General features: G+C 44.7%; 1 protein-coding gene and 1 long non-coding RNA gene across 2 annotated transcripts; one reads left to right on the top strand and one right to left on the bottom strand.

The window, feature by feature from the left end:
- Positions 1 to 13,032: 13,032 nt before the first annotated feature.
- KCNK17 (potassium two pore domain channel subfamily K member 17) lies at positions 13,033 to 56,430 on the top strand. The gene is made up of 5 exons (XM_068279644.1): positions 13,033 to 13,457; positions 44,577 to 44,691; positions 50,337 to 50,503; positions 53,465 to 53,633; positions 55,254 to 56,430. The coding sequence occupies exons 1-5, from the start codon at positions 13,236 to 13,238 to the stop codon at positions 55,529 to 55,531; spliced, it is 951 nt and encodes a 316-aa protein (XP_068135745.1). The 5' UTR covers positions 13,033 to 13,235; the 3' UTR covers positions 55,532 to 56,430.
- LOC137570957 (uncharacterized) lies at positions 23,479 to 68,851 on the bottom strand. Its single transcript, XR_011031254.1, has 3 exons — positions 68,749 to 68,851; positions 50,330 to 50,479; positions 23,479 to 23,604 (listed from the first exon to the last, which is right to left on the bottom strand). It is a non-coding gene; the product is annotated as an uncharacterized lncRNA (long non-coding RNA).
- Positions 68,852 to 72,089: the final 3,238 nt, after the last annotated feature.

Genomic DNA, 72,089 nt, shown 5'->3' with positions numbered 1-72,089 from the left:
GATAAGACGCGCAAAAAAAAAAATCATGCCGATCAGAGGGGAAAATTGCATTGTGTGTGCCAGGCATAACATTGGGGTCAAACAATACGATGTCCTGTTTACAGCAGATGAAACACTATTGTGAGTGTAGATGGTCAATGGGATGCAAATAATTTGGAGTTGATGCTTATTCTGTATGCAAATGTATGCATCTTGAAAATGGATCAATTTTCAGGGCTGGAACCCACAAGGGCGATTTTTTGAGCGTCTAGGGAGCTTTTGAAAACGCGTGCATTTTGTAAAAACGTTCAGCTAATGTAAATGGATGGTGCAACTTCCACTGGAACGATTGCGATTACAAAAATCGCAAATGCAGGACATGCAGCATTTTGGGAGCGTTAGCGCTTCAATGTTAAGTATATCATCGCTGGCGTAATAGCTCATCAAAACCTGCACGGAGCGATTTTGCTAGCGTCTTCAAGTTACTGCACACTGTAACAAAATTAAAATTGATTGAAAGGACCAATCAGACTTTAAAACGCTAATCGCTACACAACCGCTGGCAAATTGATACACTTTTTAAAATCGCTCCCTAAAACGCTCATTAAACCGCTTACAAACTGCTCGTACAAAATGCTAGCGCTTGCGATTAGCGATTGCGTTTTGCAGTGGGTTCCAGGCCTCAAGGTGTATATATATGTATACAAAATGTGCATAATCCTGCATCAACTTGGAATTATTTGCATGTCATCGACCTGCCCTAATTGTGAGTCTAGTCTCGCTATTGCTAGGAATGTCTATTCACAAATCTCTTGGGCCACAAAGAAATAATAGGAGCCCGAGACATCAGGTATTTTTGCCTTTGCACTTTGTATTGCATGGATCAGTGTTAAAGTGGAACTGAAGACTATCGAAAAGAAAACGTTTCACTTATCTGGGGCCTCTGGAAGCCCCCTGCAGCCAACCTGTGCCCACAACGATCCTCAATTCCCCTTTCACTTCATGCAGTTAAAGTCGACGTCCACTGCGCCCTGGCCATGCTTATCCTCATACGCATTCCCATAGCCAGGAGCGTCCTGCGCAGGTGCAGTACGAGAAAATGTCTACTGCGCCTGCGCAGGATGCTCCCGGCAATGGGAGCGTGAACAAGGACTCACGTGGCCAGGGCCGCGCAGCCTCAGTGGACACCCACTGCGCGAAGTGAAAGTGAGCCACGGCAGGGGAACAGAGGCGTAGGCACAGGTTGGCTGCAGGGGGATGGCAGAGGCCCCAGTTGAAACTGTTTTTAATTTTTTTTAGAAAGTCTTCAGTTCCACTTTAAGAATTAATAAGTGGCAATTCAAATCTGGAGGTTTACTTTAACCAGATTCAACCGGAGAAATCCAATTATTTTTTTCCTGCTCGATTAGAATATATTGAAGAATCCAACCAATATACCGTATACATATTATTGATTGTTCCCAAAATGTTTTTTAAGAAATTATTAAACTATTTTTCCAACACATCCCATCAAATATTTATCAAAAAAGTCTGAAAAAAATGATTGCTTTTTCTTCAATCAAAAATTTTGATTCCTCTATACAATCAATAATTTTATTAGAACAAAAGAAAAAAAATAAATTTGTTTTATCGTTTAAATCATCTATGATAATGATATCATGCAGTGCAAGTTTGACTGGATTTTTAAAAAGTTTTTTTTTCTTTTTATATATTTTAAAGTGATTAAAAAATGGCATGCACTGTCATACAGAATTGCTGGTCGGGAGTTCACTTTTTCTCTGTGATCATATTGTGTTTTTTGCCTGAAATCAATGGGTGGTAAAAGGGGTCGCACACTTGCCATGTTGATGCCAGGCCTACCAATGTTGTAGGCCCTTCTCCAGGAAACAAGACATGAGTACATGTACAGGTGAGGACAAAGACAGGACAAAGACAGGGCGGCGAACCTGACAGACCCCCAGCCGCTGTCTCCCCAAATGTAAATGTCCCCCCTCCCCGGTGCCCATGCATTGTAAATCTCACCTGTCCAGCTGCCATGACTGCCAGCCTCATTCGCTGTCACACATGGAACATGTGGTATATGTGGTGGTGCTTGGTGTGTTGGCGCTGGTCGGGGAAGACAGCAGAGGACACCAAGATCTGGTGCAGCTGGATATGTGAGATATTCAATTCATGAGCGGTTGGGGGGGTGGGGCAACAGTAGCATTTGGAGGGCGTCACAACACCCTACTGGCCATACCGCTTAGCTCCTCCCAATCTGCTTCAGCCCACAGTCCATCTAGTCTGGTGGATGCAATCGATGTGCTGGAGTAACTGGAATTGGGCACACAGATAGGCCAGAAGGGAACGCGTAAACAAATAAACAATTTACTGCGCAAAATGTTCTGGGTAAGCTGCCACCATCTATCATTTATAAGGAGAAAGGTCCCTTCTGACTATTCTAAACCTGTGGAAAGAAAAAGGTAAACACAACCTATTCTTACTAAAACAATATAGTTTTTCTGGGCAGCGTCTCTCCAGAGAGGCAAGGTTTGTTCTGGGGTACTCAATTCAAGTAAGTAGCTGAAAAATGACTTTTAGTTATTTTATTGAAAAAAATTAATCTTAGGGCTGGTTCAGACGGACGTTTGGAGGCGTTGCGTTTGCTGGCGTCGCGTTCAGCAGCGTTCGTGTGCGTTTGGATGCGGTCGCGTTTTTTCTTCCCCTAGGGGGACATTAGCCGTCGCGGTTAACCTCCCCTGGAAGCTACATGTAGCTTCCAGGGGCTCCTTGAACGCCAGGGAAAATCGGGACCCAAACGCCGCGTTTGTGTAAACGCGCTTGAAAGCTTGGTACAAACGCTCCCATTCACTTGAATGGGAGCGTTTAACACCAAGCCCTGAACGCTGGCTGTAAACGCTCTGCAAGCGTCCGTCTGAACCAGCCCTTACAGAAAATTTGTTTCAATACATTTTCTGTAATTTGTTATAAATAACAATTACTTATAAATAACAAATAGTAAAACTGTGGAAAACAGTAATAACCAGTTCATCCCCAAGTGGTTTTTAACCTAACGGACCAGAGCAATTTTCACCTGTCCGTGCTCCTCCCTTTTATTCCCTAATAAGTTTATTACTACTTATCACAACAAAATGATCTAATACTCGTTTTTTTCGCCACTAATTAGGCTTTCTGTGGGTAGTACATTTTGCTTAGAATTTTTGTATTCTAAATGCGTTTTAACGGGAAAAATAAGAAAATAATGGAAAAAATTCACGATTTCTCAGCTTTCGGCCATTATAGTTTTAAAATTAAACGTTCTCCTGTGATTAAAACTGACACATTTTATTTGCCCAGTTGTCCTGATTATTAAACCGTTTAAATGATGCTTCTATCACAATGTATGGCAACAATATATTATGTGGAAATATAGGTGTTATTTTTCTGTTTTTCTGTTTTGTTTTGTTTGGTCCATAATTACAAGCCCCTATGTAGTAAAGTTATAGTAATTGTAACGCTCTTACCTGCTAATGGTTCCAGCGAGGGCTCAGGCAGCACTGGGCTGCTGCAGGAAGCTTCCTTTTCCGATTTCTGCAGCGGCATCCCCAGCACCCCTGCGGCTGTGACTCAGCATGTACGTTCCTCCAGCCTCCCCAGGGGGACATGCCCGTCCCAGAGCAGTTCTTATAGGTTGAGGAGGCGGGTCTAGTGGGCGTCAGCTGACACACTGGTCAGCTGAATTAAAAAGGGGGCTTAGTGCTACAAGTGAGACAAGACCAAAGCTAGAGAAGCGTGTAATTGGTACAAAATTCTTCACTTTATTATATCAAAAGGGGATAAAATTGAAAACTGGACGTCAGACAGAAATAACAGCCCTCCCACCCACCAATAAAACCCACAAATTCCAGGAGCGAGGACCCAATGTATCAATTGGTGATAATAGATGAGTAGGTGTAGCTGTAGGATCACACAGCATGTCACTTCAATTCACGGAAAGATATTTGGATGCAGTCCGAAATGCCACCAGATGTCCTAACGCAATGTGGACACTTAATGAACTGGCTGGAAACGAGTCCCACTCGCAGACTCCCAGATTAAGCAAGGCAGACAGTGCATGTAGCAAATAGCTGGCAGAGAGAGGGCGACAGATATGAGGCAGATGGGCATGCATAAGCAAGGCTGTGGGTATATGGCTTAAGGGCACAAACTGTTCTTATGGATGCAAATTCACCATACATTGCCCATCATGCTGCCCAGTACACTCACAGTTCCTGAGTCTGCCCGGACCCTCCTCAATAGCGCTCTGTCCCATGAAAGATGATGGCTTGTGTGTGTCCGAGATCGCGCTGGTTCCAGGACGCCAGCCCGCCAGAAGGATGAAAGTCCTGCGGGTATTGGCGTCCTTCCGCGCGAACACTTCCGTGTTTCAGCTTGCACGTAAGTTCACGTGAGAGGAGATGTGTAGTGGGTCCTCAAGCTCCGCCCACCGACCGGTTTCGCGCATGCGCGCTTCCTCAGGGTGTAATTACACCATGGCTACGGTGTGCATTTTATGCCCTGACTCAAACGATCCGCCTCCAAGGCGGAATAAAAGCAATTTGTGCCGAAACAGCAGATACAGAGCAGCAGCTGCCCCAGCAAGGGAATAGTAAGTCAAATAAAATAAAAGGATATTAACAGGAATAATGGAAAGTAGAAGTATTTAGGTGAAATCATGCCATATTTATAAAGCAATGATTAATAGCAGATAGCGCATTGGTAGCAGAGTCCCACCACAGAGAAGGCAGAGCAAAGACCATCCCCAGCCACTCGCAAAGTTATAACTAAAGGGCTAACTAAGGGAAATCAAACGAGAGTCTAATGCTGCATACACACTTGAGATAAAAGTCTCTGGAAAAGGCAAGATCACAGACCAATCATACCCCATTCCATGTAGTATGAGAGCCATACTCTACACCAGAGGTCCCCAACCTGGGGGCCGCGGCCCCCTGGGGGTCCGTTGGCAGATTTCTGGGGGGCCGCGGCGGATCTGGCCTTTCTCCCTCTCCCCCCAGCGGCCGCCGTTCCTGATACCTTATGAGCGGCAGCCGCTTTCTTCCTTATATTCCCCATGGCCCCTCTCGCATCTCGTATTACAGCAGCGCTTGCTGTGCGACTGCTGTAAGGAGGGAAGGAGGCGGGGCAGCGTTCCCATGGTAACGGCGATCGCCGCTACAGGAAGCCGCTGCCCTATTTCCTACCCTTCCTACAGCAGCCGCGCGGGAAGCGCTGCTGTAATACGAGGTGCTGCAAGAGGAGAGGAGCTATGGGGAACATAAGGAAGCGACTGCCCGCTCGTAAGGTAACAGGAGCGGCGGCCGCGCGGGGGGAAGAGAGGAGAGGCTACACTGGGCTAACTGTACTGGCGACACTGGGGCAGCGATACTGGGCTAACTATGCTTGCTATTCTGGGCTAACTATACTTGCTATTCTGGGCTAACTATACCTGCTATACTGGGCTAACTATACCTGCTATACTGGGCTAACTATACCTGCTATACTGGGCTAACTATACCTGCTATACTGGGCTAACTATACCTGCTATACTGGGCTAACTATACCTGCTATACTGGGCTAACTATACTTGCTATTCTGGGCTAACTATACTTGCTATACTGGGCTAACTATACTTGCTATTCTGGGCTAACTATACTTGCTATTCTGGGCTAACTATACCTGCTATACTGGGCTAACTATACCTGCTATTCTGGGCTAACTATACCTGCTATACTGGGCTAACTATACCTGCTATACTGGGCTAACTATACCTGCTATACTGGGCTAACTATACCTGCTATACTGGGCTAACTATACCTGCTATACTGGGCTAACTATACTTGCTATTCTGGGCTAACTATACTTGCTATACTGGGCTAACTATACTTGCTATTCTGGGCTAACTATACTTGCTATACTGGGCTAACTACTGGCTATACTGGCGTAACTACTGGCTATACTGGGCTAACTATACTTGCTATACTGGGCTAACTGTACTTGCTATAGTGTGGTAACTGTACTTGCTATACTGGGGTAACTATACTTGCTATACTAGGCTAACTATACTTGCTATACTAGGCTAACTGTACTTGCTATACTGTGGTAACTGTACTTGCTATACTGGGGTAGCTATACGTGCTATACTAGGCTAACTGTACTTGCTATACTGGGGTAACTACTGGCTATACTGGGGTAGCTATACTTGCTATACTAGGCTAACTGTACTTGCTATACTGGGGTAACTACTGGCTATACTGGGGTAACTGTACTTGCTATACTAGGCTAACTGTACTTGGTTTAGTGTGGTAACTGTACTTGCTATACTGGGATAACTGTACTTGCTATACTGTGGTAACTGTACTTGCTATACTAGGCTAACTGTACGTGCTATACTAGGCTAACTGTACTTGCTATACTGTGGTAACTGTACTTGCTATACTGGGGTAACTATACTGGCTATACTGTGGTAACTGTACTTGCTATACTGGGGTAACTGTACTTGCTATACTGTGGTAACTGGACTTGCTATACTGTGGAAACTGTACTTGCTATACTGTAGAATCTGGGAAAAAAGGGGGGGGCTGCTGCCGCCGACACTAGCCACGCCCACTCACCCCCCCCCCCCAGGGGGGCCCCGGGGAAAATTTTGGTCGGGATAGTGGGCCCCGGGCTCAAAAAGGTTGGGGACCCCTGCTCTACACAGTCTATTCTATGGAGCTGCACTCCCCATCAGATAAAATCTTTGCAAGATGCTGCACACAAAGATGCCCGTACACATTCAAAAGATCAGTATCTGCAAAAGATCTCTTCCTGCAATAGATCCATTCCTTCAAAATGCATTCATAGTCTATGAGATCTGCAGATCATCATACACACCTTGTTTAGCAGGCAATCATCTGCAGATCATTTGCAGATCAGATCCAACAGGATGGATTTTCAGATCTGCAGATGATTGCCAGATATGCAGATGAAGTCTGTTAAACAAGGTGTGTATGAGGATCTGCAGATCTCATAGACTATGAATGCATTTTGCAGGAATGGATCTATTGCAGGAAGAGATCTTTTGCAGATAATGATCTTTTGAATGTGTACGGGCATCTTTGTGTGCAGCATCCTGCAAAGATTTTATCTGATGGGGAGTGCAGCTCCATAGAATAGACTGTGTAGAGTATGGCTCTCATACTACATGAAATGGGGTAAAATTGGTCTGTGATCTTGCCTTTTCCAGAGACTTTTATCTCAAGTGTGTATGCAGCATAATACCCACTCTCACCCAACAAAAGGGAACACTTCCCTCTTGTCTAATTAACAGAGGGGGACAAGGGCAAGGACCAGAGCAGGGGCAAGTGCGGGTGAATCAAAATAAATATAAATATTAAAGGGCCTCACAAAAAGCATTGCAGCCCAAAATCTACATTATGCCCAACTGGGGCTAAAGTGTGAAGCTTTACACTGGTCAGCTGACACTTTTCTGCTGGAACCTTTGCCGATTGGCCAGTTCCTTTTCTGGGCTGGTCTGTGATCTTTTCCACCTGTATATAAGCTCTGTTCATTCAGTTGCTCACTGCCTGTGATAGCAATCAGTACACTGGTTTTGCTGGGCACTTTATCACTCCATGATAATAATATTGTGTTTCAATGCGACTTTCATTATTGTATTTCAATGCGACTTCCAGACGGACTTAGGTACGATCTTAGCTTTCGTGACCACTCTCTCGCCTAGTCCTTTGCACTGCTGCCATCTGATCTGACGTGTATGACCTTAGCCTGTTGCCGACTGATTCTGCCTAGCCCTTTGTACTGCAGCCATCAGATCTAACTTGTATGACCTTAGCCTGTTACCAACTCTGATTTTGCCTAGCCCTTTGTACTGCAGCCATCTGATCTAACGTGTATGACCCTAGCCTGTTACCGACTCCGATTCATTCTGCCTAGCTCACCGTACTGCAGCCAGCTAATATTGTGTATTGGTCCACATAGCACCTAGCGTGATAGTAATATTCCCTCATGAATGATAGATTTAAAAAAGTCCCTAAAGCAACTATTCATGCATTTTTTAACCGATTTATTTTTACAAGTGTTTTTTTTTTTGGGGGGGGGGGGGGGGGGGACTTTGGAAGTGTAAGTTTTTAATTTTATTAATATTGTGTATAAGTGTATGTGTATGTATGTGCCTGTATGTGTAATTTTACTTTTTTATAGTTTTATAGGAAGTGTTCACTTTTTGTTTTTACATTTTACTGAACTGTGGCAGCTTCCTGTTTTATGAGTGGACGTGGCCACTGATCGCGGTCATGTCCATTCATTCCAGGCAGGGCCGGATTTACCATAAGGCATTGTAGGCACGTGCCTACAGGCGCCTGATGGTGGAAAGGCGGCTCACTCTCCTCCCTGAGCGTCTCCCTCTCTCCTTCCCTATGCAGAGTCCTGCTGAGAGTTTAAATGAGAGGTTACTGACCCTGCTCTTTCCACCGATGAGATCTCCCTTCAGTCAGGGGCACCTCTAGTTACTTAATACTGAGGTTTCTCTAGCTACCTAATACTTGGGGGCACCTCTAGCTACTTAATATTGAGGGTACTTCTGGCTGTCTAAAACTAAGGGGCGCCTGTAGCTCGGAGCAGTGCTTTTCAGCGCTGCTAGATTTGGGCGCAGCCGGCACCTCCATAGACTTCAATAGGAATCACTCCTATTGCAGCGCTCAGTGAGTAACGTCGGCTCTGTCAGAAGAAACATAATACATAAATACATAAAACATAATAATTCGGCCTCCAGCAGTCGCTGGAAGCCGAATTATTTCATTCCCCCACTATCCATGGCGGCCTGGAGGGGGAATAGTGATTAAATCGGCCCGGACTTGTGCAGAAGCAGGATCAGCTATATACCGCTGTATCCTGCGCCCAAGTCTACCGGCGCCAATTTCAAATGTACTCCCTGTAGCTACCTATGACAGGCAAGGGAAATAAAGAAGTGACAGCTGGGGCAGCCAGCACACTTATGGTAGGATTTGGTGGGGGTTTGTAGGTTAATGGAGGGTGAAGTCTAACCACTTCTGTGCCACGTGTTTTTTTGCTGATCGGTGCTGCGTGGGCTCTCCAGCCCGCAGCACCGATCAGATAGCAGCCAGGCCGATCAGACTTCCCCCTTTTTTCCCCACTAGGGGGATGTCCTGCTGGGGGGGTCTGATCGCCGCCGGCTGCTTGCGCTTGCGGGGGGAGCTCTTCAAAGCCCCCCTCCGCAGCGCTTCCTGGCCTCCTTCCCTCCCTCTCCCTCCCCCTGTGAGCGGCACAGGACGGATTTCCGTCCTGCGCCTGATGGGATAGGCTTTGGCCAATCAGAGGCCGGGGATCCCCGATCTCCTCTACGGTGCTGCTGCGCAGCAGCGCCGTATATATGTAAACACCGGGGAAGATCTTCCCCGTGTGTTTACATTTACCCTGCGAGCCGCGATTGGCGATGGAAATTGAACGGGAATCGGCCTGCGCTGTGTGGGCAGCCAACAGATCTCATTCAATCAGTCTCTTTGTCGATCTGCCCATACATTGCTTGTACCTTTAAAGAGCACTTTCTTCTTCAGCGGGAAGCTAAGCAACCTATGCTGATTACATTGTCTTTTCTTTATGTTTCCTTATCAGCCACAATTAGTAAACATGCCTTGCAATGCATGCTTCAGAGAAGCTGAACAAGGAGAGAAATAGTCACTAGATACTTTGAAATATGTAATGTAGCAGCTATGAAATAAAATGCAATGGCAGCTTTCAGAGCAGATAAACTGTACTGGAAACTTGTCATTTGTAAACAGAGGAAATTACTTGTGCACAAAAGCACAAAATATGTTAACTGCATGGGTAATAAAAAGTAGGAAACAAATTTTTATTGAATGTTATGTCAGAGTTTCATCCTGCTTTAACATCAGACAGGATATAGTGATCTGTAATATATGACAGCACGTCGGTCAATGACCGGCCTGTGTTAATGTAACTCCCTTATAAGGATGACCTAGCACAGCTAGTTTCCTTGTGCAGAATGTGTCATGTCTGTACTCCACCTGCCGAGTGTGAACCTTAATCATTGCCATCTCCACACCCACCACTGTGTATAGAGCTCCCTGCCACTGTGTATAGAGCTCACTGCCACTGTGTATAGAGCTCCCTGCCACTGTGTACAGAGCTCCCTGCCACTGTGTACAGAGCTCCCTGCCACTGTATATAGAGCTCCCTGCCACTGTGTATAGAGCTCCCTGCCACTGTGTATAGAGCTCCCTGCCACTGTATATAGAGCTCCCTGCCACTGTATATAGAGCTCCCTGCCACTGTGTATAGAGCTCCCTGCCACTGTGTATAGAGCTCCCTGCCACTGTGTATAGAGCTCCCTGCCACTGTGTATAGAGCTCCCTGCCACTGTGTACAGAGCTCCCTGCCTACTGGTGGGTCAGCTTCCATCCTCCTCTTTCCTCTCATCATTGTACAATCATCTGTAGCATCCCCTTCCTACCTATAGCTCAGCGATGTAACTTCCATCCCTTTTCCTCACCTGATACAGGCCACGCCTCTGGCACTCACCTTATAGCTTCTGTTTCCCACCATGGAACTCTGGTGAGTATTTTACCTCATCTAGTGCCAGGCCCAGTTTGTCCTCTTCTGTGCAGCGGCCTCTTTGTGCAGCATCATATCACTGGGATAGAGTGTGTGAACCAGGGCCGGATTTACCATAAGGCATTGTAGGCATGTGCCTACAGGCTCCTTATGTAGGACCCAAGTGTCCCCCTACCCATTGGGGGGGCTACTTAATACTGAGGCGGTGGCACATCTAGCTCCCTATACTTGGGGTGGGGGACACATCTACTACCTAGATTAATGAGGTTACTAAAGAGGGGAGGAGGGATGCCTTTCTAATATGGGGGTGTGACCTGAGGTAAGGAGCGGGGTTTAGGGCGCCAGAACGCCTGTGTCTACAGGCTCCTGAGCTGTAAATCTGGCTCTGGTGTGAACTGCAATGAACAACACTGGACATAGACTTTAATACAAAGCCTGCATGAGGCGAGTTAGAATAATGTGATCAGTTACACCGCAGTGCTGTGAACAGCCCAGTGAGTTGACCTGCAGTATTACTGTGCAATGCAACTGAGCACTGTGAACTACTGAACTAGCCCTCATAACATTGTTGTGCCGTCTGTTTTCTGACATATAGGAGAAAAACGCATTCCAGGGTCAACCAGACATCGGATATCACACAAACCCGGTATCTTCAGGTGACATTAGGAAAGGGGTGGGGCTTTTGTACGCACGCTACATTCTTGCCCAGGGCGATCAGCTGCCTCGGCCGCTTGTAATCTACAGTGTGTACATAGCTAGATAGCTTCAGATACATTCTACAGGGGATGCATTCACATTTTTGCAAATACTGTATAGGTTATACGTTTCATGTAAGTGACGGCGGCCCTTATTTACTTCACTTTTTCTCCTAAGTTTTCTCCTAGGAGATAAGCTTTTATCTTCTGTTTAAAATAACTTTTCAGCACTCTGCAATTTAAAAAGTACCTAAAAGTATGTGAAAAAGTACTGCCCAAAGTATTCCGGTAACCATAGTAACTGGTGCCTATTAAAAATGGCACCCCAGTCTTATGTGCATAAAAAGGGCGCCGCTGCGCCGCATAAATATAAAACAACTAATATAGCTTGTTGTCTTTAACTTCCATACCAAATTTATTGATTACAATAACCCATTACTCAACAAATAATAATTTGGAAAACTGTGTAAAGGCGGCCACACACCATACAATTTTTAAAATATCTGTTCAATTTAAGAATTACAATCAATTTTTCTGACTGATTGTAACATTTCAAAAAATATGACCAATGTACCACACACCTATGTTCAATTTTTCCCCAATTATGATAAAAATGATTGGAAACTGACAAAATTGCTAGGGTGTGTATATTAATAAATTGACAATCTAACACACACCATACAATCTTTAGAAAGATTAAAGAAAAACATCTGGCATTCCGGATCGATAAAAATCGAAGAAAACGGGAAATCCGATCTGATTTTTCAGTCGAATGAAAAAAAAAGCTTTCGATCTTTTTCGAGGAGATCCGATCGTTTTTATCGAATTGCTGTAAAATCTGATCATTTTATTGTATCGTGTGTGGCCACCTTAATTGTTTCTAAAACTGTTCCCTATGCTTTCTCAGAAAAAATAATTTACATTTCAACTTTTTTCCACAAGCAGTTTTCGTTATTCTCAACTATGTTAGAAATGATTGTTTTTTTAACAAACACACCTAAACTTATATAATATATATATATATATATATATATATATATATATATATATATATATGTTTATTTTTATATTTTAATGTCACTACATCGTGCACATGATGTCATACGCATGTGTAGAGTGCTCTCGGGCACTCATATGCCTGCACTGTAAAGCCCGACTCCGGCAGCCCAGAAGAAGGTCCCGGGGGCCTATAGGCATAATGCGGGTGGGGGGTTTCAGAAAGTAAAATATCGGTAAGTATTTAAGATCACTAAGATATTTTACTATGTGAATGAAGCACTACAATATTGGTAAATTAAACAATATTTTATAAATTGTACTGGTGCTCACTTTAGTAAACGTGAAAATCGAGGTTACAGTGGGGAATCGTAGAACTGTATGGTGTGTACCAAGCAGCCTTTGATGAATTGATAACGTGCTAGGTACACACCATACAATTTTCTGTTAGATAATCAAACAGAAAATTGTATGGTGTGTACCTAGCATAAGGGCAGTCACCGCTGTACAGATACATTCTGCAGGGTGATATATCTGTTGTGCAATGACAGTTTATGTGAAGGTGGCAGGCAGGGCAACTCTACAAACTTCTGTTTACATCTGTTCTGCACACTTCAAGGACAGCAATAGAAATGTTAGCAGCAGAGAGATACAAACTTGCTACTGGGGAAGGAATCCTCTGCTTCTAGCCCTGCCCACTTCCCCATACTTATCTGTCATGGCCCCTCCCACCCCCTGCTGGGAGCCTCAGAAGTTCCTTGCAGTTGCAGCCAGACATTGACTATTACACAAGCTGTAGCATACAGAGATGCTGATGCTCCCTGACAGAACTGTACTGCCACTGTGACAAGCTGGTTGCTATGGAGGGACTCTGCCACCAAATGTCACTTGGAGATAGCCCATTCTCTCTCACAATAGCCTGACTGGCTGTCTCCCCCACCCTCTTCCCCCCCAACCATGGGTGACTCCTGCTGTGGTAAACCTGTACGATGTCATGTGCCTGTCACCCTCATCCTGCTCATCATCTACTTCTGCTACCTGCTGCTGGGTGCCACTGTCTTCTGGGCACTGGAGAGGGAAGCTGAGCAGAACCTGACCCTCAGCTTCCAGCAGGACAAATGGGAGCTGCTGAGAAACCACACCTGCATGGACAACAAGACGCTGGAGCTGTTCATCAAGGTGAGAGATGCACCACACACACCGATACTGTACAGTATTACACAGGGGTCACTGTGTACCTGTATCTTATACAGAGGGGACACACTGCACAGGGTTACTATACAGTGGTCACTGTGTACCTGTATCTTATACAGAGGGGATACACTGCACAGGGTTACTATACTGTGGTCACTGTGTACCTGTATCCTGTACAGAGGGGTGTATACCACACAGGGTAACTATAGAAGGTCACTGTGTACCTGTATCCTATACAGAGGGGATACATTGCACAGGCTCAATATAGAGGGGTCACTGTGTACCTGTATCTTATACAGAGGGCATACACTGCACAGGGTTAATATACTGTGGTCACTGTGTACCTGTATTCTATACAGAGGGGTGTATACCACACAGGGTAACTATAGAGGGTCACTGTGTACCTGTATCCAATACAGAGGGGATACACTGCACAGGCTCACCATAGAGGGGTCACTGGGTACCTGTATCCTGTACAGAGTGGATATACTGTATCTCACAGGGTCACTATAGAGGAACCACTGAGTACCTGTATCCTATACAGAGGGGATACACTGCACAGGGTTACTATACTGTGGTCACTGTGTACCTGTATCCTATACAGAGGGTGTATACCACACAGGGTCACTATAGAGGGGTCACTGTGTACCTGTATCCTATACAGAGGGGATACACTGCACAGGCTCACTATAGAGGGGTCACTGTGTACCTGTATCCAATACAGAGGGGTTACACTGCACAGGGTCACTATAGAGGGGTCACTGTGTACCTGTATCCTATACAGAGGCGATACACTGCACAGGATCACTATAGAGGGGTCACTGTGTAGCTGTATCCTATACAGAGGGGATACACTGCACAGGGTTACTATACTGTGGTCACTGTGTACCTGTATTCTATACAGAGGGGTGTATACCACACCGGGTCACTATAGAGGGGTCACTGTGTACCTGTATCCTATACAGAGAGGGGATACACTGCACAGGCTCACTATAGAGGGGTCAGTGTGTACCTTTATCCTATACAGAGGGGATACACTGCACAGGCTCAATATAGAGGGGTCACTGTGTACCTGTATCTTATACAGAGGGGATACACTGCACAGAGTTACTATACTGTGGTCACTGTGTACCTGTATTCTATACAGAGGGGTGTATACCACACAGGGTAACTATAGAGGGTCACTGTGTACCTGTATCCAATACAGAGGGGATACACTGCACAGGCTCACTATAGAGGGGTCACTGGGTACCTGTATCCTGTACAGAGTGGATATACTGTATCTCACAGGGTCACTATAGAGGAACCACTGAGTACCTGTATCCTATACAGAGGGGATACACTGCACAGGGTTACTATACTGTGGTCACTGTGTACCTGTATCCTATACAGAGGGTGTATACCACACAGGGTCACTATAGAGGGGTCACTGTGTACCTGTATCCTATACAGAGGGGATACACTGCACAGGCTCACTATAGAGGGGTCACTGTGTACCTGTATCCAATACAGAGGGGATACACTACACAGGGTCACTATAGAGGGGTCACTGTGTACCTGTATCCTATTCAGAGGCGATACACTGCACAGGATCACTATAGAGGTGTCACTGTGTAGCTGTATCCTATACAGAGGGGATACACTGCACAGGGTTACTATACTGTGGTCACTGTGTACCTGTATTCTATACAGAGGGGTGTATACCACACCGGGTCACTATAGAGGGGTCACTGTGTACCTGTATCCTATACAGAGATGGGATACACTGCACAGGCTCACTATAGAGGGGTCACTGTGTACCTGTATCCTATACAGAGGGGATACACTGCACAGGCTCAATATAGAGGAGTCACTGTGTACCTGTATCTTATACAGAGGGGATACACTGCACAGGGTTACTATACTGTGGTCACTGTGTACCTGTATTCTTTACAGAGGGGTGTATACCACACAGGGTAACTATAGAGGGTCACTGTGTACCTGTATCCAATACAGAGGGGATACACTGCACAGACTCACTATAGAGGGGTCACTGGGTACCTGAATCCTGTACAGAGTGGATATATCTCACAGGGTCACTATAGAGGAACCACTGAGTACCTGTACCCTATACAGAGGGGATACACTGCACAGGGTTACTATACTGTGGTCACTGTGTACCTGTATCCTATACAGAGGGTGTATACCACACAGGGTCACTATAGAGGGGTCACTGTGTACCTGTATCCTATACAGAGGGGATACACTGCACAGGCTCACTATAGAGGGGTCACTGTGTACCTACCTGTATCCAATACAGAGGCGATACACTGCACAGGATCACTATAGAGGGGTCACTGTGTAGCTGTATCCTATACAGAGGGGATTTACTGCACAAGGTCAGTATAGCGAAGCAGGTTGTTTTGGCACTGAAGCCTGAACCGGGCTTCTATAGCACTAATTATATAGTGTGTACCCCGCACAAGGGTAATTAGGGGTTCTCCGCGTTGCTACCACTCGGAGGGGGAATAGTACAGGCATACAGGTGGGGGATAGGAGTACAGCCAGTAGCAAACTTTCCATGACGCTGCATGAACAACATGGGTAAGACGGTGTCTCCCCCCCAATCCCTGGTGTCCGGTGACCCTCTCCTCCACCACCACAGTCCCCAGACCGGATCACCCTTGTTGCATGCCCAGCACAGCATGCAGCAGAGACCTCAGCGGTGACCCACAGACAGAAGAGAAGCTCCTCCTAGTAGCGGTGCATATTCAGGAAGTACTTACCAGGGGTATCGCTCTCCTGTCTCACTGTCTGCGGGTCACTGCTGAGGACTCTCCTGCATGCCACGCTGGGCTTGTAACGAGGGCAATCTGGCCCAGGGACTGTGATGATGAAGGAGGGAACCGTCTGACTCCGGGAGATAAAGAAGCGGTGCTGGGGGGGGGGGGGTGCTGGGGGAACAGGCTGGCTACCTATACTGGGGGCACCTACCTGGCTAACCTATACTGGGGCAACTATACCTGGCTATCTATACTGGGGCCACCTATACCTGCCTATTCATATTGGGGTGCCTATACCTGGCTTCCTCTACTGGGGGCATGTATGCCTGGCTACCTATATTGGGAGCACCTATACCTGGCTACCTATACTGGGAGCACCTAGGATTACAGATGTGTGTGTGTGGGGGGGGGGGGGAGAACACTACTACACTGAAGTCATACACTTATGATTTTGGGGGCAGCAGAAGAGGCTTTAGTTATGTTTCCTTTAGTTCATATAACCTCCGTTTGCCAAATTTTGTTGGGAACAGAAGCATGAATCTTGGAAACCATCCACAACCTTTAAATACATTTTCTGTGGGAAATTGTAGTGGCCAATCATCAATCATGTCTGAACCGGAAAGACTGACAGCGCTAGCGAAAATAACTGATAAACACTTTCTGTATTGTGCTCCTAATTCCAGTATATCCTGCATGGGAAACCCTTGTCTAGATTAAGGAAGATTAAGTTCAACAACATGAGTTCTCCCGTAAGGGAAATGATGGGGAAGCATCAACATGTGACCAATTTGTAGCTCTCTGATTGGCTCTGGCTGGTCAAGTTCATTTGTAACTTCTGCTAAAAGTGGAGGCAGAAAAAGTGCATGATCACACAACTGCGATCAGCCAGTTAGAAACATACAACTTAATCCCATTCCCCATTTAATAATTTTTCCTTTAGAAAAAATTATGAACGATAAACTGATCATCTTGAATCTAGAATGAGCAGCTTCTCAGCACAGTGAGGTGGGTTTCTGCCCCTCCCAGCCACGATGCTGAATGAGCTCTGATTGGCTCGAGGGCTTACCTACAGGGCTGAATCTTTCTATTCAGGAAGTAGCAGCCAAGAATCATGTGACCTTAGTTTTAAATTACATTTTAATGTCCTTTCATGAGGAAACATTTTTGCGTAAACTTATCTCGGGTGTTTAGAGAGTGGCAGTTGAGAAAAAAAGTTCAAGCGATAAGGACTATTCTAGTCGAAAACGGCTGGTGAAGAAGAGAGGTGAAAGACGTGTAGCATGCATAGTCTGCAGCAACAGAAGGGCAATAACAAAAAAATTACAACTGAATTCAATGCAGGTGCATCACAAAGCGTATCCCAATGCACAACAAGACAGATGTTGGAAAGAATGGGCTTTAGCAGCAGGAGACCATCAAGAGTGCCCTTGGTATCACAGAAAAGTAGGAAAAGACGCCTGCTATGGCTCTTGCCACTGTGCTGGATCGGTCTCACATTGGTTTGAGGAACATCAGTCAGAGTTGATCCTGCTTCCATGGTCAGCTCTGTCCCCTGACCTCAATCCTATTGAGCATTTGTGGGACAAAATCGAAAGATGACTTCAAAGCTTGGAAACGCCTCCATCCAATCTGACCTAACTTAGAGCTGCCATTATGTTAGCATGGGCATCTGTGATCAGAGCTATGTTAACCATCCCTTTATTAGAGGGTGTCTCTAATTTTTTGGCCACTCAGTGTATAAATGTGCTTGAACTGCTGGCCAGCCTTTAAAAACGGGATTGTCACCCTAAAAATCAAATTTCAACAGCAACTGGTTTGAGTGTATTAAGTTATAAAGATGCTAATCATGCATTCAAAACTTTTTCTGCTGCTATGGTTTGGAGTTGCCACATACTTTAGGAGCACTGGCCCTTTAATAGTCAGTGCCAAACAGTTGCATGCTGGGGGTTCTATTTATCTATAATATATTCCTCCTCTTCCATGTATTTCCCTGCCTAGCTTCCTATCTGAAACACCATCCTCTGCTGACTTGTGTTTTCAAGCAAGACTGAGGTGACCCAGCGATTGGAGGAGAAAAGAAAAAAAGTTAAGGGCAGAAATGACATCAGGATTTAGCCTCAAACTGTGGGCAAAAGACATGGTTCCCACCAGGAACAGAATTCTCTTCATTTACTATATAAAATTCACTGAAATCAAAACGTGGACAGTACAATACGTGTTATGTAAGTAGATCAAGTATTTATTATAAATGTGGTTTTTTTTTCCCTAGCATAGTATGGCTAATTCTACTGCATTAAAGTGGACCCAAACTAAAAATACAAAATTTCAGAAAAAAAATCTTTTTTCTAAATTATAATAATAAATAGCAGCCTTTTTTCAGCTGCATGATGACAGATATAAAATATTTTACATTTATTGGAGAAACCCCTCCCTTCCTTTCATATTGCCGGCAAATAATCCGGCAAACTGGTGGAGTAGATGGTGTCCGGCAAAGGGGGAATTGCTAATGGCTGCCACCTGTATAACCCTAGTTATGCAAAGAGGAGGGTAAAAAGCATGCACTGAAATGCTCATAGGCTTGAAGGAGTGTTTATTTATCTTTGTATGTGTCAGAGTGGTGCAACTAAATATTTTGAATTAAAAAAATGTTTGGTTTGGGTCCGCTTTAAGTGTAAGTAACTTTCTTGTGTGAATTTGGAAGGCAGTGAGCTAGTGCTGGAACGTTTACTCAAGAGTAATCTTTGGTATCACTTTCTTATCTTTATATGTTTGCCGTTTCGTAATTTTATTATTGCGTTTCATGTACAGATTGGATACTTTCTCTCGGGTGCCGCTTGGCCTATCAGACTGCGGCCATTATCACCCTTGTCCAACACGTGTAGCGATAAGCTGGGCTGCAGGATAAGCTACCTGGAGAGACTGCTTTGCTCTCAGGCTAAATGAACAGCCGGATGTAGTGGGAAATAGGCTAGCGGACAGAAAGCAAGACTTGCTTATGCAAATTACCAGCTGTGGCTGCTCAATGTTTGGCTAACGAGCTTGGAAATGGGACAATCAAATGCAGTCAAAAAGATAGCATTTGGTCACTCCACTGCCTAAAGCTCAGCTCAAATGACTGTTAGCGATATTGCCTTGTGAAAGTTTTAGCAGTGATCGCTGTATAGACACTGCGTGCAACACAAAGGGTAGGATGAATGGGGGCAGAGCCAGATCACCCCAAAGACAACTTAGGCAGTTGGCTGGTCCCACAATGCATTTTCCTTTATGAGTCATGACTGTGGCTGTAAGACTCCTGCAAAGCATTGTAGGACATGTAGTTTCTTAGCTGGAGGGCCAAGTTTGCCCATGCCTGGCCTAGAGAGAGACCAGGGGCCTGCTTGATGATGCCACCAGATAGCTTAAAGAGAACCTGAACTGAAAATAAAAAGTCAAAATAACCATACACAGGTCATACTTACCTCCTGTGTAGTCTACTATTAAATCCCTTTCTCCTCTCCTGCGTCCCGTTTGTCCACTGTGATCAATGGAAATCTCTGTCCTCCATTTTGAAAATGCCCATTACCCCATAACAGCTTCCTGGTCAGCACACTGTTAAACTGTAATATCACCCACTTGAGCCATAGGGAAGCATGGACATTACCTTGCATATTTAGTTGAAACTGACAGCTGCCGATTTATAACTGACAGTAACTGGTATATTTCAGTTCTGACAAAATATTGTCAGATCTGGGAGGGATCACTGTAAGAAGAAAATGGTGAGCCTCTGAGAGGAGCTGACAGTGAGGTTAGTATGTAATATTCATTTGCAGCTACGTCATGTGTTTATTTTAAATAATTTTACTCCCTTCAGGTTCCCTTTAACAATAACCTGTACAAGTGCTATAAGCAATCACAGGCAAGCGACTTGCCAATAAAATGTTTGCTTGTGTCTGTGGCTTCAGCCAAGAGATGGTGTGTGGATCCGTGCCTGCAGATAGGAGTCACATGCGTCAGCCTGTTTGCAGTCTCCAGGAAAGCCCCGGTTGGTTGCTCCTGGTTAGGTGCGGTTCAACTTACAGCAGAACATGAATGTTTACTTTCCTCCAGCGTTTGATCCTCTCATCTCTTTAGTCACCTTTTTTTTTCTCAGAGCCAACAGTAAAATAATAGAATGATCTGTTTGTTTTAGATGAGGCCCGCTTCTGGGATAAAAAGATGGCTGCACTGGAACAAGCAGCAATCCTCTGCTAATGCCTGCTGATTGCCCGCCCCTCGGGATTTACTGAGGATCCCTGCATACGTGGTCAGGGTCATATCAGAGTATAGCAAATGCATCTCATTTTGGCGCAGGGCGGGCCAAATGACGGCTCTCCGGCGGCATTAAATACTATTTCCCCTTTGAGTTGTCGCAACTTGGAGGGAAATTTAATTCGCGTTCTGGCAGCCGCGAGGGCCCCAAATAACCCGTATGCAGGGCGCATAGCATAGCAGTGCTGCTATTATGGCTCGCAGCCTCGTCGTTCGGAACCGCGTGCCGTAATGAACTGCACCGGAGCATAGCAGGAGGCAGGAAACCGCAAACCAAGTCATTTGGTGCCAGTGGTGCGATGTAAAAATGGGCACTGTATTATTGCAGCTATCCCAGTACCCAGGGGGCAATTAGGGTGCCGCTGGCAGCCAGTGTATATCGGGCTTAGGCTGCTGGTGACCGTTAATGAGCAAAGAGTAGTGTGCTTACAGTGGTAAAGGTGGTGGTTATATATCAGCGGAGATTGTGATGGGCAGAGGGGGGTGGGACATTATGGTTATGCAAATGTAGAGAGAGGGTTAGTGTGAGAATAGGGTTAGGTTTAGTTGTAATTATTGGCAGATATTGCGGCAGGGGAGGGGCCGGTTACAGTTAAGTGGCAGGGAGGTTGGTTAAGCATCAGCAGGGAGGTAGGTTAGTGTTCGACATTGTCAGGGTGGTCGGTTACAGTTAGGCATCAGCTGGGTGGTCGGTTAGGGTTAGGCATTGGTGGGAGGTTGGTTATGGTTTAGCATCGGCAGGGAGGTCAGTTGGGATTAGGCATTGGCAGGGACAGGGGCGTCTCACCCACCAAGCAAGTACAGGCGGTTGCCTGGGGCGCCATGAGGTGGTGAGGCGCATTCCCCCGCCGCTGCTACCGTGACCATGGTTTTTTTTTTTTATATTATATTACCTCCCGGCTCATTCCCCGATGCTCGGCACGCTACCATGTGCTCAGCAGTGCCTCCACCTCCACTTCTCCCCAGCCAATAGAGCAATCAATACTGCTCTTCTCTGCCAGGCTCCTTGTTTAAAGCCGTGCCCCTTCTTCTCAGTAGCCACATAGGTAAAGTGTGTACCTCGTGTGGCCCAGCCTTCAACTCCGCCCCACGCCAGTCAAACCAGGAGCCAGCGGCCAGCCAGCTTATGCCCCCGACAGTCTGACCCCCCACCTGTGTCACTGGCTGCACACAGACACTGGAGCGAGACAGCCAGGGGACAGATGCAGTCACAGAGAGAAGAATGTGATGTGTCCGTGTTGGAGCCCCGCCCCCGCACAAGACAGCAACACAGCCCGGGAGAAGGGACGTTTCTGCTCCAGACAGATGATAAGCTGCATGCACAGGCAGAAGAGAAGGTATGCAGGCAGGCTGCTAAGAACACTTCCTGTCCTGTGTGCAGACTCCCAGTACTGTTATAACTGCTAGAATGTGCCCTGCTGTTTTGTTACTAGAGTTTTCTTTGAAAGCTGGTTAGGCTGTAGGCTGGTAAAGCTGTAAACCTGTGCTTTAGTGCTGTGCTGTCTCTCCCTCTCTGTTCCTCTGCACCCTCTTCCATCTTATGCTGTCTCTACCCCTCTCTGTTCCTCTGCACTCTCTTCCATCTTATGCTGTCTCTACCCCTCTCTGTTCCTCATCACTCTCTTCCATCTTATGCTGTCTCTCCCTCTCCCCTCTGTTTCTCTGCGCCCTCTTCCATCTTATGCTGTCTATCCCTCCCCCTCTCTGTTCCTCTACCCCCCTCTTACATCTTATGCTGCCTCTCCCTCTCTACTCTTTCCCTCTGCTCGTATTACGTGTATTTTCTGGTAAAACGCTTCCACATTACGATTATTTTCTGACAACGCTGCCCCATTACGATTATTTTCTGATGAAACGCTGCTGCCCTATGATTAATTTCTGGTGAAATGCTGCTGCAATAAGTGTATTTTCTGGTGAAACGCTGCCACCTTACGAATATTTTCCGGTGAACTGCTGCTGCAATAAGTGTATTTTTTGGTGAAACACTGCCACATTATGATTATTTTCTGGTGAATTACGATTCTGAATTACGATAATTACTATTATTTTCTGATGAAACACTGCCGCATTATGATTATTTTCTGGTGAAACGATGCTGCATTATGATTATTTTGCTGGGGGGGAGGGGCTTGGGGGGGGAGGCGCCACAGGTTTTCTCGCCTGGAGTGACAAAATGACTAGAGGCACCCCTGGGCAGGGAGCTTGGTTAGAGTTAGGCATTGGCAGGGAGGTTGATTAGAATTAGGCAATGGCAGGGAGTTTGGTTAGGGTTAGGCATCGGTGGGTGGTTGGCTAGGGTTTAGCATCGCCAGGGAGGTTGGTTAGAGTAAGGCATTGGCACAGAGGTTGGTTAGAGTTAGGCATTGGCAGGGAGCTTGTTTAGGGTTAGGCATTGGCAGGGAGGTCGGTTAGGCATCGGTGGGTGGTTGGCTAGGGTTCAGCATCAGCAGGGAGGTTGGTTAGGGTTAGGCATTGGTGGGTGGTTGGCTAGGGTTTAGCATCGGCAGAGAGGTTGGTTAAAGTTAGGCATCATCAAAGAGGTTGTTTAGGGTTAGGCATTGGCAGGGAGGTCGGTTAGGGTTAGACATCGGTGGGTGGTTAGCTAGGGTTTAACATCGGGAGGGAGGTTGGTTAGGGTTAGGCATCGGTGGGTGATTGGCTAGGGTTTAGCATCGGCAGAGATGTTGGTTAGGATCAGGCATCGGCAGGGAGGTTGTTTAGGGTTAGGCATTGGCAGGGATGTTGGTTAGGATTAGGCATCAGCAGGGAGGTCATTTAGAGGTAGACATTGGCAGAAGGGTTGGTTAGGTATCAGCTGGATGGGGGCCAATTAGGGTTAGACATTGGTAGAGGGAAGGGCTTGTGTGAGAAAAATGTTAGGCCATAGTAAACTATTTATTAAAAAAGGAATTGTCCAGCAATGTTTTTTAAAATTGTATTTTTATGTTATGCCATTATTCTTTTTAAGATTTTACTTTTCGTGGCAGTCTCATGCTCTGCTCAGATGAGACTTGAATTCAACCTGACACCAGTGTTCAGCTGCTGCAGCAGCAAAAAATGAGTTTTGCATTTCCAGTGTCGATCTGTAACACAAACAGCAAAAAGGGGTTAAAAAATAAACCCTATTCTGCCCCGCCTTGCTGAGAACAATAGTATTGTTATTTTAAACTGAAGATAAAAAATTATCTCCTAAAGAGAAAACGTGAATAAAGTAACGTTCACTGCCTCTAGGTATACATACTGTATTGTATACCAGTGTTGCTCAAATCCGAATTCGGGAGATACCCGGATAGTTCTATCCGGATATCTCCTAGTAAACCTGTGCAGGGATGGGGGGGGGGGGGGGGGTCAATCTTACCTGTCTGACGTCTTCTTCTGTCCGTCCCTGGCGCCTCCCACGATGCGGTCCACGTGCATCACGTGACTCCAAACACTTCCTCCTTCAACCCGGAAAGAGGAAGTGTTTGGAGTCACGTGACCGCCGCGTGGACCACATTGTGGGAGGTGCCAGGGACAGACCGAAGAAGACATCAGACAGGTAAGATTGACCACCCCCCCCCCCCCCCCCCCCCGCACAGGTTTGCTGGGAGATATCCAGATAGAGCTATCCGGGGTATCTCCCGAATTCGGATTTGAGCAACTCTGTTGTATACTATAGATTGCATACTACTCCATCTCTTGTTTCCTCCCCATTCCTTTAGATTGTAAGCTTGCAAGGGCAGAGCTCTCTCACCCTTTTGTGCCTTGGAATTTTAGTATACATTTCGCTCATCATGTTACATTTGTCATTGTAAATTACTATGTCTACCAATTCTGTATTATGTACCAGTGCCTATATGCTATGTATACCATTGTCTGTATTATTATGTACCCCATGTTTGTTTCTGACTCTGTACAGCGCCACGGAATGTGTTGGCGCTTTATAAATCAATAAATGATAATAATGGACGACCACTTTTGGGAGGATCTGACAATCGCCTCACCGCACTTATAAATAGCCCCCTGAATATTTGTGCTTGGGCAGCTGAGCTCACATGTGGGGATTGTAAGGGAAGTCACCGCAAGGACGTTCACAGTAGGGCAGCTGCACAACCACTAATTTACTAACTTTTCAGCAATACTCGCTATGGTCAGATATAACCCAGTAGACGTTTTACTGCCAATCACACAGTGATGCAAACTGCTGTCATTTCCTCTCTAATGTCACCCAGGATAATGTGTGGCAGCGATTAGTCAGCAGCAGAGAAAGTCAATGAGATACAAATAATTTTAGCTTGCGCGTAGATTATAGGCCCCTTTTCGCTTGGATTGGAATTCTCTGTGTTGTGTTGCTCTGTTTTACTGCCGGGTAACGCAGCAGCAATGCAAGGCAATGAGGCCTAGCACACTTACAGCAATGCACCACAAACGCACAGGCCAGGTGTAAAACCGGCCTAAAGTGTACCTGTAGGGAAAAAAAAACTGCCCAAATTAAATACTTACCTCAGCAGAGGGAAGCCACAGGATAATTCCCCTGCCCTCCCTCCACCTCGCCGTTCCAGCGCTGGAACCTCTCCCTGAACTTCTTTGACAAGGGCTTGTCTATGGAGCATGCTGCACTGCGCAGATAACTTGCGCCTGTGCAGTAGCACGGAGCCCAGCGGGCTTGGCTTTTTTTAGCAAGCCTGAGCAGCGACTCCGTGCTACTGCGAGGGTGCAAGCCTGCACAGTGTGGCCGCGCCCGTTCACGTATGGGAGCACAGCCGCAAGCGTTTAGAGGGTCTCGGCAAGAAGCGGTGATCTGGAGGAGGACGTGGGGAGGATTCAGAGGCTCTCTACTACTGAAGTGAGTATCTAACATTTTGAAAAAAGGGGGGTTGCGCATCCCTAAAAAACATGCTGCAATTGACTGGTAAATCGCTCAGGCATGCACCACCTCTGTTAGGCTGAAAATGCATGCCCTGCGTCCAAAACAAATGCTACATTTATTATACTATGGAGGAACTTTGGCTTCCACTATAGTTCCCCCCCCCCCCCCCCTTTTCATAATTTTGCTAGTATGTAACTACCAGGTTAGCTGCTCCCAGCCTGTATGCCTGAGTTTCCCGTTTGCATGGTAAGTAATAGTAGTTATGCATATGATTTGCATCTGAATTGAATGCAAAGTGTTCAGATAGCTTATTAGAAGTGCTGCACATGTGAGCTGTTGGTTATTTCAGATGCAGCCTGTTGTGGCATGCACTGGCCCTCTCCTCGCTGTCCATTAAAATGTAAGTTACACATTTTTGCTTAGCTGCTCCCAAGGTTATACATATGTTGTTTTTAATTTAGGTTAGGCCACTTGCCCGGAGGTCTGCCTCACCGTGGCACAAGTGTCCAGTATACAGAGGCGTATCTAGAGGGGTGCAGGCATGGCTCTTGCCATGGGCGCCACAGCACCAAGGGCGCCATGCCTGCCCCTGTGCTGCACCGCTATGCATGCCCCTGTGACTCAGATTTCATATTAGATTAATTCTCTTATCTGGGGAACATGGGTAATAATTTATATATATATTAATATATTAATATATATATATATTAATTCAATTGCTTGCACACTGTTAGAAATTTATACATTTTAGTCATCCTGTTAAATCAAGTTGTAATCAGCAGTGCTGTATCTTGTATCAGTGTTCATATTTCATGTATATCATTGTCTGTATCATTATGTATCCCTTGTTTGTTTTCTTACATTGTACAGCGCCACGGAATATGTTGGCGCTTTATAAATAAATAAATAATAATAATAATATGTAGGGTGCACTTGGCTTAGTATTAGAAAAGAGGACAGAGAGGGAATAAGAAGAGATATTTCCAAAAAAGTAACTTCAGCAATATCCTGAGCGAAAAACATAGGCAACCATAATACATGTACGCGAGAAAGGATGCTGTTTTTAGATGAGAGGGGGGGCGCAATTTCAGTGTTTGCCATAGGCCCTATATTACCCAGATACGCCCCTGCCAGTATATTATACTTTGCATGCAAACTATAGTGGAAGCCAAAGTTCCTCCATAGTATAATAAATGTAGCATTTGTTTTGGACGCAGGGCATGCATTTTCAGCATCTGAATTGACTGCAAAGTGTGCAGATAGCTTATTAGAGGTGCTGCACATGTGAGCTGTTGGTCATTTCAGATGCAGCCTTTGTGGTATGCGCTGGCCCTCTCCTCGCAGTATCTAACATTTGCCTCCATTGAACTCACAAGTTTGCTTTAAAGAGAAGCTGTCAGCCGTACTATCTCAGGAAAAACACGCACGCACACACACACACACACACACTTTTTCTACAGTAAAAAAAAAGAGAGAATCCTTTTTAGCATTTCCCATTTTAAGTGTGACTATTTTGAATCCAATCCTGATGTCATTTCCTCCTTGAGGCTGCATTTCCACTTGTGTGGTGGGAATCGTCACGGGAAAAATTCGTGCGAATTCGCATGGATGACGATGCATGCGAATTTAACCATGGCAGTGCTGGTGTGATTGTCCATTGTTTCTATGCGTATTCGCATGAAAATTCGCATACCCAAACCGCATGCGAATTTCCTATTAAATACATTGTATGCGATTCGCATAGCGGTATGCGAATTCTGATGGCTCTGCCATGCGAATTTTTTCTGCACAGAAAAATGCAAAGGAATCCTGACAAGTGGAAACAGTCCCATTCACTTGTATTGCTATGCGAATTCGCATGCGAAAAAACGCATGCGAATTTGCGATAGTAGAAATGGGCCCTTACTCTCCTCTGCCTGATTGTGTATGCATTGCCCGCCCTCCACTATAGAAAGTGCATTGTCTCAGCATGAGAAATATTGGCCAATCAGAGAGGAACAGAGGTGTGGGAGGGGAAAACAGGAGGGAAAGAGGCTTCAGCGGAAGCCAATCAGGCTGCAGTAGTTAAGTCTGAGGGGGAAGTAGAGAAGCCAAAGAGGATAACCCAGCATGCCCTGCAACATTCTTTTTGTGTACCAAATTATGTGTGTACCAAATAAGAGTCAGGTAAACTGGGGAATAATCATTTATCAACAAGAAAAGTAATAGTGATTTTAACTTTTGGACTCCCTGATTAGCATCCTTATTACTTGTTTACCAGATAAAAATAAAGAATTGATTTTATGCCGACAGTTACACTTTAATGCAAATGGTTTGTGACTTGGAATCGGGCCAATCAAATTACACTTTCTGCTGATTCGTTGTTCAGAATCAGAATCAGAATCAGAATTCGTTTATTTCGCCAAGCACGGTTGGGCCGTGCCCGGAATTGGATTTGACACATTGAAGGCACAAAAAGAGTTATACAACAGAAAAGAGTAGTACACAGAGCAAGGGTAATACAACAGGACATGAGAATACACATTGACGTTTTATACACATTATCGTTTGATGTAGAGCATTTCGGGACTAGCAGGGACAGCAGTGTGTGACAGCAGGTGACTCTAGCATGACCTAAGCAAGGCAGATAACAACGCAGCCGCAGTCAAGGTCAGATGTTAGACTGGAGACGGCTACAGGGAGGGTCAATACAACGGGCAGAGTTCAAGAGTCTGATGGCAGTGGGGAAAAAAGTGTTCATACGCCTAGTGGTTTTAGCAGGGATGGACCGGAACCTCCGACCTAGTTTGAGTCGCCTGAAAAAAGCGTGGCCAGGGTGCGAGTGGTCACCCACAATTTTCATTGCTCTGTTACGCAGTCTGGTGTTGTAGATGTGATCAAGAGGGGGAAGAGGTTTCCCGATGATCCTCTCCGCTGCGCTGATGACCCTCTGAAGTTTGTATCTGTCACTGGTGGTGCAGCCAGCGAACCAGACCAGGATGGATGAGCAGAGGACTGACTCGATCGTCGCAGAGTAGAAGGACCTCAGAAGTTCTTGGGCCATACCAAACTTCTTTAGTTGGCGAAGGAAGAAGAGTCTTTGCTGAGCCTTCTTCTGAGTTGCGGTGGTATTTGCCCTCCAGGTCAGATCGTGAGAGATGGTTGTACCCAGAAGGCGGACGCTGGGAACCCTAGCGACTTCGGTACCCTCGATGTACATAGGGGGGTGATTACTGGCATACTTTCTGAAATCAATGACCATCTCCACGGTTTTGGCTGTGTTGAGAACCAGCCTATTCTCTCTACACCAATTGCAGACTCTGTCAACCTCCTGGCGGTAGGCCTGCTCGTCATTCTCACTGACAAGGCCAAGAATTGTGGTATCGTCCGCAAATTTGATGATTTTGACAGAGTCCGCAGTGGATGTGCAGTTATTCGTGTATAGGGAGAACAGGAAATGAAATGTTTGCAAACAACAGGCAGGCAGGAAGTCCTCAGATCTCCTCATGTGTTGATTTGGCACACGGTACATTAAAAGTACTCTTGCCCTTTAAACTTTGGAAAGAGATGAATCTACACCTCGGTCCGTTACCTTTTAATATGCCGATATTTTAGTTATTTGTGATTAGCAGGTCCACGAACTCACGTCTAATGAGGTTAAGGTGCGTTCTGTATCTCCAGTGTCATTACTTGGAAGGGTAATTGTGAAAGACGATGACCCCGATATAAAACTATAAAGTAAAATTCCAACGGAATTAGATAAACGTATTTACGACAAATCAGAAACTTCTGAATTACTTCCGGCTAACGGTCGTTACTATTATAAGCCGTCTTCTGTAAGGGCTCATTCACACTGGGGTGATAAGTGGCAGTTTACTGCTACTTGCCGACTCGCCAGCGATCGTTAAAGGCGCTAGTGTAATGTAAACTATATGGCATTGATCTCACTGCTAAAATCGCCCGCGATTCCCAGTAAACGCAAACGTGGTGGATGCAGCACTTTTTCACGATTTTTAAACGATTGCTATTGCAGTGTAAAAAAAAGCCACGCTAATCGCGATCACTCGAATATTGTGAAAATATACAATTAAGAAATTGGGTTTGGCGTGAAAAAAATCACAGCAGCAAAACGCTAGCGTTTTTTGCGACCCCCAGTGTGAATGGGCATTAAAAGGCGACTGTTCTTCTGTTCCAAGTTGTTCATGGCAGGCCAAAGGGTGGGGCAGGAACTAAGCGCCAAAAGATGGGGCGATCATGTGTTTAGACTGAGAGTAGGAGTCTGTTTGAACTGATGTTAAACCTAAACTAAATATTTGGATGTGCCATAGGAGAGCGACAGAGCTATTATTCTCTTCCTTTACACGGAGTACTGCACCCCGCACAGGATATCCATACAAGTGTTTGTGTTGCTGTTCAGAGATCAGTGTAAGGGGTATCTGCAGTCACAGGAATGTGACAGGGCAGCTATCTCTCTAGGATAATACGATTGTCTTCATCATACCTGGCAACTGTTGTCTAGAAACTTTCACAACTCTTTGTTATGCAGTTTGACCTTGAAGGACAACTGTAATGAGAGGTATATGGAGGCTGCCATATTTATGTCCTTTTAACCACTTTCCTGCCCCGTGACGAGTAACTATGTCCCTGCTAAATGCCATATCTATGTGCATGGACGTAGCTACTATGTCCCTCCCCGCCACGCGTTCCCGCTTGCCCCCCCCTCACTCGTTACCGCCGCCCGTTACTGCTGTCGGTAGCCCCTAGATAATGGGAACACAGTTCCCATTCAGTGATCTAAGTCCCTGTGTGAATGGCTGCAGCTGACTATTAGACGGCGCCGTCATTCACAAAATCCATCCGCGCAGTGCTTCCGGTTTGCATTCTAATAGTACGCGTACAGAAGACACCTGCGAGGGCATCTTGTGGCCAAATAGTAAAATTATATCTGCATTTTTTTTCCCAATAAAGGACTTTATTATATTTTTCCTTTTTAAATTAACCCCTGACTTCCCACACTCACCAATAGTTGGCAAAAAAAAAATGTACAAAAAAAAAATACATAGATAGTTACCTTAGGGACTGAAATTTGTTAGTATGCATGTCAATAGGGTATATTACTACTACATTATAAATTATGGGCTTGTAATCAGGGATGGATGCAAAACTGAAAAAAATGCACCTTTATTTTCAAATGAAATATTGGTGCCATACATTGTACTAGGGAAAAATTGTAAACGTTGCAATAACCGGGACAAATGGGCAAATAAAATGTGTGGGTCTTAATTACGTTAGCATGTATTATTTTAAAACTATAATGGCTGAAAACGGGGAAATAATGATTTTTTTTTCCATTTTTGTCTTCTTTTTCCTGATAAAACACTTTTAGCATCAAATAATTTTTTAGGAAAAAGTACCCCCAAAGAAAGCCTAATTGGTGGCGAAAAAAACAAGATTGTTTGGTTTTGATAAGTAGTGATAAAGTTATAGGCAAATTAATTGAAGGAGCGCTGACAGGTGAAAATTGCTCTGATTTTTTTAAGGGGAAAACCATTTGTGGTGAAGTGCAGTTGCCTGTCTGTCCCGCTGATCCTCTGCATCGAATACATTTAGCCATAGTCCCTGAACAAGCATGCAGTAGATCAGGTGTTTCTGACATTATTATAATTATTTAGTATTTATAACGTGCCAACATCTTCTGCAGTGCTGTAGAGAGTACATTGGCCTCAATTCACTAAGCTCCTGTCTTTAATAACTCTTCTGAGCTGTTTTACAGTTATCACCATGGTGATATAGTTGTGATAACTGTAAAACAGCTCAGAAGAGTTATTAAAGACAGGAGTTAAAGAGAACCTTTCCTGAATAAAAATATTTAAAATAAACACGAGGTAACTTCAAATGAACATTACATAGTTACTTTGCCATCAGTTCCTCTCAGAAGCTCACCATTTTCTTCTGACAATAATCCCTTCCAGTTCTGACAACATTTTGTCAGATCTGAAATATCAGTTGCTGTCAATAAAATATCAGTTGCTGTCAGTTATAGCTGAGAGGAAAACTGATGTACCAGGTAATGTCCATGTTTCCCTATGGCTCAAGTGGGCGATGTTACAGTTTAACTGTGTGCTGACCAGGAAGCTGTTATGGGTAATGGCCATTTTCAAAATGGAGGACGGAAAATTCCCTTGATCACAGTGGACAAACAGGAAGCGGGACAGGAGAAAGACACTGAGGAGTAGACTACATGGAAGGTAAGTATGACTTGTGTATGCTTATTTTGACTTTTAATTTTCAGTTCAGGTTTTCTTTAAGCTTAGTGAATTGAGGCCATTGTCTTGTCACTTAACTGTCCATCATATTAATTGGTTTCACATAAGACCAACACTGGCATTGAGTAGGACAGCGTTTTGTCTGCCCTCTCTGCATGTACAGTGATTTGCATCTGATATTTTACTGCGCTTCACAATTTGCTTTAATAATAAGTGGCTAGCTGCATAGCTCCCAACTGTCCCTCCCTCTTTGGGAGCCCTGTCCCTCTGTCCCTCTTTCCTCCTCATTTGTCCCTCTTTCAGGATTTGTCCCTCTTTCTATGTAAATATATGTATTTCTCTATTGAAAAATGTGTTTGACTCTTTACTTTATTCCTCTCCTTTAAATTGATATATTTCTTATTTTCGAATGTTAACATGAAGGAAAATGAACTAGGATAGAAAGGACCAGTGTAGTTTGAGTATAAAACATATTTTTCTTATGAAATCTTTATGGTATGCGTGACTAGGGGTGTGACGGGGTGTGATCAGGGGTGTGGCAGGTATGTAGCTGTACTGAGCTTCATGAATGCATTTGAACTGTGCTTACTCTGTGGCAAGAAATCCGTGACTCTTATAATCCACCCTTGAGTATCCTTAAGGTCCGCACACACGCCGGACTGGAGACAACGACGGGTCCGTCGTCACCTCCCGCTGGGTGGGCGTTCCAACGACAGTCCGGCGTGTGTACGCACTGTCGGCGGACTGATACGGCTGTTTCTGAGCGATCGCATGTGGGAAGCCAGCTAGATCCATGTGTCACTTTTTATATAGTTAGCAATAAAATTATGATGTTTTAATTCCCTGTCGGGTTCTCTCAGTTGTTGATTGGCGTGTACCTATCCATCCCCCTATCCTACTTGTGTGTTGTTGTTTTTTTAACCACTTAAGCCCACAGGGGTGTTCATTTTTTGCATCTGAGCAACTTTCACCTCCCATTCATTCGCCAATAACTTTATCACTACTTATCACAATGAAATTATCTATATCTTGTTTTTTCCGCCTCCATTTGGGCTTTAAAAATTATTTTATTCTAAATCCATTTTAACAGGAAGATTCAGAAAGAAATGGAAAAAATCATTAGTTTTCAGATTTTGGCCATTATAGTTTTACATTAATACATGCTACAGTAATTAAAACCCATGTATTTTATTTGCCCATTTGTCCCGGTTATTACACCGTTTAAATTATGTCCCCATCACGATTAATAGCGCCGATATTTTATTTGGAAATAAAGGTGCATTTTTTCAATTTGCGTCCATCACTATTTACAAGCCTAGAATTTAAAAAATTATATTAACATACTCTCTTGACATGCATATTTAAAAAGTTCAGACCCTTAGGTAACTATTTATGTTGTTTTTTTTATAATTTTTGTTAATTTTTTTTTTATTAAAAATTTTATTTGGGTAATTTTTGGTGTGGGAAGTAAACGGCTAATTTTTAAATGTAATACAATGTATTTATTTATTAAAAAATACATGTGGGTGAAGTTTACTATTTGGCCACAAGATGGCCACAGTCAAAAATGTCCTGGAAGCGTACGATCACGCTTCCAGGAACTAGAATGAGGACGGGGAACTTTTTTTTTGCAGAAAGACCGTGGTCTCTGATAAGAGACCAATGTTTTTTCTGCGGGGGACTTAGATTGATGAATAGGAATTATATTCCCATTCATTGATCAGGTGGCTAACAGCGGGCGGCAGGAGCGCGCGCGGGAGCGCACTTGATCGTGCACACCGTACACTGACAGCAGCACAGCCTATCTGGACGAACATATTCGTCCAGATAGGCTTAAGTGGTTAACATCCTGTATTTACCAGTTAGCTGCTCTGCCGTGGCAGACAGCTGACACAGTTAAGAGATCAAATTACAACTTGTGATTAGTCACAGATGAGGGGGAATTAAACTCTCTAAATACATACAAGGGGCATTTTTCTATGTGTTCCTTCGGTGCAAGAGTTCAGGTCCACTTTAATTTTTGCAAAAATAATGGAAAATTTTCAGTTAAGCGAAAGTGCTATAGAAAATCACTTTGTGATATGTTTGCGTTTTTTTCGCTTTTAAAAAGCTTAATTCACTGTTAACTCAAATGCACCGTGTATGCATGTCAAGGAGGATACGCATTGTGGATTGTGATTGGCTGCCAAAGCGAAAGTGGAAGTAGAGTGTGAACTGGTAATCTGCAGCCAGCCAGCGTGTGTCAGAGTTATTGGAACTATTTACTTAAATGCGCTTTCAGAAACCATATCACAAAAATACAATATATACTTGCGAAATTGAAAATGCTATTTTCGATGCAGAAATGACGAATATTCGCATGCAACACTGACGGTCGCCCTGCTACTATTGACGTTTTCTGAATTATTGTCTTTGGCTGAAGCACCATAGTGCTAATAGCAGCTTTCCAGTAGATGAAGTTGTATATGGTTTTATCTGCTAGGCCAGTAATGGGGACAGGAGGGGGGGGTGACCTCCGAGGAAGCTGTACACTGATTGGACGGTAAAGTAAACATCACGTACTGCTCTTCTGAGAAATGAGAGGCAGGAAGCACTCTGCTGTAATCCATCCATTCAGCTGGACCCGTCCACAACAACAGATCAGATTTATGAAGCTTTTGTCCGGGGTGGGAATCAGTGCAGAATATCAGTGATCCTAGAACCTGGCCTCAGTTCATTAATACTTCTGCCATCAGGTGTCAACACCTGCTACCCCCTATCTGGGTCATATTAGAGCATAGTGAGGATGCTGCAAGGTTAGTGAATTAGGGCCTTCGTTCAATGAATATCGCTATTTTCATTGCCAATGCACTGGGATGGCATCTGGATCCTTCTATTTGACACCATGTATAATTCCAAATGTTTTCTGTTCAAGCTTTTTCACAGTGCAATGGCACTCATGTTTTTCCAGCAATTTGTTAGCAGAATAGGATCTCCTCCTCGCATTCACATATACAAGATTTCTCACGTGCTTCACCCCTCCTCTGGAATCCCCTTCCAAAACATATCAGTCACTCTCTATCCTTTTGAAATCTTTAAACGCTCCCTCAAATCTCACTTTTTCCGACAAGCATATGATCTAACACAGGGGTGTCAAACTCAAATGCAAAGTGGGCCGAAATTGTGCACTAGGACCTAGTTGTGGGCCAAACTCAATGTCTACTGGCCACCCCTCCCTTATAGAGTTCCCTCTAATGGCCCTCCTCCAACCCCTATACAGTTCCCTAGTGCCTAGTGGTTCTCCCTCCCCTATACAGTTCCCTGGTGTCTAGAGGCCCCCACCCTCCCCTTTACAGTTCCCTACTTTTTAGTGGTTTCCCCCTACCACCCCCATTTGGCTTCCCTGGTGATCTAGGGCTTCACCTCCAGTATAGCTTCCCTGGTGGTCTAGAAAGGGCCAAACATAATGCAAAGTGGGGAAACCACTTGAGGGCCAAATTTAATGGCTCTGTGGGCCAGATGTGGCCCATGGGCCGGAGTTTGACATGTATGATCTAACATAAACCATTCCTTTTCAACCTCTGGCCCAGTTGTACTTCTTACTAAATATACCTGAAAACAATCTGACTCTCGGTATGTATATTGTATACTACCCCACCTCAGGGCTCTCCCACCCTTTTGTGTCTTGGAATGTGCTGTACATTTTTATTATCGTGTTACATTTGTCACTGTAATTATTATGTCTACCAATTCTGTATTATGTACTTGTGTCTATATTCTGTGTATACCGGGATTGTCTGTTTTATTATGTACCCCATGTTTGTTTCTTACACTGTACACTGACACTGAATATGTTGGCGCTTTATACATTAAAGGGAACCTTAACTGGCGGGGGAAAAAAAATTCACTTACCTGGGGGCTTTCCCAAGCCTCCTGCAGCCGTCCTGTGCCCGCGCCGGTCCTTCGGTGCCATCCGGTCTCCCTCCGCGGCTAAGTTTCGTTTTCGGACAACTACCAGTCGTCCTCGGGCAAAGCGTCCTCTTCTTCCGCTGCAGGAGGCTTGGGAAAGCCCCCAGGTAAGTGAATTTTTTTCCCCCGCCAGTTAAGGTTCCCTTTAATGAATAAAATAAATGAAAACCAAGAAATATGAGATTTACATCCACAGAGGTCCGGATATTCCCCTGAAGGTCTCCCGTCTCCCGCAGGCATGAGTCACACCCACTTTCCAGGAATCAGGTATAATATTTCTGCTGTATTTGTCCGGCTCTGACATACCGCACAATGAGGGGGGTGAAGTCCACCAGCCAATTATATCTCATAAGTCACTTTCCCTGCCGGACCAGTCTGACCAAATCTTGTCCTCTGTGTACAGACTGTCAGCAAGATAGATAAGACACAGAACATTTGTATCACGGTTTCCTCCTGGCGGACTCAAAGCGCCAGAACTGCAGCCACTAAGGCACACTCTATAGGCAGTAGCAGTGTTGGGGAGTCTTGCCTAAGGTCTCCTTACTGAATAGGTGCTGGCTTACTGAACAGCAAGAGCTGAGATTCAAACCCAGATCTCCTGTGTCAGAGCCCTTAACTAGTACACCATGGACCATGGACCTGGGATCTGGTGTCTTCACACTTATCCCTGTGATTTTCAACCGCGTTATACACATATTTGTGATTCTGCGTTTTGAGAAATTTTGCATCTGTTTTTTCTTTTTATTAAGGGCCTATTTTCACTGGGAGGCGTGGCAGTTTCCGATTAGGCTGCGGCTCCCGTTCTGATGGGTAACCGCAGCCTGAATCTCTAAGCTGTTCTAAGCAAGGGCTTAGAGCACAGGTGTCGAACTCCAGGCCTGGAGGGCCAGATCCATGCCAGTGTTTAGGATTGACTGAGAAAGAGAGGAATGTGTTCTACCTGATGGACCACACCTTTCCTGATTCCGACCCATCAATTCATTTGAGCTGTGTCAAAAATGTGTGAGGACCTCGGCCCTCGAAGGACCGGTTTGACATCCGTGGCTTAGGGAATCAGCTGTGAGCTACAGAAAACTGCAGCATGCTGTCCAGATTCACACTGAAGTGCAATCTGGACGGCAAGCCACTAGAGATGGCTCGAACCTCCGATTATCGGTTTGCGAACGCGAACTTCCGCATAAGTTGGGTTTGCACGAACTTTCACAAACCGCAATAGACTTCAATGGGGAGGCGACCTTTGAAAACTAGAAACATTTATGCTGGCCACAAAAGTGATGGAAAAGATGTTTCAAGGGGTCTAACATCTGAGTTTTTGCATGGATGAGTGGGATAGATGCCAAAAGTCCCCGGGAAAAATCTGTATTGGACGCAAAGCAGCGTTTTAAGGGCAGAAATCACATTGAATGCTAAATTGGAGGCCTAAAGTGCCTTAAAAACATCTTGCATGTGTATACATCAATCAGGGAGTGTAATTAGAGTACTGCTTCACACTGACACACCAAACTCACTGTGTAACGCACCGCAAACAGCTTTTTGTGTAGTAACGGCCGTGCTGGACTGGTGCGCACCATGGCAAGAGTGCAGGCAATGGAGGCTTTTCAAGTCTATGTGGTAGCTCAATGACAGAACAACAGTGACTGTCCAGCTGATCGAATTTAGTCTGTCCACAATGAAGCAACGACCTTATTATATTGGTGTGCCACCCCCCCCCCCTCCCCGAGACACTCATATAGCTGGCGGTCATTGCTTCATTGTGATACGCAAGTCCCCAAGGTAATGACCACGAAGGGGAATTGACACATGTACATGCCTTTTGTTTTGTTGTTGCAGCCAGCAAAATTAGGCAGGCATGTACACGCACCAGAAAAATTATTATAACGGCCCCTGCTAGCAGTGGCCTTAAAAATTCAGGAATCCGCCTGGAGTCCTGGACCCTGTTGGTGGTGGCGGAGAAGACAGTCAAGTGGCCTGTAGGCAGAAATGCTGTGTGGGGAGCGACTTAGTCTTGGGGCAGGCAGCCAGTCACATGGCGTGCAGGCAGAGATGCTGTGTGCGGGGACTGACTTAGTCTTCGGGCGGTCAGTAGCCCTCCGGGAACCATGCCTCATTCATTTTGATAAAAGGTGAGGTACTGAACACTTTTGTGACTTAGACAACTTCTCTTCTAAAGTGACAATGCCTCGAGCTGCGCTGAAGGTCCTTTCTGACAAGACGCTTGAGGCAGGGCAAGACAGAAGTTGGATGGCAAATTGTGACAGTTCTGGCCACAGGTCAAGCCTGCGCACCCACCAGTAGTCCATCGCTGCTCATACTGTCGATGGTTCATTCTCTACCATTGTTAAAGAAAGCGTACGGCCGTGGAGTCAGGGTTCGATTTCGGTCCGGAGTTGGAGCCTGAGAAACGGCTACCACCACACACCCAAGGAAGGCAGCAGGCATGGCACGCCGGGGTAGTGACAAAAAATAACAATGCAGGAGGACTTTCGTATATGAGATGAATTAATTTTAAATCCTTTAACGAGAATCTGTTATGGAGGGGGGCAAGTCTCTCATCCTTTCAAGTGAAAGGTATGCACTGACTGTCAGGTATAATACAATGTGCAGTCACAGATGCAGTGAAAGGTATGCAGTGACTGGTATTACAATACAATGTGCAGCTGTCACACAGGTGCAGTTAACAGGTATGCTCGGAGTGGTATATTACACAGCGTGCGGTCACACAGGTACTGTGAACAATTATGCAATGACTGGTATTACAAATGTGCACCTGTCGCACACACAGATACCAGACAGGCACAGTGACACTGCATGTGCTCATGTATGTAGGTGGGTGCACTCCAGGGAACAACAGGTAGGTATATGCAGTGATGGGTATTACAACGTGCACCTGTCACACACAGACAGGTACCGGACAGGCACAATGACACTGCATGCGTTCACGTAGGTAGGTGGGTGCACTGTGAACAATTATGCAATGACTGGTATTACAAATGTGCACCTGTCGCACACACAGGTACCGGACAGGCACAGTGACACTGCATGCATTCACGTAGGTAGGTGGGTGCACTGTGAACAACAGGTAGGTATATGCAGTGATGGGTATTACAACTCTGCCCCTGGCACAGTAGTAATTACCACCAAGGGGCCAAAGGCCAGCTGCGACTGACTGACAGGGCTGTATATAATGCAAGTGGGCCACAAAAAAAAAAAAAAAAAAAAATAGATCACAAGAACAAGATTAGATCTCAAAAGAACTGTTGAGGGGTGCTTTTTTAGCAATAAGAATCAGCAAGGAGCAAGCTAACAAGTCAACAAGAGCCTAACTAAGCTTTCCCTATATCTCTCTCTGCAGCAGCTCTCCCTTCTCTAATTACTGCAGGCACACGAGTGAGTGAGAAGCCTGATGCTGCCTGCCTTTTATGAGGGGGGGGGGGGCCTCCAGGAGGGAGTGTTACTGTAGCCTGATTGGCTACAATGTGCCTGCTGACTGTGAGGTAGAAGGTCAAAGTTGACCCTCATGGTACACTATGGGGGCGAATCGAACTTCCGGTAAAGTTCGCGGTTCTCCGTTAAAGTTCCGGTAAAGTTCGCTGGCGAACCGTTCAGGCCATCTCTACAAGCCACTAGAAAGATTGGTAGCGATTCCCTATCCTTTCTATTGAATCGCAAATGCTCTGAAAATGGTGCAGGAGCCGCGTTTGCGACTGGACACGAACATAAGTGAACATTACACAAGCGCTTTCATGCCTCTTGCACACTACATGCGATTCCAATTTACGTTTTTTAATCGATTTTAACATGCGATTCCAATTTACGATTTTTAATCGTTACTGCATGCTGCAATTTTTCTGCGTTTTTCTTTTGATAGCATCCAGGGAAAATCGGAATCGCAAATTGGAATTGCAAATTGGATTTGCAATGTGCAGGGGGCCTGGAGAATTTTCAAATCGCCAGTGCTAAAAAAAAACTAAATCGCCCCTAATGTGAACAAGCCCTAATGGTGGGCTCCAGGTTCCTCTTACGAAGTTTCCCTTTAAGCCTTGCCAGGCGGGCTGTTTTTCTCCACAGGTGACGTGCCCTCCTCACCATAAAGCTTGCACCCGGCCGGAATCTGCAAATTAGCTTGTAATAAAGAGTCGATGTAATAAAGTCGGGGTAATAAGGGAAGTGTAGGCACAAGTCAGATCATAAATGTCCGATAAACACACACTGGAAATTAAAGCAATATATAGCGGCTGGCGAGAGGTGCCGGGGCACGCCAGAGGGATAAGCGCTGATTACATGCTGCCTCTATGACACAGAAAGGGCCGTGAAATCACAGAAGGTGCGTTTGTTGTGGAGCTGAGACAAAATATGTCTGTTCTCAACCCAAGTGGGAACACAGCACACTAGAGCGCTTTTTTGAGCGTTTAACGATCGCTTTAATTCGCTAGCTACTTCCCTAAACGCTCTGCCAATGTAAATAAATGTAACAAATTCGACGGTAGCGATTGCGATTACCAAATTGCAAGACATGCAGCATTTTGGTCGCGTTTGCGCTTCAATGTGAAGTATTGAAGCGCTGGCAAATCGCTCATGAATCGCTACACATAGCAATTTGTGTGCGATTTTAAATTACTTCAAACTGTAAAAAAAATTAATATAAATTGAAAGGACCAATCAAAATTAAAATCGCTAATTGCAAATCGATATCATCAATTGCTGGCAAAAAGCTTACACTTTTTAAAATCGCTACCAAAATCACCAGAAACGCTCCTTAAGTCGCTTACAAAACGCTAATTTAAAATGCTAGTGATTTGTAGTGGGTTCCAGGCCTCAGGGCCAGTTCACACTTGCGTAAAAAACATACCCATTCGGGTCATTTTTTTTAAAGGGAAGAACCGCGCTGGAAATATAAAACAAACTGCACTTACCTGGGGCTTCTTCCAGCTGCTGGCAGTCGATCTGTGCCCTCGTAGCAGCTCCTGCGTCTCCCGGTGTCCAACGGTGAAGCCGGCCTCGCCAGGTCGGCTTTCAGTGCGTTCCACGGCGCGGGTCACGTGGTGTACGTGACGTCATTGGGTCTCTACTGCGCAGGCGCTGCCCATCACCACTGCTCGGTCCGCCCTACACAGCCTCGTGGTCGGTATTAGCATGGGGATCTCTGTTGGGCTGCAAAAGACCAACGGGGGAACCCTCAGCAACAACAGAGAGAATTCTGATTGGTTCATGTTGGACCAATGAAAATTCTCCCTGTTGCTTGGGAGAATTGGCCTGCTGCAGCCTATGGAAAGCCCCATGCTTCTATCCTTCTGCTGTCCTCTGGGCTGAATACATGGACCGAATGGTGGCAGCAGAATAGGGGAGCGGCGATGCTGACGTGATTGACGAACGAGCGGATGGGCGGGCAAGTGAACGCGGATTGGAAAGGTAAAATTGTTGCATGCGGATACAAAACGGGTGCGCTTACCATTTCCGTTCTGCATTCAGTCAAGTGTGAACTGCCCTTGCAGACAGAATTCTCCCCTGTTGCAAGCAAAGGAAAGCACAGGAGTGGGCAGAGCTACAGCATGGCTGTGCGGGCCAAACCTAATGTAAAGTAGGGAAACCTCCTTGCGAGCCAAATTTTATGGCATATGGGCCATAGTGTGACTTGTAGGTCAGGCTCCTCCTCCTAGTGTCTCTACCCTACTACCCTCTAGATTGTAAGCTCATAAGTGCAGGTTCTGTGTCTCCACCCCACTACCCTCTTTAGATTGTAAGCTCACAAGGCCAAGGTCCTCCCCTTTATGTTTCCTGTCTTTGCTGTACTTCATCTATCGAATTATTATGTTCCAGTATTGATGATTAGGCACCATCAATGAGATATAAATCATTTCTCCTTGTATTCAAATTTCTGGTATAAGCTTGAACTTGGCCCAATGAAAACTGACAGGAGGTTATTTTGATTGGTCCAATTTTAAGCTGCATATAATTTACATGAAATTTAAATGCCAGGATACATTATTTGCATCTCATTGATCATCCCTCTCTATGATGATGTTTCAAATCATATATCAATTGCTCTACTCATGTATCTATAATACTCACTATTGGCTGTGTTGTACTTTGCGCAGCACCATGGAAGATGTTTGCACTATATAAATTAGCAAAAAATAAATAAATAAAAAATGAAAAATAAATATATTGTGCTGCATAACCATAATAATTGCTAAAAGAGTGACACCTGCTGGTGGGAAGTAGGCACAGCAGTTTCCCCCAACTCACGCAGCTCACATTCCATAACTGGGATAAATCCTTTTATAAAAGAAAAATCCTTTAGTATTTACTAAAAACTTCAGTGCTAATAAACATTTCTCTGCGTTTTAAAAGGTATTTTTTTTCACTACTGGAAAAGGAAGCAAAAGACAGGAGGAGCGCTCCGTAGTGTGATACCGTTTAATAAAATGAAAACTGCGCAATAAAAGATACACTTACTAGATGTGTATGAACAGTAGGCATTTAAAATTGGCATATAGCCCAGAATAAAAAGGACATCCCCTCTTGGAAGCGAAACCTGAAGCTGCAGTGGCCAGCGGCAGCAAGGATCCAGATGGTAAATGGATGACAGGTGTCCCTTCGGGGTGACTGTGTGCAGGTTACGTCAAGACGCGTTTCGGCGTGTCCACGCCTTCGTCAGTTAATTTTAAATGCCTACTGTTCATACACATCTAGTAAGTGTATCTTTTATTGCGCAGTTTTCATTTTATTAAACGGTATCACACTACGGAGCGCTCCTCCTGTCTTTTGCTTCCTTTTCCAGTAGTCCGCTTACAGCCGAGTGTTTGAGGAGCTGCCAGTGTGTGATCAGTCTGCGGTCCACTTTGACCTCTCACCTGCGTTAGCGCAAGATTGCACATCTTTTATTTTTTTTCACTACAATTTTATGTTGCAATTGTTTTAAAAAAAAACAATTGTGAAAATATCTCATACTCAGAACAAACTGATGTTTGTATGGACGGGTAAATAATGTACATTTTTTTTCCCATTTAATGCCATAAATATCACCTTGGAAGATGATGGTGCCATATAATTCCAATAATCCTACCTAATAAAACCTAAGTGTCTCTGCGTCCCATGTCTGTGTGTGTCCCTGCGCATGTGCTGCAGGGACAGCCGTTGTTGACACAGGAGCAGGACAGCCAGGGGGCCGGTTGGACGTGTGTGTGCGCGCGGGGCGGTGAGGGCGCGCACAAGCACGCTGACAGGTGGCGGCGGTGACAGACCTAGAGCCCGTTATTAAACTGGCTAAGGTCACAAGTAATAATAATACTAGTAATAATAATAAAAAAACAACATTAGGGAGGTTCAGGTCCAGTGGTTGCATTGCTCTCATGTTCTTCTCTAAGGTGCCTACAAATGTGGAAAGGGAATAGATTTTTGGGCAGGGGCGTAGCAATAGGGGGTGCAGAGGTAGCGACCGCATCGGGGCCCTTGGGGCAGAGGGGCCCCGTAGGGCCCACCCTCAATTACAGTATTAGCTCTCTATTGGTCCTGTGCTCATAATAATCACTTCTATAGATACTTTGAACAGTGGTGATCATTAACAAGCTATTCCCCATCCCCTTCTTGCACCTCTGACACTGTAGTTGCCATTGGCAGGTTTTGGCCCGCCGTATCAACTGTTATGTATAGAGTGCTTGGGGGGCCCCATTGTAAAACTTGCATCGGGGCCTACAGCTCCTTAGCTACGCCACTGTTTTTGGGGAATACTCCTCCCCCAGGGATTATCTTTAAATACTGAGGCTGGTTTCACACCAGCAACCTGCATTTTGGTTGAGGTGCGGTCGGACGATCTCATCGCACCACAACACTTAAAATGGGCTCTGGAGACACACGCGGCAATGCGCAGTAATCTAACTTCTGGCAGCAAGTCAAAGTATAAGTGAACCTCTCTAGAACTCACTTCTTGTGGCCAAAATACAAATAGCACAGACGTGTGTTGAAAAAAATACATGGAGCGCCATTGATTTATATGACTTCCAGTCAGGCTGATGCTTTTGCTTCAGATGCTTTTGCTTTCAGTGCATCACATTGCACCGCTCAGGTATGAAATGTCTCATAGACTTTCATTGCTTTAGCGTTACCCTGCGGTAAAATCGGGTATTGCAACGCAATGAGAACGCGCTAGTATGAAAGCGGCCTGAGGCATTGCAAGTGTGGGTTGCGTTACCCTGTTTTATAGCAGGGTAATGCAATGGCAATGCAAGTGTATGAGGTCTAGCACACATACCATATCGCGTTGCGGCAGAAGCTTCCTAATCTCCGCCGAGCCAAAGTCTGCAGCACGTTACCGTATGACTTCTGCAGCGGCAGTCATTGGGGTCAATAGGCGTCACAGATAGTTAATCAACGGTAGCCTGGTGCGTCGCAGCCAGCATGCGCAAACCCCCCAGGAATCCCAGTGACCGACTTCCTGCCAAGCAGGGAGTATGTCACTAATCGGGGGACGGTACTATGCATATGACCCCGCCGGCTCGCTCTGTCACAGGGTCATTTGTTTGTCATTTTTTGCATAGAAATGGGATGTGGCAGGAGTATTGCATAACCACTACAACGCAAAAATTAAGTGTAAAACCCGGCCTTAAATACTAATTACATTCTGTGTTTGGTGTATAATCAGGGGCGTAGCAATAGGGGTTGCAGAGGTTGCGACCACATCGGGGCCCTTGGGCTACAGGGGCCACAAGGGGCCTTCCCTCAACTGCAGTATTAGCTTTCTATTGGTCCTGTGCTCATAATAATAACTTCTATAGAAACTTTGAATAGTGGTAATCATTAACAAACTGTTCCCCATCCTCTTCTTGCACCTCTGACACTGTAGTTGCCATTGGTAGGTTTTGGTACATCATATCAATCATATGTATAGAGTGCATAGGGGGGGGGGGGGGGGGCAATGTAAAACTTGCATCGGGGCCCACAGCTCCTTAGCTACACCACTGTGTATAATTGTGTTGTTACAATGACGTTAGTAACAATCTTCTGCTCCCTCCAGGGCATTATTGACGCATACAAGAAGGGCGTCACCTTGTTGGGGAACAACACCAGCCAGGAAACCTGGGACTTCTCCGGATCTTTCTTCTTCTCTGTCACCGCCATCACCACCATCGGTGAGTCATGTGACCACATCTGGGCATCAGCCATTGGTGGATCTGTGTTCCTGCCTGGAGCCACATACAGCTTCCGTCAGTGACAGGTCTGCTAGAAATGAAAGCCTATCTGACAAACTAACACTTTACTCCAAACATAGGGTGCCCATTAACGGTACAATCTCCCAATGAGGCAATCGAATAGTGGGACTTATTGACAAATAACATTCGGAGCCTGATGGGCAAATCACCTCCAGTTCCTAAACTGCTGCTTTATACTCACCAGACTTTCAAAGTTCTAGCGGGCCATGGCTCCCATGGTGATTTTTGGATGGTGACATGGCTTTACACCTCCACCCCTCCTTTTGATGATTTAGGCTGCTTACACACCAAGACGTTACAGGCGCACGTTAGTGCGCCTGTAACGCTCCCCCAACGCACAGCAATGTAACACAAGTGGGCTGTTCACACAGCCCACGTTGCGTTACATGTAACGCTGCACGTTCTGTGCAAAGTGCAGCATGCTACGGCGTTGGAGCGGCTATAGCCGCGTTAGAATGTTTGCACATGCGCAGTGGGGGGCGGAGAGGAGGCAGGGAGAGCCAGCTACAGTAGCCGCGCACATGGCTACTTAATATTCACTGCACTGGCGGGCGCTGATTGGCCGGCGGGACCACGTGATGCGGAGTGTCTCGCTCCGCATCACGTGGTCCCGCTGGCCAATAAGCGCCACTCTGGGAGACATTATAGGACTCGAGCTGCCTAACGCGGCTCACTCTACCGTCGGCTCTTGCAGCACCATACGTTGTGTTAGGTGCACGTTATGCGACCTTAACGTGCCACCTAATGCAACGTCTTGGTGTGCAAGAAGCCTTAAAGAAGTACATTTTTACTATAATTATGTATAAATGATTTAGTCAGTGTTTGCCCATTGTAAAATCTTTTAAATCCCTGATTTACATTCTGACATTTATCACATGGTGACATTTTTACTGCTGGCAGGTGATGTAGCTGCTGCTTGCTTTTTTAGCAGTTGGAAACAGCTGTAAACAGCTATTTCCCACAATGCAACAAGGTTCACAGACAAGAAACTGCCAGGACCATGGTCCTCAGAGTTTTCTGTGGGAGGGGTTTCACCACGAAATCAGCCATACAAAGTCCCCTTGATGATCCGTTTGTGAAAAGGAAGAGATTTCTCATGTAAAAGCGGGTATCAGCTACTGATTGGGATGAAGTTCAATTCTTGGTCATGGTTTCTCTTTAAGGTGAGGCGTGGTTGTTACGGCCACAAACCTCCCCCACCCCCATGATATAAAGCGTTGCCTTAAAGGACACCTGAAGTGAGAGGGATACGGAGGCTGATTTTTGTTTTTTTTTCCCAGTGCTTAGCTGCGCACTGTGATTTTGTATAAAGCACTTTTCAAAGTGCTTTTGCGGAGCGATTTGTTTTTGACTTCCTGACGCAAGTCAGGAAGTGAACTCTTTGACCAGGAAAATAATAAATACAATTGCTATACCAAGAGCTTTTACAAGTGCTTAGCGATTTCTCTATACCTTCCATTGAGCAAAAAGGCTCAGAAAAGTGGTACAGGTAACGCTTCGGTGAATGGATCGGAAATTAACCGCTCACATGTGAACTCTCTCATAGGGAATCATTGCACAAGCGCTTTCAGGGCGATTTTCTAAATCGCCAGCACTTAAAAACCGCAAAACACCCTAGGTGTGAACCAGCCCTAAGGATGCTTTGTCTACACTTCAAGACTTCTGCTTGTGTAATTAGTATAAACCCCAGTAGGTGGCAGCATTTACCACAACTGCAGCAGAGAGGAACTTGTAGCAAGTGAGATTGGCCAGCAAGCTCATGGTGAAACCCCTTTTACTTACTGTAACAAAGTTTGCCAATGGATCACTTCACTTTTAGAGAAGAGAAGTCCTTCTGTGTTAAAGGCTTCAAGAGGAGGACACTGAATGCTACTCTATGCATGAGCATGACAAACTGACAATACACTGCACCTCTTTGGCCAGCAAGCCTCGACCAAACTCATACCTCCCAACTTTTTGAGATGAGAAAGAGGGACACTTAAGCCACACTCCTAATCATGCCCCTGCCACACACCTAATCACGCCCCTGACACACCCCTAGTCACGCATACCATAAAGATTTCATAAGAAAAATATGTTGTTTTATAATTCAAACAACACTGGTCTTCTCTATCCTGGTTCATTTTTCTTCATATTAACATTTTAAAATTAGTAATATATCAATTGAAAGGATGGGAATAAAGTTTAGAGTCAATCAAACACATTTTTAGTAGAGACATATATATATATATATATATATATATATATATATATATATATATATATATATATATATATATATATATGAGGGACAAGGTCCTGAAAGAGGGACGAATGAGGAGGAAAGAGGGGCAGGGCTCCCAAAGAGGGACTGTCCCTCCGAAAGAGGGACAGTTGGGAGCAATGCAAACTGCATCAGCAAAACAGTGTTATTTAGGCCTCTTTTCCACGGACTGTTGAGCTGTTTGCTCAGCAATCAGTTACCAAGCAGCAGTGGGCAGTTACTAGGCAGCAACAAGCAGTTACCACCAGGCAGGGGTGAGCAGTTGTGAGAATTTGAGAGGCATTTCACTGCCTATAGTCCCTGGCGCCCTACACTTTGCCCTCCATGAAGCTTCAAACCCCCACCAAACTGCACCGCAAGTATACTGACTGGCCCAGCTGTCACTTCTCCCTTACTTCCCTTGCCCATCATAAGTAGTTACAGGTGTTCCCTAGCATTAGATAGCCAGAGGTACCCTCTAGTGGTGTCCACTGCCCCGACTGAAGGAAGATCTCCTAAGTGGAATGCAGAGACCTGGGTGAGTAACCTCTCAATTATGCTCTGCTCAGGACTCTGCATAGAGAAGCAGGCAGGGAGGCTGTCAGGGAGGGGAGTGAGCCCCCATTCCATCATTAGGCGCCTGTAGGCACGTGCCTACAGTGCCTTATTGTAAATCCGGCCCTGCCCTGTGCATGAAAAAGAGGCGCTGGGAAATTTGGGTGCCCAATTAGAATATGGGTAAATTTACAGATATTCTGCATTGTTAAATTGGCAGTTACGATAGTAAAATATCGGTAAATAATACCAATATTTTACTATAACTAATCCTATTCTCACACTGAACGCTCCATCCACAGATGCCTAACTTAACCACCCCCCCCCCCCCCCCCACATCTAACTTTAACCATCCCCCCCAGTTGAACATAACACTCTTACCCCCTCCCCCCTAACGGATAACCTTAGCCACCCCCCATGCCATACTTTAACCCCCCACGCCTAAAATGTAAAACCCTGTAATCCTGAGTACTGCTGCGTAGGCGCAGAACGCTCCTGGCTGCGGGAGTGCCATGGTGGAGCACATGCGGCTGCACTGCGGCGACATGCCCCGATTGTCCAAAAGTTACCGTGAGGATTGTAGAGGATCCAGGAGGCGGAGGATGGCGGGTGAGTGATCAGGCCGAATGGGGCTGGAGGATGCCCCAGTTATGTATGCACTTTTACTTTTGATTAATCTCAGGTACATTTTAAGTGAGGGGTGGAAGGTGGCTAAAAAGTAAAATATGTGACTAGGCAAGCAAACCTGAAGTGGAGATAAACTTATGAGATCATGAATTGTATGTGTAGTACAGCTAAGAAACAGAACATTTGTAGCAAAAAAAAAATAAATCATGCTTTGGGACCAATGCACACCAAAAACCGCTAGCGGTTTTGAAGCGTTTTTTCAGAGCAATTCTAGACGTGTTTGGAGCGATTTTCTACAAATGCCTAGCATTTTTTGGAGTGTTTTGGAGTAGCACTGTTTATATTTTGTTACAGTAAAGCTGCAACTGAACAGCTTCTGTAACAAAAAACGCCTGGCAAACCGCTCTGATCTAGTGTATTTCAGAGCGATTTTCCACTTTCCTATACTTTACATTGAGGCAGAAACGGCTCAGAAATCCCCAAAAACGCTGCAGGACCCGAGTTTGCATTTGGGGAAAAAACAAACCGCTCTGGTGTGCATATCCCATTACAATACGTTAGCCCAGCGGTTTTAAAATCGCAAGCGTTTTTAAAAATGCTTAGAACCGCTCTTGGTGTGCACCAGCCCTTACAGAGTTAAGGAACTTCAGTTGTTATCTATGCAAAAGAGCTTCTTTGAGCTCTCCGACCCAACTTGGATCAGAGACAGTCCTGTTTTCTGAAGCACTTATGCATCAAAGAAACAGTGAGAGACAGAGAAAGGCTTTACTACAGTTAAAGCGGACCTGATCTCAGAACGTCCTCTCTGCTCTAAAAGATGCACAACATTACAGCTGATGCAAATCTTAAAATAAATCTGCAGTGTGTCTACTTCCCGATTCATGGAAGCAGACGTATTGTAAACATCCTGTGCTTTCAAATGAGCTTATCTGCCATCTCTGCCATGGCACTCATGTGACACAGATAAGAGATCAAATTACAACTTGTGATTAGATACAAATGAGGGGGAATTATACTGGATAAACTCTCTAAATACATACAGGGTGCATTTCTCTACGTTTTCCTTCTGTCTGTGAATTGGCATTTGGTAAGGGGATCAGCAGGGATGGTCTCAAAATCGAATTCTGGTGAATCCGGATAGTTGCTATCCGGATTTCACCCTACTAATGACAATCACCTGTGCGGGGGGGGGGGGGGGGGGGGGTTAAATCTTGCCTATCTGACGTCTTCTTCGGTCCGTTCCTCCCTCGGTGCCACCCACGATGCGGTCCACACTCATCACGTGAGTACAAACACTTCCTCCTTCAACCCGGAAGGAGGAAGTGTTTGTAATCACGTGACCGCCACGTGGACCGCATCGTGGGTGGCACCGAGGGATGGACCGAAGAAGACGTCAGATAGGTAAGATTAACCCCCCCCGCCCAGCCCGCACAGGTGATTGTCATTAATAGGGTGAAATCCGGATAGCAACTATCCGGATTCACCCGAATTCGAATTTGAGACCATCCCTGGTGATCAGTAAAATTTGCTGTTTTCTGCATTAGCGAATACGGTAATGCTTAGTGAATTGAGGCCAATGTAATCCATGCAACAAGTGTAGCAATAACCCTTGTACTGTACAGCCATTATTTCCTATATAACAAGTTCAGCCATGATGTTCCCCATACAACACATGTACGTATCCTATCCCTCATATAACAAGTGCAGCAATGGTGTGCCCCATACAAAAATGCAGCCATTGTGCCCCCAGGGGCATCATTAACAGACTAAAGTATTGCACAGATATTCCTCAGTTAACAATATTGGTAAAAAAAAAAAAAATGGTGACAAAATCGACTTCTCTGGCTGCCGACTTCTTGTGGGTGGAGATACTTGTGAAGTCCCATCTAAGTACATTTGAAAATCTGCTCAGAACTCTGTAGTTCAAAGTTTGTGTTTATTTACCAATTAAATGAGTGATAATTATTCCCTTTAGTGTCCTGAAGGGGCGGGAGGTTATAGTGAATAGTCTGGGTGGTCTGTAAAATATTTACTGACGGCTCAGCCCATAGCGCAATGTTGATGAAATGAATTTTATTGAGGACCTCAACAATTTTGGAGATGACTTAATGCTATGCTTTCTCCTTCATTTACCTGGAAGGTTACGGAAATCTGAGTCCTACCACCACCGGAGGTCGCATCTTCTGTGTCTTTTTCGCGTTATTCGGCATTCCCCTGAACCTGGTTCTGCTGAATCGTATTGGTCAGAAGATGCTGTTTCTGGTTCAAAAATGTGGAACATTTCTGGGAACCAAAATCCAACACAAGGTGAGTGAATTAGCAGCCTTACCTACACTATAGTCTATTTTTTTTAATTAAACTTTATTTATAAAGGGTTAACTTATCACACAGGGCTGCACAATAGATAGGGAGACATTACAACAATAAACAATTTAACACAAGGGCATTAGAGCGTTGGTACACAAAATAGTGATGCTACAATGTAGGGATAAATATAGCAGATGTAGTAGACAGGAGAACAGAGGCGCCAAAGGGATAAAATATGCTAAAAATGTTAGGGAGGCAGTGGTGGATCCACCATCCCCAAACAGACACTAAAGCTGTCGGTATTCAGCACAATTATAACAGGCAACGCGTTTCACAGGTATATGCCTGCTTCCTCAGGCAAGAACAGTTGGAGTATCACACAGCAGAAGGTCTAGTGTACGCCTAGTGCCTCTTCACAGATGTGCTAGGCGTACACTAGACCTTCTGCTGAGTGATACTCCAACTGTTATTGCCTGAGGAAGCAGGAATATACCTGCGAAACGCGTTGCCAGTTATAATCGAGGTTTGTGAATACATTTTTGTGCTGAATACCGACCGCTTTAGTGTCTGTTTGGGGATGGTGGGTCCACCACTGCCTCCCTAACATTTTAACATTTTTAGCATATTTTATCCTTTTGGCGCCTCTGTTCTGTCTACTATACCAGTGTCCATCCCGTGGTGGAGGGGTGTTTATATCCTTATTTCCTTATCTACAGAGAGCAACATCTTAGTCCTGAGTGGGGACTGGGGACGGGGCTATCTTCCCCACCTGCCTGTACAGTGGCTGCCTGTGCGGTAACCCTGGTTTGTAAATATAATTGCTTACAATTTATTTCCACCTTATTCCAATACATACTACACTATATTGGGCTCTCGGTTTCTTTCCATTTTATACCCTGTACAAATATAGCAGATGAGTCACTTTGTCCATATGGTGGGGGAGAGGAGCACATGGGGAGCAGAGACTTATAGTGTAAGGGGCGGGGGAGAGGGACACATAAGGAGGGTGTAGTCTACATCCATGGGAAGGGGTTGGAGCTATGAAGATGGTGGGTAAGCAACGGTGTGCAGATGGATCTATAATTCCTGCTTGAATGAGTTGAAGGTGGGAGCGAGCCTGATGAGGAGAGGGAGTTCTACAGAGTAGGGGCTACTCTGGAAAAATTCTGGAGCCTCGCGAGTAAGCAAGTGATGTGCGAGGTGAACATTCCGTAGAGTGTTGGAGGAGCAGGTTGCGGAGGATCTCTGGACAAGATCCAAGATGTATGAAAGGGAGGTATGGGGGATGGATATTTTTGATCATTCTGGCAGCCTTCTTTGTACAAACATGCGTCTGCTGAATGGAGAGCAGTGCAGAGGGCTTCCAGCATCTGTGGTGGTACAGGGAAAAAGCGATTGGACATTATCTTCTAAAATGGCCAATCTCTAATGAGCTGTTGCCAGACACACAAAAGCTCAAACCCTTGTTTTGGGTGACCTAAATTACAAGTGTATGTAGAGCTTAAAGAAATATTGAAGCAAGCTGAAAAAAGGTGAGATACTCACCAATGTAAAGGGAAGGCTTTGAATCCCACAGAGCCTTCCTGGTCCTCTCCCCATGTCCTCAGTCCACCGCTGTGCCCCCAAGTTGCAATTTGACCAACTTTTTGAATATGACTATAAAGGCTTCGGAAGTACTTGTGGCCCATACTGCGCATGCACAGTATGGATGCACCCATCTTAGGAATCACTTAGGGATGGGAGTGCTTCAGAAGCCTTCCAAGGAGTCCTGAAGGTGTGGAATTTCAACAGACGACAGGGGCAGACCGAGGGTACTCAGAGAGAACTGGTAAGGCTCTATGGGATCCAGAACTTTCCCACTACATAAGTGAGCTATTTTCCAGTGTAGCTTCAGATTTGCTCTAAGGCTCACACATAGAGCAGTTACTCCTAACATCCAATCAGATTTTACATCAAAGTATGCACCAAAGTTAGACTAAAATCGGCCAAGACAGCCCCAATCCAGCATGTGTATAACTGTCCCCTACAGATTGCTAGAGCTTTGAACAACAGCAACCCCCAGGTGTATTGTTTATCTCCTTACCATGCCTGTCTGAAGCCACTCCATTGTGCTCCATGCAGTCATCCCTCTTCCCTTCTCCATAGAAACAGATGTATCGCTTGGCTGTAGCCAAGGGTTGCTTCTGTTTGACGCTCATACTATGCAGTGGCACCCATAAAACTGAGCTCCCATAAAACCAAGCCCGATCCTGATGGATACTGGTCCAACGTGTGTACTCAGCTTTATCTCAAACCTGTCAAGACATTGATAGACATATCGGCTGGTTGTTGTAGTGGTCTCTACTAAACTAAAACATTTCAAAAATAGATACTTGGCTAAGTAGAGGAAAACCTCTGGATCCTCCAGAGGCTTCTCATGTCCTTCTTGCCCCTAAAGCCACTCACCAGGCCGTGCTTGTCATGTGCAAGCATGGCCGTGCTGCACCGGTAAGTATCCGTTCTTTGATTGAAGGTTCGCCTCGAGTACACTTTAAACCACCAATCTCTAAAGCTTTGTACACACACCAGACTGTTCCTGACTGAGGGGACACCACACTAAATGAAGAAATGTCATGTTCCCCAAATTTCAACCTTATAAAGGCCAGTAGTATCCCAAACGTTTCTCTGTCCAGAAGGGGAATGAATATTGGAGTCTCTGGCATACATTTACTGATACATTTTTCCACATTAGAACACCCCCCCCCCCCCTATTTCCTTTCCTGGTCCCCCTTGTCACTGATAAAAGGAGGGGGAGAGGTTATATCAATGAGACATCAACAAGAGTCCAACAGATAGCACAGTTCTTCCCCGCTGAATCCAAAACTTCATAAAAATAAATTGATTGATGTTCCTTGATAATAATGTCCACCACATTGTTTACGCTTTGATCTACTAAATAAGATCTCTGTCTGTGTCTTTTAGAAAGCGGTGAAGTTATTCTCCAGCTCCTGCGCCCTGATTGTCGGCCTCCTCTTCTTCTTCCTGTTACCCCCACTCCTCTTCCAGAGAATGGAGGGCTGGAGCTACGAGGAGGGCTTCTACTTCGCCTTCATCACCCTTAGCACTATCGGCTTTGGTGACTACATCATTGGTAAGTAGAAACAGCGTGTCCTTCTGTTACCATCTCTGTCAGCCAATGATAGGCAGACGATGGATGTGGTTTTGCTGTCAAAAGCTTAGGCACCCCTGATGGTCAAGCCTTGTCAATTTAAAGTGTATTTCCAACCACAAACATAAAACTGTATTGCTTTTTCTGTGTTTGGGGTGAATTCCATTAGCTTATTATAGCCTTCGAGTTATGACAAAGAACTGCTACGCTCACCTCTGTGTGTTATCTCTTGTTCAAACAATTCTCCTAATCTCCTTAAGGTGGCCATACATCTAACGATGATGGGCAGATTCGACCAAGAAACGAACCTCTCTCTGATTAGAGAGAGCTCTGTCTGCCTGACCGAGCTCGTCAGCCCGATATCTTGCGGCATGCCCGATCGATACATGCGACCGATTTCGGCCCGAAATTGGTCACATCATCGATCAGGCTTGCTCTTGGTGGTGCTGATTTTTATCTAATTCAATTATAATAATTAGATGGATGATCAACTGCCAAGACGCCTGATGTATGGCCACCTTTAAGCTAGCCATACACTAGCCGATTCTGTGCTCGATTCGACTGATCGATCCGATATACTAATCGAATCGGTACAAAATCGGTTGCCTTATACTGGTCTTTTCGATCGATTCCAAACTGATAAGGGTCAATCAGTCGATCGTATCGTGCGGGAAATTTGAATCGATCTGTAGGTCACCAATTGTTGTTTTTTTACTTTTTGATCGATCAGTGTACGAGCGTTCGATAGCGGGGGGTGTTCCCAGATTAGGATCATTCCTTGATTGACATGGCCAGAGGGACGTGGATGTGCTGAGGGGAGGAGATGGGAGCGGCCGTAGGGGATTTTTCAGTGCAGAGCTGTGCTAGCTTGTGGAGTGTCTGTGTTTCTGTTGTCAGAGAAAATGTGAACCACTGCCTAAACAGCTGTCCTGCACTGCACACAAGTAGTACTCATAACATTGGGCCTCATTTGCAAAGCAGTATGCACTAGCAAACTGACGCCGTTGCGCTTAGCGTTTGTAGAGAGTAGAGGCTCCTTTCTGTAAAAACACTGGAAGCAAACTGAAAACCACAAGGCACAAGGAATACAATAGAACAATACAACAAAAGAAATTCCTAAACTACAAACGCCCCTGTAATTAACCCCACCCGTTTAGCAACTCCCCTCAGCTTTTGCATACTCGATCGAACATGAATCTAATGCATTATGAAGAAACCGATGGCTAATTTCGATAGTCAACGCGATCGATCGGAAATGAATCGAAAAAAAAAATAGTCACCTAATCGATTCCTTTCAGACAGATTCCGCCATTTTGGGAAAAAAATTAAGATCGATCGATGCATCGATCTGTGCAAAATCGGCAGGTGTATGGCTACCTTTAGTCATAATCAGTCAGCGTATGTTTACATATCATTAGCTCAGTGGATAGAGTTGTGTAAACAAGCAAACAAGCCAAAAGGAGGAGTGAGGAGAATGGGAACAGGCACAGCTCACTCCCACTTTGAGATCATGAAATGGTGAATGAAAGTGATGTTACGTAAATACCGGTTTCTAGTTACTTTCTTGTTTTCAAAAAGCTCTTTTCTCTTGATTCTCCACAGGAAGGATTCCAGACACAAAGTACCCAGGCTGGTACAAGAATATGGTGGCACTGTGGATTTTATTTGGTATGGCCTGGTTGGCATTGATTATAAACCTTTGCATTACCCTCCTTGAGAACACCAAAGAAGCCTGCTTCTGCTGCACCAATAGGCAAGACTCCGTGGATCAGGAACTCATTAGGATCACTCAGAACGAGGATGTTCCATCAAAGCAGAAAGAGGTAGAGGACTATGAGTCTTTCACTTCAAATGATACCAAACCCAAGTCACCTGACTGACAGGACCTTGTGCATTACAAAGCCCAGAGATTCACAAATTTTAGTTGTGGACGCCACCCATGGTCCATAGACATTTGCAGGTGGATCCAAGCCATGGGTTGTATGGTTTTACTCTTAATTCTTCTCAGAATGGGTACAGACAAGCAGTGCCAAGGCTGGTACAGGAACATGGTGGCAATATGTATTCTGTTTGGTATGGCCTGGTTGGCATTGATCTTAAACATTTGCACAACCCTTCTGGTGAAGATAAGGGATGTCTGCCACTGGTGAACCAATATAAAAGGTCATTCTATGGATGAAGAAATGATTAAAATCATGGGGCATGGTCCACTACGGTTGAAAGATGCAAAAGCCCTTGAATCAGCCACTTAAAGTGACACCAAATACGAGTCACTTGAGATCTCATGGATTATATAGGACACCGACACGTTTCTGTTGTATCCAACCATAGTATTCATCATGAACCCTTTTCAAAAAACAAAACTTAAAGTGAACCAGAGACGAAGCACCCTCATGTATTTACCATATATATCAGTGGGAACATTAGAGAAAACACCTACCCTTCTCTCTGTTTCATCCTTCACTGCTCAGGCTGTTTGTTATCAGGTCTGATAAAATCCCTGACTGAGCATTCAGTCTGACTTTGCTCAGGAAACATTATAGCTGAGTCTGTCTTCTCTGATGTCTTTTCAAGCCCAAGCCTGCCCCCTTCTGGCTCTGCTTTCCTGTTCTGTTTACTGCAGCATCACAGAGAGCTGTGATGAGATGGGACTGTCTGCTAATGTAGGGGTATATTGAAAAACATGTTTCTTTATCTTATTTGTTATTCATAAAAGCTTTTTAGAAATGGTGATTTCATTTTGCACGCAGTCCACTAAATAATATGCTTTTCTGATGAACTGTGTCTTGCATGGAGTTTTAGTAAAAAAAAAAAAAAAAAACACCCGGCACACCAGAGCGGTGAAAATACCAGGTGTAGTATTTATTTTGTAAAATCTATCTGGGATATGTTTATTTTGTGCCAAAGCATTTATCTCTGGTTTCCTTTATCATAACCCCTGGTAAAAAAAATATGTTGAAATTTACTATTCAAAAAATATTCATACTTTTCATCAAAGTTATGTTTGGATTAGAGATCGTTACCGGAGTAGAATTGGCTATAGTTGGCCCTCAGCCTTGATGACTTGATTTGAAATTAACTATGGACCGTAGAACTTTAAGAGCCACTGGCATAACCAAAGTGACAATGATAACGTAAGGACACTTGTTCAGCTCATCAGATTCCAGCACCTGGACCTGGGTATTTTATGGTGCTTTTTTTGGGTGGAGTACTGTCCGCTACCACCATGTCAAGAACAAAAAAGGAAGAGTTCAAAATAAGATAGTAAAACAGACTAGAAGAATTGATAAAACATTTTTTTGTATTTTAACAAATTTGCTTCCGCTAGTGAAAGCAGGTCTCAGTACCGGAGCTTTTGTTTTGCCTTTGGGAGAGTTCACAGCTTATGGTTCATCTGTACTTTGTCCAACATACACAATCATGGTAGTGTTTATTTCAGGGTGGATAAGGCTTTTTTTTTTCTAATGTTAAACATTCCCATACGTTACAAAATTAAATAAATGCATAAAAACTAAGCAAAATTTTGAAAAAAATATGTTTCTTCACTTTGACGCACCAAAAAATATTTTAATAGGGAGATTCAACATGTATATTTGTATATTTATATCTAATTTGGTATTATTGGCTGTCATAGGAAAAATGTATTGTATTTGGGTTTTGGAAAACTAAAGTGTAAAGCAATTTTCTTTTTCTTTTGCACCATACTTTATTTATAGCAGTGCAAAAGGTACAAGGGATTTGGGCCTCTAATATTTTTGTCCATTTTGATTCCCCAAAACAGGAGTAATAATTTTTGTGAAGCCATCCAATCCATGGCATTTGCAATTAGGGGATTTTTTTAGTACATTTTCTAGCTTCTTTATTGTGATTGGTTATTTTAATCCCCTTCTTCTGGGATTTTTTGCTGATACTATGTATTCCTTCATCCTTAGTCATGACACTCATTTGCCACATTAACCTGAACCCCAACACTTACCTCCAATCCTTTGCAATACCCCAGCGACTATTTTCCTTTCCAGAACCCTAACAGGTATCTCCTTAGAGGCAGTCTGAAGCCAGATTTAAAAGACAGACAGTTTGCACTGCACATGCACGTGTGTGTGAGAAAGTGCGCCCTCTAATGCGCAGTACGGAGTGGCCCGTCGGAGACTGCTAATGGTGGATCCAGCTCAGGAATGACGGAACCAGGAGAGGAGCGGGAAGACTCTATAGGACCCTTCCCTCTCCTTAGTCGAGTATCTGTTTTTTGTTTTTGTTTTTTTAATCTGGTTTCAGACTCACTTTAATAGCTGTCAATCCCAATGCATATCCCTCATTCTGATCTGAATCTCATCACTCATCTCCATAACCACTCTGAACCCCAACATGCACTTCCATCAACATTTATCTCCAATTGTGGTCTAATTTCCAACACTTATGTGTGAAACATAAAGACTCTTTTAGAAGTATAGGATTCTAGCTGCATAAACCGACCTTTGAACTGGCGCTAACCATTTTCAAGGATTACCAACTCATAGTGTTTGAAGAACATTCACTTTTTAAAAGGTTCACATTAAAATGTCGATTCTGTTGAATTCCCTGTCTATTTATATTTCACCGAGTTCTTCTTTAACCTCCCTGCATTATGATTATTTCCAGATTTATTGTCTAAAAGCTGTGCAATTTTTGCACAAGCTTTTAGACCCTAAAACAAAAAAAAAAAAACTGTACCACAGAGAGATCTGAAGCAGCTTTTGCATATAACTCACTCAGGCACGAGATTACCGCTCTGAGCTGCGGATTTCCACCCCGAGCCTGACTCGGGATTACTGCTAAGGAGGTTAAGTGGATGAGGTCCTTCTATATCCTCACAGGTCATGCTTTTTTCAGTAGGTGGGGTTTAGACTCCAGAGAGAAGATACAGAAAACTGAGGTCTTCAGTAAGTAGACACAGATACAGCATAAAGACCACAGAATGAGCCAAGGACTAGCAAAACAGAAAGAATATTTTCCTTCAGCTGACTGACCTTTAGAATTGAGCAACGTTCTCATGAATAAATGCTCTGGTATCACGTAAAATTGAGTGGAAAATTCCCATCATAACAAAATGAAGTGATACACGGCAGGACCAATGCAGTCTACGTCTGCACCCATTAGACAATGCCTGGCATAACAGTGGGTGTGTCACCAAGATATACCAAAGTTTGCTTCTTCTGTTGTCTTTCAATACAAAGACCTTTGTTTAGACACCATTGCTGCCTCCAGGGTGCAAAGTGATCCTGGAACTGTAGACCAGAATAGAGGATGTCAAGGAAAACATCCCTCATAGCTCATGGCCAGGGGAAAGTTACAAATAAAATTCTGGCCAAGGAGCTAAAGGAACAGAAAGGAACTACAGTACAAGATGGTTCCAGCACTGTATATCAGGGAAACACAACCACATACAGAATTCAGAAGACATTTAGTCCAGTGCAGAAGCCGTCAGACCCTGCTAAAGAGAAACCACCTGCTTAATACATACCAAAGAACTGGTTGTACTAAGCCTGATTAAGAATTATATGTGACATTTAGAAAATCGATAATTATACCAGTAATCCAGAGATTCTTGGAATAGATGGATTATCCAGCATATAAAATACTTTTTCAACTAACATAACCATCCTTCACTCGTAAAGGGGTGGGATATAATCAAAGATTACCAGTTACAAGCTATGGACCATAGTGCAGTTAATAATAAAAGTCAATATAATTTCCGGAAGTTTTTAGGTATACTTTGGCTGTGGACAGACAGTAATGCCAAAACTTTTTTTCCTAAGTTTTTTCCAAGGAGATAATTTTTCATCTCCTGGTTAAATATTGCTTTTCAGCAATTGAAAAAGAACCAAAAAGTAGGTACTGTCAAAAGTATTTCACAAAGTTGCTTTATTTGATCGTCATAGGTATACACATAAAAGCTGCATAGTGGCTACGGTCCACCGTTTCAAACCTCCACGGTTCTTGTTCATGCCACAAACTGGCTGGTGGACCGTAGCTACTATGCAGCTTTTATGTGTACATCTATGACAATCAAATAAAACAACTGTGTGAAAGAACTGTGCTGGATTCCTTTGGATAAATTGGATCACAAACCCAGGTGTACAGAAGAGGGAAACCGATAGCCCAATATAGTGTAGTAAGTACTGCAAAAATGGATATATGTAAAGAGTACAATATATATACTCACAAGACAGGGTTACCTCCAGGCAACCACTGTATAGGCAGGTGAGGAGATTATCCTGTCCCCACTCAGGAATAAGAAGTCGCTCTCTGTAGACAGGAAAAAAGGGGTATCCCCCTCCACCAAGGGTGGATAATTAATATTATGTAGAAAGAACAGAGGCGCCAGCAGGATAAAATCAGGTATTAAAACGTTTAAAGGTCCGGGTAACACCTGGCGCCTCAGTGAGACGCCAGGTGTTACCCGGACCTTTTACTGTTGTATGCTCCTATGTTATATTGCCTGAGGAAGCAGGTTTACCTGTGAAACGCGGTGCGACCCCCTTGGAGAATGCCAATAAAACGTATTTAGATTTGAACTGACAGTTTATAGTGTCTGCTTACAGGAGGTAAGTCCACCGCTGCCTCCAAAGCACTTTTAAACATTTTAATACCTGTTTTTATCCTGCTGGCGCTTCTGTTCTTTCTACATAACACAAACCCAGGTGGTACACGAGTGAATCCGCTGCATGCTTTTGTCCCTTACATCGTTTGAGTGCTGTCCCTCACACTTTCTAGTGACTGTCAAAAGTATTTTCTTGCTTGCTGGTGGCTTTAAAGCGACCTTGAGCAGGTGATAAAAACAAAATTTAGAGAGAGTCCTGCTCATGCGCGGTTCAATCTTAGAAGACCGCGCATGCGTAACCGGAGCCAGGACCGGGACCAGGGAAAGAGCCAGGAGGACCCCAGGGGACCTTACGGCCTACGGTGGGTTGGAGGAAGCCCCAGGTAAGTGTAAATTATAATTTTATCACCTGCTCAGGGTCCTTTTAAAGGCATTTTATTGAAAAGATGTGAAAATATTACCGTATATACTCGCATACAAGCCGAATTTTTGACCCCCAAAAAGGGGGCCAAAAGTTGGGGGTTCGGCTTGTATGCGAGTCATGGTGGTCCGCGGGTCCCCCCCTCTGCCGGTCCGCGGGTCCCCCGCTCCCCCCATGGCCGCCTCCGCCGCTATTACCTGGCTGCATCTTCTATTTCAATCTCCGTTCTTGTAAACATTCAGAGCAGCGCGCCCGGCGCTGCTACTGTGACGAGGCAGGAAAGAGCGTCCTGTTACTATGGGAACCGCTCTTTCCTGGCTCGCCGCTCGTCACAGTAGCAGCGCCGGGCGCGCTGCTCTGAATGTTTACAAGAACGGAGATTGAAATAGAAGATGCAGCCAGGTAATAGCGGCGGCGGCCATGGGGAGCGGGGACTGGCTAAACTGGGGCACGTAACTAGCTTTACTGAGCGCTATACTAGCTAAACTGGGGCGCTATACTAGCTATACTGAGCGCTATACTAGCTAAACTGGGGCACTATACTAGCTAAACTGAGGCACTATACTAGCTAAACTGGGGCACTATACTAGCTATACTGAGCACTATACTAGCTAAACTGGGGCACTATACTAGCTAAACTGGGGCACTATACTAGCTATACTGAGCGCTATACTAGCTAAACTGGGGCACTATACTAGCTAAACTGAGGCACTATACTAGCTAAACTGGGGCACTATACTAGCTATACTGAGCACTATACTAGCTAAACTGGGGCACTATACTAGCTAAACTGGGGCACTATACTAGCTAAACTGGGGCACTATACTAGCTATACTGAGCACTATACTAGCTATACTGGGGCACTATACTAGCTATACTGAGCACTATACTAGCTATACTGGGGCACTTTACTAGCTATACTGAGCACTATACTAGCTATACTGAGCACTATACTAGCTAAACTGGGGCACTATACTGAGCACTATACTAGCTATACTGAGCACTATACTAGCTAAACTGGGGCACTATACTAGCTATACTGAGCACTATACTAGCTATACTGAGCACTATACTGAGCACTATACTAGCTAAACTGGGGCACTTTACTAGCTATACTAAGCACTATACTAGCTGTACTGGGCAGTATACTAGCTAAACTGGGGCACTTTACTAGCTATACTGAGCACTATACTAGCTATACTGAGCACTATTCTAGCTATACTGGGCACTATACTAGCTATACTGGGGCACTACCTACCCATACTGGACACTTTACTAGCTATACTAAGACACACTCGGGGAATAAGGCGGCCAGCATTTCCTACCCCCGGCTTATATGGGGGTCAATCATTTTCCCCTGGTTTTTCAGGGAAAAGTTGGGGGGTCGGCTTATATGCGGGTCGGCTTATATGCGAGTATATACGGTACCTAGGAGAAAACTTGGAGAAAAAGTGAATTGGATCGGACCCTATTTTTTTAATGCAGATATTTTTCAGCATGTATTTGACATGATTTAAGAGTGGCGTAATTTTGCTGCTTTCCCAAAACAAATGGGCATCGCGCTTATTCCTTGACTTTCCCAATAACATAATGGGGAGACAGTAGGATACATTTTGACCTAAAGTGATAAGTTTATGGGGAAAAAAAGATATCAAGTGATCTTCTGCTCTCTCGATACTTATCTACAATCCTGACCCTATCCCGCCAAACCTGACCTCCACACTCATCCACCATCCTGACCTGGACCCCCATACCCATCCCCCATGCACCATCTTACTGGACAAACAAACTCATTCCCTATTCTGTGCCTGACATGAACCCAAATTATTATTTTCCTTCCTCACCTGAACACCTACACTCATCTTCCATTCTGATGCTGGAAATACACACGTTTTTTTGACAGATTGATGGCTCTATAGATAATTTCCGACAGATCCGATCTGATTTCGATCATTTTTCGGATCAATTTTCTGATCACTTCTATACAAATTGATCAGAAAAATGATCAAAAATCAGATCTGACCTGTCGTAAATTATCTATCGGGCCATCTATCTGGCAAAAAAACTTAGTCAATGCAGTCAATAGTTCTGCTGATGCAAAAATTGGCTTCGAAAACAAGAATTGTCAGCAAACATGGCGTTAACACTGTGAAATTTGGATTCTGAAACAAGGATTTTCAGCAAACACGGCTTTAACACAATGGCTAAGAAAGTAAAAATTGGCTTCTGAAACAAGAATTTTCAGCAAACAGTGACAGCAACAAGATGGCTGCTGGGGAATCCCCGGTCCCAGGAGGCCATGTTTGAGTGGCAGAATGAGCGGTTTTCCACATGGATAGGGGGGTCCAGGGGACAAGGGCAGGGGATGCCATTCATGTGAAAAACTGCTTGTTCTGTCCCTTTAGTGTGGCCTTCCGGGACCAGGAAATCACTTGCGGCCATTTTGTTGACATCACTATGGGCCAAAAATTATTGTTTAAAAGCCACTTTTCACTTTTCTAGCCATTGTGTTAATGCCTTGTTTGCTGACAATTCTTGTTTCTAAAGCCATTTTTTGTGTCAGCAGAAAAGAACGCAGTGCCCAGTGTAATTTCCGATTTTTGTGATTTTACTCGGAACAGCCGAATTCTGATGTGAAAATCAGAACGGGGGACTGTGTCATTTCCAACTTAGCACTCATCCCTAGCCACAGTCGAATGAAGCATGCAAAGATCTGGGACGACTCCTGATTTCTTGCAGAAAGCTGTTAATTTATGGTGCAAATATCACAGCATGAAGCACAACATTTCAACATTTCTGACTTGACTTTTTTTTTTTACTTGAGGAAGGTCTAATGACCAAAATGTCAGGCTTTTTCCTGTGATATCTGCACCATAAATTAGCAGCTTGATGCAAGAAATCCAGGCGGAGTCCTAGATCCTTCACATAACTCCAACCCCTAAATAACTGGCTGACCAGTGTTGGTCTCCATAGTCTGGTGGTCTCTGTAAAGTGGACCTGTCTCCCTATTACAGCTCAATGCCTCTTCTACTACTGGGCACCAATACAACACCTCTGGAAACTGCCAGAAGACTTCAATGAAAACAATGGAGATCTGGATTTGAGGATGAACCTCCAGGCCCTCCAGTATTGTACGGGAAAATTCCTGCACGAGGGGATGTAATGGGTTGGCCTGTAGCGACGCGTGGACGAGTTCTGCGATGTGAATCTCTCTGGCATTCTGCATACTTGCAGTGTACAAGGCTTGATCCTGTACAACAATGATGCAATAATCCCTGGTGGCAGCTGTGGCTATAATGTAATGTGAATGCTACACGCTATGTCAACAAGAGACGCATTGTCACCTCCGCCAACAGGCTGGCGGAAAATTCCACTTGTGTTCTTCCTTCGAACACAAACCTCCTCTGTCCATAGGGCACAAATGGGGGGACATCTTTGCCTATAGGACTCACAATATCTCTCAACAAGGTACCCCATTATGGCCTGGAGAACCAGAACCCTCAGCATCATTTGTATAGAAACACCTGATCTGCTGCATGCTTGTTCAGGGTCTATGGCTGAAAGTATTAAAGGCAGAAGATCAGCAGGTCAGCCAGGCAACTGGTATTGTTTAAAAAGGAACTATATATGGCAGCCTCCATAAAACTCTCAACTCGGGTTCACTTTAAAGTATTAGAGGCAGAGGATCAGCAGGACAGCCAGGCAATGTACATTCTTTAAAAGGAAATAGACATGTCAGCCTCCATATTCCTCTCACCCCAGGTTCCCTTTAAGCAATCATATACTTATAATGGATTTTTCCAAAAATTCCTAAAAAAAGAGATTGAATAAAACATTCCGTTTTCATATTTTTCTATTTGATTTTTTGAACACATCTGATCAGATACAGTATAAAACAAACGTAAATCAAACAAACAAGCAAAAAAAAAAACAAGCCTTTTTTATTCCTTATAAAGTCCATAATTTTTATTGAAAAAAAAAGAACATTATCGATTTGAAGGTGTCTTGCATGGCCAACTTAAGGGCCTTTTCACACCAAAAATCGTTTAAAAATCGCAATTGGTATCGCTTAGCCACCCCAATTTTCAGTGATTATTTGGGGAGATTTTCCAATTGCTACGCAATTGTTCCTGAAATGCTCCAAGCAGTGCTTTTGCGATCGCAATGATCAACTATCCTCTGGTCCTCCGTTGCGGGTTAGTTTCATTTTCGGCGACTAAGAGTCGGCCCCTGGTCACCCTTGTACAGGATCCCATCGCCAAGCGCTTCCTGCGCAGTACGAGGTTTCTCTTACTGCGCCTGAGGGACTCTCAGTCGGCCGAAAACGAAACTAACCCACGGCGGGGGACTGGAGGATAGTTGAGGACCGGCGGGGGCACAGGACGGCTGCAGGGGCTTGGGGGGGAAGCCCCAGGTAAGTGAATCTTTTTTTTTTTTTAAACACAGTTAAGGTTCCCTTTAAAAAAATATATTTTTTTGCATTCGTAAAAATCGATTTTCTAAAAACTTTTTGAAAAATTCTTTTTTGGGGTTCCCACCCACTGTTCTCCACAACATATCTAGCAATGATAGTGACAATAGCATGTATGGGGACTTTGCTATTCACCGCTAGTCGGCACGAAATTACGCAAAAATGTGAAAATGTACGTGAAATTTTCCTTTGCCCCCCTTCAGATTTTGGCCGTAGTGAAAGATTGGCCGTAGTGAACTTTTCCTGTAAGTTACACAAAGCCTCACAAAGTATCTGCTTGTGTTATTTCATTTCTCTTACAGAAAAAAAAAAAAGACTTTTCCGTGAAATAATTCCGCAGAGAGTGTTTGAAGGGGCTGCACTGTGCACAGTTCTGATCTTGCGCAGCCATCATGTAAAGCGTCCCAATCATTGCATAACGAATACGCCGCCCTCTTTTCTTTCTGTTATTTCCTGTTTGTGATGAGCCTCATAGGCCCTGCTGTCAGAGATTCCATGATGTCACACACACGTTTACACAGGAGCCACGTGGAGAGATTTGGCCAACGCTTCTCTCCAGGCCCCTGTACACCAATCAGAGGCCTGCGCTGGCCACCAGCCCCTTTGTGAATGAGTTCCCAGTTGGACAAACACAGCTGATTGATAAGAGAATGTCAGGATGTCCATCCAAACAGCAGACACATTAGGCAACGACCCTAAACGCAATACACGGGGTCACCTCGCGGTCGCCTGGAGGCCTGGAGCAACGGCTTATGCAATCCACGGATGTGAAAAGGCGTTAGACAGAGGGGATCTCTTCTGCATCCGCCAGCACTTCGTAAATATCGTGTAATGCGTCCGAGGTTCTATGAGGCCAGACTTGTCACACAGTAACCTGTACCAGGCCATGACCATGCCTGCAATCTTCCTACTTCTAAAAATTACTTTTTTTTTAAGTATCCCAGGTTTTTTTTTTTTACATTTAAACATTTGCAAAGTAGGTTGAATGTTTCTCTAATCAGTGGCAGCCTAATAAGTGGCCCAGAGTTATTTTATCTCTCCCTGCCCTCAGGGCTGGCGCTACCATAGAGGCAAAGGAGCCAGCTGCCCCAGGTCCCCAGAGCTTGTAGGGGCCCCCAATGACTACAAGAGGAAAAAAAAATTTCAAATCGACCTTATAGTTTTTGAGAAAATCTATTTTTAAGTTTCAAAGAAAAAAAAAATACACATTTGAAAACCAGCCGACTTTAATGGTTAATAGCAAATCCACCTTACATTCTAGAAACCCTAAATTTGCAGGATATGTTAAGGAGATCATTGGGAATAAGAGGGAAAAAAATCGATTTTAAAGTATACTTTTAAATGCGGTAAATGTCACTTTTAGTAGCAAACCTAACGGTAGTGTAATTTTACATGTATCAAAAGAAACAGTAATAAATTTCCTGACGGGGTCTCCAGGGGGTCCATATGCAGCCGCAGCGCTTCGACCAGGGATCGCTATACAGCTGCAATATGGCTATATGAAGATCCCTGGCATTTTTTTCCCTATTTTCCCAATTTTTTTTTTTATGTTTAGAGTGTGGGAATTTTTTTTTTTTTAATTATGTGGGGTCCACCCTCCTGAAACTTTTTAACCCCTTGTCCCCCATGCAGGCTGGGATAGCCAGAATGTGGAGCTCCGACCGATTGGGGCTTCAAACCCTGACTATACCAGCTGCAAAAAAGGTCCCTTAATGCCAATTTTTGCTCCGGGGTATCTGTTGGGGGTCCCCCCAGGTTTATTTTGCCCTGGGCCCCCATTGTTGCTTAAACTGGCCCTTCCTGCCCTCAGAAGTTGTATTCTGCCAGGAAAATTTTTATGGTTGTAATTTGCCTACTGGTGATGTTTACTATATTGACAAGCTACCGACAAGACAGAAGCTGTCACTTCCATGATTAGAAATTGACTCTTTCAGGCAGCAAAAAAAGGGCTGGTTCAGACGGACGCTTGTGGAGCGTTTACTGCCAGCGTGAATGGGAGCGTTTGTACCAAGCTTTCACGCGCGTTTACACGAACGCGGCGTTCGGGCCTCGATTTTCACTGGCGTTCAAGGAGCCCCTGGAAGCTACATGTTGCTTCCAGGGGCGGTTAACCGCGACGGGTAATGTCCCCCTAGGGGAAGAAAAAACGCGACCGCATCCGAACGCAACGCAAACGCTGCTGAAAGCCCGAATGCATTGCTACCGCGACGCCAATGAACGCGACGCCTCCAAACGTCCGTCTGAACCAGCCCTAAAACAGCCAGGTTATGTTATATGTAACATATGTATATAATTTGTTTTGCACTGTACATACACATGTTTATTTCATCATGTCACATGTCGCCTCGGGTTTAAAATAAACCGATGAGATTGGCTCTATCCTCTTAAAATGTTTTTTTAGATGTCCCACAGTTATATGTTTAAAAACTATAAAAAAAATCCACATGTAACATCCATGTACAGTAGTCCCCACCCATTCTATGTGCAGCCCCCTCTTCCATGTGTAACATCCATGTACAGCAGCCCCTCCCAATCCTTGTGCAGCCCTCTTTTCCATTTGTTACATCCATGCACAGCAGCCCCTCCCATTCCATGTGCAGCCCCCTCTTACGTGGGTAACATCCATGTACAGCAGCCCCCTCCCATCCCATGTGCAGCCCCCTCTTCTATGTGTAACAACCATTATGTACAGCCCCTCCCCCCATTCATGTGCAGATTCCTCTTCCATGTGTAACATCCATGTACTGCAGCCCCCTCTTCCATGTGTAACAACCACGTACAGCAGCCCCCTCCCATTCAATGTGCTGCTCCCTCTTCCATGTGTAACATCCAAGTACAGCAGCCCCCTCCCATTCCATGTGCTGCTCCCTCTTCCATGTGTATCATCCATGTACTGCAGCCCCTACCATTCCATGTGCAGCCCCCTCTTCCATGTATAGCATCCACTTACAGTAAATTACAAAACAAAGAAGAGGACACTGAGAGCCTAATATAGTGTAGTAAGTCTTGATACCAAATTATAGGTAATCACGAAGAAGTAATACTCACAAACCAGGGTTACCACAAAGGCAACCACTGCAATGGCAGGTGGGGAGATTAGACCTGACCAAACTCAGGTTAAGAAGTCGCTCTCTGCAGATCGGAAAGATGGGGCAACACCCCCTCCAACAAGGATGGACTAGACAATATACTAGAATGTATAACAGTGGCGCCAACGTAGTATAAAAACGTTAAAAAGCTGTTTAAAAAGAGGAAGTAGTGGTGGACTTACCTCCTCTAAAAAAACACCAAAAATTGTTGGTTTATAGTAAACAACAACAAACAAACATTATATAGAATGAAATCACACTTGGAACACTGCGCTCATATAGAGGACTTCTCAATTCTCAAGGAAATTGTATTGTGAGTCAGTTAAGATTTTGTGAAAAAGTCCATGTACAAGCACCACATACACACTACAGAGTCCTATATTATGTAACAGGTGTGGAGCGCTGCTATTCAGTGTGTGTACCACTCATAGACATAAATAGAAGATAATAGCTGCACTTCTGTTTGTGCTTGTGTTTCTTCTGGTGTAAAACAATCAACAGGTAATACAACATCCCCCCGTCAGTTGGGGACTCACCGCATGGTGCGGTCTTCAGGGCCCGCTGTCGCGTTTGGGGTATTGGCCACCCCACAGCCTCTCTGGCACCTCCCGTCCGGTCCTTCAGAGACTCAAGTTCATCACCAGCTGTATATAATAAAAATGAAGACTCCTCATCGCGTAAAAGTCTACTTATGGCTTTATTCATTTTTAAATATGCATATATACTCAAGAATGATCAGCAAAAACGTAAAAAAGTTCCAGTAGTAAGTGTTCCCAACATGGGATAGTGACAACTCAATGGCTATCATTCATAAAGCATTTCCGCATGCGGAAATGCTTAAAACAGCTGACTTTACCGACCACTCGGCAAAGTCAGCATTCATAAAGCCTCTTTCCGCATGGAAAAATGACACTACCGAGCAGAGTGATAAATCACCGCCTTGTGCGGTGATTATCGGTACAAATGTAGCAAAATGTTCATTCATAAAGATCACCGCAAGCGGTGTGAGGTCGGGAAGTTCCGCTCCCTCTGATGTGGCGATATCAATGTAAATTAATGGAGACACACAGACCTCCCAGGCAGCTGCAGCAGAGCGGAACACGGAGAAATGTATCAACTCGGCAGCTTCCGTGCCTACCGCCTGTCTACCGCCAGCTTATTATTTATTTATTTATTTATTTATTTGTTGTATTTATAAAGCGCCAACATATTACGCAGCGCTGGACATTAATTTAGGTTACAGACAATATTTAGGGGTGACAAACAGCAATATGACAATACAGGAATACAAGAAAACCAGATCACACAGCACAGTATGAGTACAAGGTAATGCTTAGTCAGTCACTGGATGGGAGCATGGAGTTAGGCAAGTTAGGTTCACTCAAATGCATAGCATGGGTGCACAGTAATAGAGGTGCATGATCAGGTAGGACACAAAAGGAGTGAGGACCCTGCCCAAAGGCTTACAATCTAGAGGGAGAGGTAGGGACACGAGAGGTAGGGGACCAGAGTTCGGCTGTGGGTTTAGAGCAATTGTGAGGGGTGGTAGGCAAGAGTGAAAAGGTGAGTTTTGAGGGCCTTCTTGAAGGTGTTGAAGGAGGGGGCTGCCCTAATGGGTGGAGGTAGGGAGTTCCATAGTGTTGGAGCGGCTCTTGAGAAGTCTTGGAGGCAGCTCGGGGAATCTCCGCACTGCTTCCGCATACAGATACATCTTTATGAATGCCCACCCAGAAGTCTAAAAATCCGCCAGCGGTGTTTTCCCGCACTGATTCTCTTTACCGACAGCCTGTTCATGAATGATAGCCTATATGAGAGAATAGAGATCACTTAAAGCAAAGTAATGCACTTAGTCCGGGTGGGTAGAGCACCCAGGGACCACCTAACAGCCTGCCCAGTGTCCACAGATGTCACTCCCGCTATCATTGCTAATACTGCTCACTGGAAGGGATAAAAACAGTTCCTACGCAAATACCGCCGGTCGCGTCCGACCAGACATTTGCGCTGACGTCACGCCGCGACTCCGCCCAATGTTTCGTTGCTACGGCAACTCCTCAGCGGCTACAGAGCCACGGCGCGTGACTCCTTAAATAGAGAAACAGCCTATGCAACTGCGGCCAGCTTGTAAGCCCGGGCTGCAGCCTGCAGGACCTCTGCAAGATGCAAAAGGCTGCTAAGGTCCTCAAGCTGTATTGTAAGGTGAAAAAAAACTATGCTGCCACCGTGGGGCTAAAACTAAATATTACAGCCTCATGCATAATGCCTAAAGTGTTCCCTTTACAGGCATAACATCCCATGCACCAAATAATAGCATTCAAGATTATGCATATTACACAATCAGGGGCGTACCTAGAAATCACTGCCCCCCCCCCCCCCCCCTGCAAAACTTTGGATGGGGCCCCCTCCCGCCCCCAGGGACTATCTACAAATCTTTGTCCGTAAAACATTGTACGAATCCTTATCAGTGGCTGAGCAGATGCAGCCATTAGAACAATTGTGCAGAGAGCTGAAAGTTTTTTTTCTCTCCTTGCCCTTAGTTGTCAGTCTCTCAGGACAGGGCCCCCTGTGGCTTCAGGGCCACCCTGCAGCTGCATCCCTTGCAGGGTCTATTGTTACGCCCCTGTACACAATCCAAAAATGGGTAACTTAAACTAACTAACTTATACTAACTTATACTAAGAGTCTCATTAGCAAGTTACTCTGACAAATCTCATTAACAAACGCCTCTAAAACATCCCCAACCACAGCGCATCCAATGGCAGTAAGGAATCTGTGGAGCAACATAACAGTAGTGTGAAACATGTATAGGCACAAATGCCCTAAATTGTGTGATTTGAACCCTTTATCAGCATTATAAATGTGTTCACTCCACCTTTTGTATAATGCTCTGGTGGTGCGGCCCACATACTGCAGACCGCACACGCACCAGATCATAATACATTGTGAACATTGTGCTGCAGGTGATGAACTTCCTCCTCATTTTAAACCTCTCACCGTTAGAATGAGAATGTACATATTTGGTTCTGACAGTAAGGCCCTCTTCACAGGCTCGACACTTCCTGCAGGAGTAGAAACCCTCCTCTTGCAGGGGTTGTTCATTCTCTTAGGGGGATTAACTGATGGATATAACTTCTTAGGCTACACAAAGGACAGGCAGACTAGTCTGTGTTACACTGAACTCTGCTCAGGAACCAACGAGCACAGAACCTTTTATTTTATCACTATGACACAGCAAGAACTGGAACACACATACAAGTAACACTGCCATCTAGTGGCCATGCAGTATACTAGTCATACAGTAGTTGTTGCATATACAATACATTCCTTGTATGCTAACACCCCCACTCAACAACTACTAACTATGTCAGTCCCATTTCTGATCTAAGATCCTCAAATCTATTTTTAGGAAGTGGCTTTGTCAAAGCATCAGCAATCATTTTTTCTGATTCACAGTACATAAGTACAATCAATTTTTGATCAACTAGGTCATGAATGTAATGATGTCTGACGTCGATGTGCTTGGTTCTTGCACTTATCTTCTCACTTGTTGCAAGCTTAATGCAAGCCTGATTGTCCTCAAATAAGACAGTAGGTTCTGATGTTGCCTCTCCAAGATCCTTGAGTAATTGCTGTAACCACACAACTTCTTGACTGGCATACGCTGCCGATATGTATTCAGCTTCTGTAGAAGACAGTGCCACTGACGTTTGTTTCTTACTGGACCAAGATATAGGACTGTTTCCCAATTTTAATAAGTAACCACTGGTGGACTTGCGTGTGTTGTGGTCACCTGCCCAATCAGAGTCCACATATCCCATGAGGTTTAAGTCACCACTCGCTGACAGTTTCAAACTTAAGCCTTTTGTCTGTTTCAGATATC

This window comes from Hyperolius riggenbachi, chromosome 4, assembly GCF_040937935.1.
Source record: "Hyperolius riggenbachi isolate aHypRig1 chromosome 4, aHypRig1.pri, whole genome shotgun sequence".
Lineage (NCBI taxonomy): Eukaryota > Metazoa > Chordata > Amphibia > Anura > Hyperoliidae > Hyperolius > Hyperolius riggenbachi.
This window is presented reverse-complemented; position numbering and strand designations above follow the sequence as displayed.

Bases quoted from the DNA above. Each gene is read 5' to 3' on its own strand.
- KCNK17 (XM_068279644.1), top strand. From the start codon at position 13,236: ATGGGTGACTCCTGCTGTGGTAAACCTGTACGATGTCATGTGCCTGTC. The intron at 13,458-44,576 runs GTGAGAGATGCA...TGCTCCCTCCAG, and splicing joins CGCTGGAGCTGTTCATCAAG to GGCATTATTGACGCATACAA. The intron at 44,692-50,336 runs GTGAGTCATGTG...TTTACCTGGAAG, and splicing joins CACCGCCATCACCACCATCG to GTTACGGAAATCTGAGTCCT.